Source organism: Meles meles, chromosome 5 (assembly GCF_922984935.1).
Source record: "Meles meles chromosome 5, mMelMel3.1 paternal haplotype, whole genome shotgun sequence".
Lineage (NCBI taxonomy): Eukaryota > Metazoa > Chordata > Mammalia > Carnivora > Mustelidae > Meles > Meles meles.
Window position 1 is genome coordinate 119,789,259 of NC_060070.1, and position 60,948 is coordinate 119,850,206.

Consider the following 60,948-nt stretch of genomic DNA (forward strand, 5'->3'; position numbering starts at 1 on the left):
TTAACCACACTTCAGACTTTCCCAAGATCGCCTCTTTCCACCACTGCACCGCCTACGCGGGCCCAGGGAGCCCCGGGTTTGAGCCCCTCAGAGACTTGGGCTTCCCATCGGTCCATCTGTGAAATGAAGATAAACCAATATTCAGTGACATCAACAAGGCACCTTCTCTGCGCTCAGCGCTGTGCTAAGTGCCTACACGTATCAGTTCATTCAATTCTGGAAACTTCCTTAATGCCACATACCATGATTGTCACCACTTTACTGGCTAGAAAACTGGGCCACAGGGAAGTGAAACCACGTGCCCAGCCACCTCTTAAAGTTTCCACAGGGACTAGAGATAACACAAGTAAATATCGGGCACAGAGTGGGTGTTTGGTCAACAGTAAGGCCCCAAGTTACTTGGGCAAGTCGCTTAGCCTCTCTGAGCTGAAGCCAGGCAAGCCCTACTGTGAGGATGAACTGTGCCTGACACGCGGTAGGAGTCACTATTTTTCAGCATCCCAGCTGGTGGTGGTGGTGAATTTCTGTCTTCTGAAAGAAGATTTAGTTTTAGGGGCACCTGGGTGGCTCAGCTGGTTAAGTGCCCAACTTGATCTCAGGGTCGTGAGTTCAAGTCCCATTTGAGCTCCACGCTGGGTGTGGAGTCTACATAAAGAAAAAAAAAGTAGATTTATTTTAGAAAACGGCTAAAATTCATGTGGAATTGAATCTGGTGACTAATGCCAGTGATCAAGCTAAGAACTGTCATTTTTAGACCTAAACAAGGTGTAATTAGGGAGCCTTGAGACTGTTTCTTTGGAGAAAGGCCTGTTGCAATGGTGTTAGGTCAGAAGGTATTAGAAGTTATCCGTATTCCTGATCTCTGATTCTTAATCCTAAACTGACCCTCATTTTACTTATTTTTTTAAATTTTATTTATTTATTTGACAGAAAGAGAGAGAGCACATGCAGGGGGAGGGGTAGACAGAGCAGGAGAAGCAGGCTCCTTGCTGGGGGTCCTGGGACCATGACCTGAGCAGAAGGCAGACACCCAACAGACTGGGAGCCACCCTGGTGCCCTCCCGGACCTTCATTTTAACCAAAATCTTGATGCTCAATCCTGAATCCAGACCTGACCCAAATCTGAATATTTATTTATACTGTCTCTAAATTCCCCACACATGCTCACCAAATCTAGCATCACCGAGACCCAGACATTTCCTTTCATTTTTTTCTGAGTTCCACTTTGCTACTTTCGGCTCCTCTCATGATCTGGACTTGCATTAACTTTTAATATACTTTTAAAGGTTTTATTTATTTATTTGACAGAGAGAGAGAGATCACAAGTAGGCAGAGAGGCAGGCAGAGGTTGGGGTGGGTGGGGAAGCAGGCTCCCTGCCGAGCAGAGCGCCCGATGTAGGGCTCGAAATCAGGACCCTGAGATCATGACCCGAGCCCAAGGCAGAGGCTTAATCCACTGAGCCACCCAGGCGACCTCTCAAAGGATTTTTAAAAACATAATTGCAGGAGCGTGGGTGGCTCAGGTTGTGATCTCAGAGTCCTGGGATTCCCATGTTGGGCTCTCTGCTCAGTGGAGATCCTGCTTCTCCCTCTGCCTCTGCTGCTCCCCTGCTTGTGTTCTCTCTCTCTGTCAAATAAATAAATACAATCTTAAAAAATATATAATTGCATTCAAAGCATACAAAATATGAATACATTCTCCTCAAAAGTAACTACAAAAATGTAAAACAAAAACAAACAAACAAAAAAACCAACCTTTTTAGGGACACCTAGGTAGCTCAGTTGGTTAAGCACCAGACTCTGGATTTCAGCTCCAGTCACAATCTCAGGGTCATGAGATCAAGTCCCCTGCCAGGCTCTCCACTCAGTGTGGAGTCTGGTTGAGATTTTGTCCCTCCCTCTCTTTTTGCCCCTCCCTCCATTTTCTCTCCCTCTCTCTAAAATAAATGATTAAAAACTTTTTTTAAAAACAAAATTAACTTGGGGTACCTGGGTGGCTCAGTTGGTTGGGCATCTGCCTTTCGGTCAGGTCATGATCCCAGTGTCCTGGAATCAAGCCCTTTATGCGGCTCCCTGCTCAGCAGAGAGTCTGCTTCTCCCTCTCCCTCTGCCCCTCCCTCCAGTTTGTTCTCTCTTTCGCTCTCAAATAAATAAATAAAACCTTTAATAAATTAAATTAAAGAAAGAAACCTTTTTTTAAAAGATTTTATTTACTTATTTGACAGACAGAGATCACAAGTAGGCAGAGAGGCAGGCCAAGAGACGGGAGTGGGGGAAGCAGGCACCCCACTAAGCAAAGAGCCTGATGCGGGGCTCCATCCCAGGATTAAGTAAACTCTGCCACCAAAATGGGGTACAAATGCATGATCCCAAGATCAAGAGTGGCACACTCCACTGACTGAGCCAGCCAGGAACCCTGTCAGGGCTCAGCTTAAAGATTCCCTCCTTGGGGGGCACCTGGGTGGCTCAGTGGTTAAGCCTCTGCCTTCCGCTCAGGTGGTGATCCCAGGCTCTCTCAGTATAATGACCTGAGCCGAAGGCAGAGGCTTTAACCCACTGAGCCACCCAGGTGCCCCGAAAGAAAGAAACCTTTTTAATAAAGTTATTTTTCACATGCTTTCAAAAGTGACTTTCCTTACATTCAAAATTATGTATTAAAATTCAAAGGCAAATATGTTTCTTAATTAATAAGTGGCAAAATGTAGGGGTACCTGGGTGGTTCAGTGGGTTGAGCCTCTGCCTTTGGCTCCGGTCGTGGTCTTGGGGTCCTGGGATCCAGCCCCCTCATCAGGCTCTCTGCTCAGCAGGGAGCCTGCTTCCCCTCTCCCTCTGCCTGCCTCTCTGCCTATTTGTGATCTCTGTCAAATAAATAAATAAAATCTTTTAAAAATATATTTTAAAAAGTAGCAAAATGTAATTGCATTTAAATAGTTTCCGATATTTTAATTCCGCCTTATTAAATATGTTTAGGAAAACAGTACTGTTCCCAAAATAGATCTGATGTGTCAATCCGAGGAACAGCGATCGTGCCTCACACATTGTCCTGACCTACATATATACAAATTTAAGAGTCAATATGAATTGTTTTTAATATTATAAAACGTTCCTCAGCCGCCATGTGCATCTTTAAGAATACGAGTGCTGATTCAGGAGAACCTTCAGAATGTGAAAAGAAGCGGAAGAACCCGAGGCTTTACTACTTGAGGACCTATCACGTCCGTGCAACTTGAGAGGAGAGGTCTGAGAAATGCATTGATCTTTTCTTTCACTTCAGAGCGTCTGCTGTTCACACGGGCCCACACTCCAAAGCCATGTCCTCTGACCTAGGTGGTCACCCAGCCCACGTTCAGTCCAGCGCAGACAGCTCTGGTTTGGAGAACAAGGAGCAAGATGTGAGGCGTTCCCTGAGCCCCGCCCCACACCCCCAACATCCCCACACCCCCCCCAACACCCCGCCCGTTAGAATACGGATATGTCAGTTTCCACTTCGTCCGGTCAGATCAGCCCTGAGCCGCAGATGCCCTCTGGTTCCTAGTCATGTGTTTGTCTGGGGTTTTTGATCCTCGGGAACCCTCTAAAGGATGGTCTTGGGGGCCTGGTCGAGGGGCCCCCTGCCCTATTATGCGAAGTGCTTTGTTGCCTGGAAATTTTTGCATAAGCTGTGCCTTATGCCTGGAACGTTCTCATTCCTAGTCTCTGAAAGCCTTCAGGTCTCAGTTTATTTCAGTATATATTCATTAAGTAAACTCTGCTGCCAAAATGGGGTCCAAATGCATGATCCCAAGATCAAGAGTGTCACACTCCACTGACTGAGCCAGCCAGGAACCCTGTCAGGGCTCAGCTTAAAGATTCCCTCCTTGGGGGGCACCTGGTTAAGCCTCTGCCTTCCGCTCAGGTGGTGATCCCAGGCTCTCTACTCATCAGGGAGCCTTGCTTCTCTCTCTGCCTCTGCTGCTCCCCCGCTTGTGCTGTCTTTCCCTTTCAGATAAATAAATAAAATATTATCAGTCAATTGATCAATGAATCCTGCCTGGATTCCAGCTGCTGTTCTCACGGAACCCAGTTATTTTCGTTCTTGGTATTAATACCATTAATAACAGTGAAATCACACATCCATGAATTAGTGTACTTGTGTCTTTACTCTGTGTCTTCCTCAGAAGAAGGTCAGCTCCGTGAGGCAGGGACCACATCCCTTCATCCATCACTGTATGACCTGGGCTTAGCATACTGCCTGGCACAAAGTCAGTATGTTCTGGAAATATTGGTTGACTGACTCTCAGCCATGAGTTTCCCTACCTTTGATATCAGGGTGTTAATGTCTGATTTATAAACATTCTTGTGAGGGTGGGGAGAGAAGGGGAGCAATGAGACTGACACATAGGGGCTGGTCAATAAATGCTGCTATTATTACTATTACTACTACTACTACTACTACTACTACTACTACTACTACTACTACTACTATTACTGTTACTATGCATTCCAAGGCCAAAGAGGACTGAGGAATCTTGGAGTTGGGACTTGAGGGTTATTTAGAGTGGGACAGGTTTCTTGGAATAAGCTGGGCATTCCAGATGGGAACAGCTTAAGCAAAGGCATGGAGGAGAGAGAATATAAAGGCTTTATGCACACTGATGTGGCTGGATGAATAGTAGGGCTGGGGATAGCCTGCAGTTAGAAAGGCAGGCTGGGGACAGACCAGAGAGAGCCTTTATGCCAACCCAGCCCATTTCAATTCGATCCTTAGACAATAGGGAGCCAGTGAATGTTTTTGAGCAGAGGTGTCAGCTGAAGAAGTGGTATTTTAAGAAGACTGATTAGGGCCCATCTGGACCAGGTGGACCAAGCAAGTGGAAAACAAAAAGCCTGACTGTTTCATTCATAGCCCTTCTCTAACCCTTGTGATGGCGTAAAACATGCAAGGGTTAGGAGTAAAAGCTCTGACAGGAGTCAGATCTGGATTCATGAAGCAACCTTACGATCTGGCTGAACTTGAGCACTCCCTGAGCACTCACGTCACCTCCCTGAGCCTCAGTTTGTCTATCTGTAAAATGGAGATAATCATCTCTACCCTGCCTATCTCACTGGATTCTGGTGCAACTTGAATGAAATAAAAAACTCATTAACTCATTGAAAAAATGAACCCCACTCATGTATCAAGTCGTGTTGTAAATGCTGAGGAGACAGGGATGAAATGGACTGCAGTGAAAAGGGGCACATAATTCCCAATTACCGAGTGCCCACTGCATGCTCCCTTCCACCTGTCATCTCACTGAATCTGCCACAATGCTGGGCTGGAACTCGCGACCCTGAGATCATGAACTAAAACCAAGAGTCGGAGGCTTCACTGACTGAGCCACCCAGATGCCTCCCATCTCGATGAATCTGAACAGTATCCTTACCAGGTTGAGCCCATTTTATAAATGAGGAACTGGAGGCTCAGGGTGGGTAAGTAAGTCACCCAAGGGCCTTTAGGCCTTAAGCGACAGAGCTCAGGTTGCAGGCTCAGGGCTGACCCAATGGGTGAGCCCTGCCTCCTAGTGCTAACCCTTTGAACACATCTGGCTATTTCCAACTTCCAGGCCTCTATCTTGTTCCCTTACCAGGTGACACATCCCACTTTTATTTTTGCCTGTGGAACTCCTTATTCACCATCTTTTAAATTTTAGATGGGGCTTCAGGAAGCCCCCAGGACAGCTGACTGGGATCCCTCCTCTGGGCTTCCTCAGCATTTAACCACACTTCTCCCATGATATTAATCACATCAACACTATATCCTTGGGGGGCACCTGGCAGGCTGAGTTGGTGGAGCACGTGACTCTTGATCTCTGGGTCATGAATGGCTCGTGACTGGGGTCATGAGTTTGAGCCCCACCTTGGGCATAGCGATTACTTAAAAACAAACAAACAAACAAAAAACTATACCCCTGGTCTCTAAACTTTTTAAAAAGCATGTTCTCTATCAGTAAAAAAAAAAAAAAACTTAAGTGTACACCCATACTTAGGCATGTTTCTCAGTAAAGTACTGTGTATACACCTGCTTCTGTCAGTCCATATATACTAAATACCAGCAAACACTGGTTCTTATTTTTTATGAAAAAAAAAAAGATAAATACAGGATCTCTCCAATATTTTCTTCCCACACCCCACCGACTCCTGACAAATGACAAATTGGCACCTGTAAGCGGAGGCTGGGTGGAGGACGGTGGGGCTGGTGGTCTGAGAACCTGGGAGTTCAGCCTTTTCCCGCAGGGGGTGGACCTGGGGTGGGGGGAGTCGTGGGCGGGAGAGGAGCACCTCCCCCAGAGCTTCCACCCTCTGGAGCCAGCGGGAGGTGGGGTGAAGTTGAGCCTGGATTAGCGAGGGAGGGCTGGGAGGCTTCCTAGAGCCGCAGGGCGGGCAGAGAAGGGGTGCGGATAGAGGAAGGCACCATGCCCCTGCAGGACGACACCCTCCGAGAGGTGTGGGCCTCGGACAGGTCCGGAAGTCCCCCCCCCCAACACCACCTCAACCTACCTGAACCCTGGGGAACCCTGGGGGGCCCAGAGGGAGGGGCGGGGGGAGCAGAAAAGGGGAGGAAGACAGACTGATTCCTTTGCTACCTTCAGTGGACACGAGGAGGAAAGCCAAAGCCCGGAGGTCCAGCCGCGCCTGAAGCAGGTACGCGCCACCCCTGCTTGGAAAGGAGGCAGGGAGAACCCGCCATTGCGTGTAAACCCACGCAAGGGAGGGGATCTGGGAGTGGGTCACGTCCTCCTCAGCAGCGTCTAGGGGTTGCTTCCTTGTAATTTTTGCTTATTTGTTTTTTTGAGGGAAGGGGTGTTTTGGGGCATGGGATGTCCAGGGGAAGAACTGGGACTTTGCGGTTTGGACGTAGCCATGATGCATGGGAGAGGGTCACCGTTCCCCACCCCAAGAAGACAACTGCGGTTCCCCTCCCGATAATCCGCGGTTATTTCTGGCGGCTCAAAGGATTAGAGGGTCACGGGCAGCCCTCAGAGCCCTCCTTTCCTTCTTCTCCCCCCACCCCGAAGCGACCGGTCAAGGGGCAGAAGTTGAGGAAAAAGAGGACGGAGGCCCCGGAGTCCCCAGGCCCTAAGGGATCCAAGCCCCGGAGACCTGGAGGCGGGCTGGGAACCGAGCCCGGGAGCGCTCCCCAGGGTGAGGGACGCGGGAGGGGTGCGGCTGAGTCCTGGGGTCCTGGGGGTGGGGACAGTGAGGGGGGACCTGGAGGGGTGGGAGCGGGCTGGGGTGGAAGCGGGTAGGGGCTAGGAGGGATGTATGAAAGCCAGGGGATGGGGTGCGAAAGTGTAAAGAGCGCCCAGGGGGACCCCCACGGAGAGGAACCCGAGGAGGGCTGGGTCCGGGGCTCGGGCGCCGTTGGAGGAGGTGGTCCGGCCCTGCCTGATGCCCGCCTCTCGGCTCAGCCGGGCGGAGGGGGAAGCCGCGGGAGGATCCGGCCCCGCAGCCCCCAGAGGCCCGGCCGCCGCGCACCGTCTACGCCAAGTTCCTCAGGGACCCCGAGGTCAAGCGCGACCCGCGGGAAACCTTCCTGGTAGCGCGAGCCCCGGACGCGGCTGACGGTGAGACAGGGTCGGGCGGGGAGGCCGGGAGGCGGGCGCTGGGGAGAAGGCGCAAGGTGGCCACACGGGAACCGCGACAGGGAGGCGAAAAACTCGGGGAAAAAACCTTCCCTGCTCTGGCCTTCTCTTAGAGTCAGAAAAGAACCTTATTCTCTTGTTCTTTACTCCGTTTTCCAGATGGGGAAACTGGAGCAGTTAAGAGTTTTGCCTTTAACTACAGCTAGGGGCCGGAGGTTGCCCAGATGGGTCCGGCTGGAGGCAGAAAGGGACAAGGCCAGGGAGAAGCAGAGGGTCCTGGAGGGGACAGAGAGCCTTACAGAGAAGGGCATTTCCCCCAGAACAGGATTGCCAAGTCCCTTGCATTCCCCCAACCCCAGCTCACTGCCCTGAACAGCTTAGGGTGTCACCCCCAGGGTTTGAGGAAGGTGCTGGAACTGTGTTCCTTCTCCTGTTCCTGTTCCAGAAGGGGAGCCTCCCCCACCACGACCGCTTCCCAACAATGGGGGGGGGGGGCTGGGCTCCCAGATAACGGGGCCTACGCCAGCCCCCATTATGAGAAGTTTCTACCTATAGAGGATGAAGAGGAATCCGATGAGGACCAGGAAGAGGAAGAGGAGGCAGAGGAAAAGAAAGAGAAAACCCCTCTGCCACCCAAGAAGCCTCCTAAAGAGAAGACTCCTGCGGGTATCAAGGAGAGGAAGGCCAAGGCCAAGGGACAGAAGGGTGAGTGTTGAGGATACAGAGGGAGCACACAGACTCGGAAAAGTAGCCTTGCCATCAGGAAGTTACCCAGTACCTGGATGCAAGAGTTTCTCTGGTGTCTTCCCCATGATGGTCCTTAAGTACTTAGATCACTGTGTATCCACCGTCCCCCCTCCCCCACTGCCTGCCCAGGGGGCTCTGTGAGCCAAGGAGGACAGAGGATTTTAGTTTTGTGTCTACGGCCATACCACCCTGAACGCGCCCGATCTCGTCTGATCTCGGAAGCTAAGCAGGGTCGGGCCTGGTTAGTACTTGGATGGGAGGATTTTAGTTTTGTGATTTCTTTAGGTTTTTTTATAACTCAATATAAATTATTGTTATAATTTTCATAAAAGTATCAAAGTGATTACGGTGCAAATCAGTCAATGAAATAAATGCTGCCATGGCTCCCTGGCCTGGGCTGTAGGTACCGCAGGCTGGTCTAAAGGGGGAGAGGGAGCTAGGACCTTGGGCCTCTGTGGGAGGGACAGTGCGCTGTCTGTAGCACCTGCTGGAGGAGGTCTTCTGGGGGAGATGGGGTGGGAACGGGGAATCAGAGGCTCAGTTAGAAGGCCCAGCATTCATTCATTCATTCATTCATTCATTCATTCATTCATTCATTCTGTAATGCCTAGGAAGTTCCTGGTATTTGTCCTGCCCCTTATGGACTCGGGATTAAAGCACAACGAGCAGAAGACAGATCCGGGGCCCTTGTCAGGCCTTCAGCCTCCCTGGGGACTGAAGGAATGATGAGTGGGTTGGAAGGCAGCCTCCAGGCCCAACAGGCTCTTCTTTGTCTAACCCCTCCCTCCATTTCCAGGGGACCTGGGAAGCCCTGTCCCCCCAGCCAAACCTCTGCGCATTAAGAAGAAGGAGGCACCAGCGGGGGAGGGGCCCAGGATGAGAAGGACGAAGAAGAAAGGTGAGACTGGTCTCCGGAGGAACTGGGGACTCTGGGTGTGGTGGACTGTGTCTCCTTCACATCCACCCACACAGGGTCTGGGGAGACTGACAGGGACCCCTCAGGGAGCCCGGCCGGAGTGAGAAAGAAGACTCCAGCAGCCTTGTTTCTGGTCCGGGAAGAAGGCTCAGCTGATAAAGCTCTGAAGAAGAAAGGTGGGTGGCTGTGGTCCTGGGGGTGGGGAGCTGGGACGCAGGGAAGCAGGGTTGGGTGAGGAGCAGGCTCTGGGGTCAGATGACTGGACGGCCATCTTGCTCCCCACTTGAATAGCTGTGTGGCCTCAGGCAGGTATTTTAGCCTTTCTGAGTCTCTGATAACAGTAACACGGAATACTCTCTTGTATTTGTGGGGAGGGTCCAAGCAAGACGCGGGTGTTCGTAGTGCTCCGCAGGGTCAGGGGCTTACAGGCTTGCTCCCCCTCCATGCCCAGGCACTTCCAAAGGCCCAGAAGAGGAGAGGAAGGAGGACGAGGAAGAGGAGGAAGAAGGGGCAGCTGTGGGGACCAAGAACAGCAATCAGAAGGGCAAAGCGAAAGGAAAAGCCAAAAAGGTTGGGATCCAGAGGGGAAGGGGGCTGAGGCCCCTTCAGGGAGCAGGGGCCTGGGTTTGGGGGACTAGAGTATGGAACCTCGTGGGGTGGGGGAATGGGGCTGGGGTTAGAATCTTAGCTCCCTCCCTGATAACATGATAGGAGGACAAAGGGCACCAGACTTGTGAGAACAGAGAAGGCGGCTGAGGGGTCACTGGGCTGGGATAGGCTCCCTGAGGGCCTGATGTTATCTGGGCTCCAAGCCCTCCCCTCTGCCGCCTAACCAGCAGCCCCAGCCAGAGATGCTCACACAACTGCCACGTGAAGGGACACCCATCTTCTGTACCAGAGAGGTAGAACACACAGGCAGAGCGTGTTCACTGACTGTGTGAGTTGCTAAAATATTTTCACACTATTGCTCTGGGGCCCCAAGTGTTTTCCGCTAGCACACCTGGGATGGCCCAACCTTCTGGCAGCTGAAGGGTTAACACGGGCAGACAGGGGCCTCCAGAACCCTCCTCCAGGCCCACCAGGGTCCATTCAGACCCAGGGGCATTCTCAGGGGCAGAACAGGTTACTAACTATTTTGAATATTGCTCTTCCTCACAAAAAGTACTCAGGCACGAACATGGACAAGCTGGAGTTAAGCAGGAGAGGGAGGCCAAACTGGAGAGGGAAAGGGATGAAAGGCTTTGAGAAACTGGTTTCCACAAGTGGAGAGATCACGCTGAGGGCAGGGCCAGGGTCTGAGCCATGTGGGTTTATTGGTTCATTCAGGAGTGGTCAGGTCTTAGGGGACTGACTCACATTAGCCAACCTCACCAGATACCGATATATATACTGAAAGGCCAGTTTCTTATCTCCCATGGGGAATATAACCACAGTGCCACCTTCTGTACAGTGGGCCCTAGAAATTCACAGCTGTGGAACTGTTTGAGTAAGCTCTGGCTTTCTCCACATCACATTCCAAACATAGTCTTACATTTCCCAAGTTTCTTCAGGAGCAGCTCAGAGTGGAGAGGAGATGCTCCCTGGCCCACGGGCTACGGGCCTGCTCACCAACACCAGCCTCACTTCACATGCTGTCCAAACCTGCCCTCGGAATAAATGACCAACCGCAGCCTATCGGGGATTCCTCGTGGCTCTCCTACAGCCCCTTCTCTTTCCTAGTGGGAAAGTTGGGGTTGGAATCTTGGCTCTTCCTCTTAGGAGAGGGATAGAACATGAGAGCAGAGGACACCAGGTTTGTGGGGTCACCAGGCTGGGCCTAGGCCACCCTAGGGGGGAATGCCACCAAACTGATTCAGAGTTTTTCTATGAGCAAGATAAGCTTATTTATTCATTCATTGTCTTACCTCTGTATTGCTGTCTGAAAAAGCACCCCCCAAAACTTAGTGCCTTAAGAAAACAAACATTTCTTTTCTTAGTTTCTGGAATTCAGGAGTCTAGCAGGAGCCTAGCAAGATACTTTGGGCTTGGGGGTCTGTCCCTAGATTGCTGTCAAGTTGTCAGCTGGGTCAGCAGTCACTCGGAAAGCTTGGCTGGAAAGAGAGGATCCACTTTGAAAATGGTTCACTGTCACGGTTGTTGGCTGGGGCCCTCTCCATAGGGTGGCTTGAATGGTCTAATGACATAGCAGCCAACTTCATCCAGGGCTTAAGAGTGGCCCAAGGGAGACAGCAAGGAGAGGCTACCATATCTTCTATGACCAGGCCTTAGAAATGACCCCCCCCCCCATCACTTGGGCTATATTCCATTGGTCAGAGAGACCAAACTCTGATAAGATGTAGAAGGGGGACTACATGACATGTAAATACCAGAAGGCGGGGATCACTGGGCCTCATCTTGGAGGCTGGCTACTACAGTCATTGATATTTACCAAACACTGTAATGATAGCAGTGGCTAATATTCTAGAACACAGCAGTCCATAGCTTTGGCCCCACCTCAGTTCACCCCTTGACACAGTGTCCACATGGAAGGTCTTTCTAAGGCTCTGGCTCTAACAGGTACCATTTAAAGCCCAGTTCCAGGGGCACCTGGGTGGCTCAGTGGGTTAAGCCTCTGCCTTTGGCTCAGGTCATGATCTCAGGGTCCTGGGATCGAGCCCCACATTGGGCTCTCTGCTCAGCAGGGAGCCTGCTTCCTCCTCTCTCTGCCTGCCTCTCTGCCTGCTTGTGATCTCTCTCTCTCTGTCAAATAAATAAATAAAATCTTAAAAAAAAAAAAATAAAGCCCAGTTCCACTTCTTACTAACTGTGTGGACTTGAGCAAATTGCTTAACCTCTCTGAGCCTCAAATTCTTCAGTAAATTTGGACAACGACTTCAGGAGTTACCTAAGGGAAATGAATTAGTTAATATTTGGAAGATACTTAGAGCAAAGCCCAGCACATTGGTAGACTTTATATGAGTGTTTGTTAAATATAGAGATGAAGTAAGGTCTCTTCCGGGTATCCAGCCCCAACCTCTGCATTTCTCTGGTGAAAAAACTGAGTCACACAGTGTTTCAAGTGAAAGATGACCGAGTTAGTGGTGGAACCAGGATTTGAACCCAAGCTGTCTTGCTCCAGAGCCCAGGCTCTTAACCAGAAGCCAAACAAAATAATAATGAAGTGCCAAACTCCCCAGAGCCTGGGGAAGTGTGGGGGCCCAACCCACTGTAGCTGGCCCGTCTGTTCTCTTCCCACACAGAAAGCGGTGAGTTGTCTTGTTTGTGTCCCAGCACTGGGGACCTGCTGAGAGCAGGGGAGCCAGTGCTTCTGGGCCTGATACACGCTCTGCCCCAAACCAGAAGGAGGAGAGAGCCCCATCCCCACCCATGGAAGTGGATGAGCCCCGGGAGTTTGTGCTCCGGCCTGCGCCCCAGGGCCGGACAGTACGTTGCAGGCTGACCCGGGACAAGAAAGGCATGGATCGGGGCCTGTATCCCTCCTACTTCCTGCACCTGGACACGGAGAAGAAGGTGGGTAGGGGGGAGGCGGCAGGGGAGACAGACTGTAGGTGTCAGCACCCAGACTCGGGGAGCGGGGGTGTGGGGGGCTTGCCTAGAGCCCAAATGCCAGGGGGTGGGAGTCCAACACAAACAGGCCTTCCTTTTCCTCTCACACGCCTCCTTCCTTCACCTGTGTCCCCCTCTCCCCAGGTGTTTCTCCTGGCTGGCAGGAAGCGGAAACGTAGCAAGACGGCCAATTACCTCATCTCCAGTGACCCCACCAATCTGTCCCGAGGAGGGGAGAATTTCATTGGGAAGCTGAGGTGGGGCTGGGAGGCCCGGGGCCATAAGAACGCCACAGCAAGTCGCTTCCGTCTCCCTGTGCCTGGCAGTGTCCGCCACAGTGGGCACTCTAGAAATGTCCCCTGCCCCAGGGCTTCCCACACGTGAATGTGCACAGATCACTTGGAAGCGTTGATAAAATGGCCCAGTGGGTCTGGGTGTGGGGCAAGATTCTTCATTCCTAACAAGCTCCCAGGTGATGCCCAGGCTGCTGGACCAAGGACCTCACTTGACGTAGGTCATAAAGTCCATGAGGGCAGGGACGGTCGGTGCCTGTCTGGTTCGTGGTTGAATTCCCAGCACCTGGTACATAGTAGCAACTCAATAAAACATTTACTAAGTGAATGCATAAACAAATATCCAGCACCTACCCTGTGCTGTGTCCCCCCATGTATCTCATCTAATCTTCACTGCACATCTGAGATATAAGGGCAAGTGGGACCCCCGAGTCACGCCTTTTTTCTTATATTTATATACTTAACAAACGCTTATGAAAGGCCTACCTATGTGTCAGGCATCGTTCTAACTTCCAAATATGAATCCATTTAGTCCCCTTCTTGACCAAGTGAGGTAGATACTGTCATTAGGCCCATTTTACAGAGGGGAATGTTGAGGCTCAGAGTTTAGCCTGCCTAGGGTCACGCAGTGAGAGATGGAGCTGAGATCTGAAGGTTGTCCAGTATCCTTCCAGATCCAGCTTCTAAAAAGACCTCATGAGGAGCGCCTGGGGCAGGGGACAAGAGTTGCTCTGTCCTAAGACACCCATACCCTTGACACAGGAAGCTCTCCAAACTGTCTGGCAGTGAGGAAGGGTCTTGGAGCAGGGGTGTGGAATCCCCCAGCCCCGTCCCCAGCTCTGCCCTGCTTGCAGGTCCAATCTCCTGGGTAACCGCTTTACCGTCTTTGACAATGGGCAGAACCCACACCGTGGAGGAGGCAGCACTAACGTAGGAAGCCTTCGGCAGGAACTGGCAGCGGTGATCTATGTGAGAACCCCCCTGGGCGTGCCCCCGCAGGACACTCCCCTTCACAGGGGCCAGCCTAACAGGCATCTCCCTCCCAGGAAACCAATGTGCTGGGCTTCCGGGGACCCCGGCGCATGACGGTCATCATTCCTGGCATGAATTCGGGCAACGAGAGGGTCCCCATCCGGCCGCGAAATGTGAGCCCAGCACCTCCCTGACGCCTCTCCCTGAGGATCCTGCTCCCACATGACCCACTCATGACCCAATCCTGGGGTGCTGGGGGGGTTGTGAGGGGCTCAGGTTGCCCATACCCAACTTCCTGGGCACATTCATTCATTCTGGAAACTCGTGGGATGAATTAGGGGGTTTTGTAATTGAATTCACTGAAACAAATACAATGGTTATTTTTTTCAGTGTATACCACATCATCCATTATATATTCATTCACTGAATGAATTGCATATTGTGTATATTATACTATCTACCTTCAGTGTATAATGAGTGCTGATTATTAATCTAGACAACTGGAAGACATCAGGGAGTAAAAAAGATCTGCCTTCATGAAGCTGGCATTCTAGGGGAGGAGACAGACCAGACCGTAGGCAATAATTGTGCAAATAAGTAAATTGTGTAGAATGTTAGAAAGTCACAAGTCATGTGGAAGAAAGAAAAAGAGTGGTGTTGAAAAGGTGATGTTTAAGCAAAGACCTGAAGGAGGTGAGGGAGCAAGCTGACGGATACCTGGGGAAAGAGCATCCAGGCAGAGGGAAGAGCCAGTGCAAAGGCCCTGAGGCAGGATGGTGTCTGGTGGGTCTGAGGTGAGAGGTGAGGGTTGAGTTGCAGATAGGGCCTGTATAACTGGTTTGTACTCGCAGAAACAGGAAGCCACAGCAGGGTTTTCAGGAGTGACTTGATTTGCCTTTTATTTTAAAAAGCAAAGGTTGCTTGTTTGTGTGTGAGGTCTAAGGTAAGAGGGAGAGATGGCCCAGGGAGAGGTGGCCTCCTTCAGTGTCAGTCCCTCCCTCTGCTCCTTGGCACTGTGGGTCAGTGAGTCCAGGACCGCAGAGACAGGATGACTGGCCTGCTCCATACCCGTAGTGATGTCACTACTTACAATGAAAAATAACACCCGTCAGCTGATCACTCATCCTCCATGCTGGCAAGTCACACCATAATCAGAGGCTCAGCCAACCCATGAGGCATGAGGCATGGAAGGCTCTAGTCTCCAGGACCTGTGGGGTCCTACAGCCGCTCCTTCAGGCCTGGACTAAACACACAAAAGCTCCAGAGGCAGTGCCTCCCAGGTGTGTTTGGGCCTGGTGAGAAGTCCCCAGGGCCGTTCCGGGTAACTTCATCATTTCACCATCCATCAGAACAATCCGACATTTCCTGAGCATTCACTCTGGGCTGTTAACTGATCTGAGTAACATGCCATGCACTATTACCTTCCTTAATCCTCACAAGACCCTGTTGTGTGGAAAACTGAGGCACGGAGCTGTCAATAAAATATGATGCCTTCCCTTTAAGTATCTAATTCTGCTTATGACAGTGTAGTGGGAGAAACAGTAAGAGCAAGGTGTTACGGAGGGAGCCTCGAGCTAAGACATCTAAATCGGACACCAGGTCAGGGAGGCTTCTCAGGGGTCATGATCTTGTGCCGACTCACTCTAAGCCATGATGGGACCAGTGCCAAGGTAACTGGGGAAAAAAGCATCTCAGGAGCGCTATCCCATAGACACCACTCCTTCCTTTGAGAAACTCTCTTCTGGGACATCTTATTTTAACCGCTGTTCACCTGTCCATCTCCCCACGCGCAACTGTGAGCTCCTTGGCGAACCTAGCCTGTTTGGTGCCTTCTTGTGATCAGGTGCCAGCATGCCTGTTCCGAAGGCCCACTGGGGGGTCAAGCACATGGACGCCTACTGGGGGCCAAGTGCTACTTCCCAACCCTCCACTTTGACATCCCACAGCGAAACCCCATTCTCACAGAGCTCCACCCTGCCCACAAGGACACCACAGAGACCAAGTGTCCTTTTGGGGACCCCCCGAATGGATGTCGATGTCCAGGTTGCATACCAGCACACGCACACGAAGGCAGGCCCAGGTCCCCAGGCCCCCTCCCCTCGGTCCTGAGATATCTCGGCCACCCCTAACTGTCCTCTCCCTAACACTCTACTTTGGCAACCCAGGCCAGCGATGGGTTGCTGGTGCGCTGGCAGAACAAGACGCTGGAGAGCCTCATTGAGCTGCACAACAAGCCACCTATCTGGAACGAAGACAGCGGCTCCTACACACTCAACTTCCAAGGCCGAGTCACACAAGCCTCGGTCAAGAACTTCCAGATTATCCATGCCGATGACCGTGAGTATCTGAGGGCCCAAGCTGGGCTGTTCCCCACCACCTCCAGGACCCTGACCCTCCCTCGGGCCTTTCCCCACCACCTGGCTGTCTCTTTCTCTCTCTCTCTCTCACACACACACACAAATGTGAACGGGTGTGCACAAAGCTGTCCTTGATCTCTGGAGCCAGAACATCTAAGAAAGTCACTCCCTCCGGCAGGGCCATTGACAGCATGCTCCCAGAAACCTCCGATATTCCAAGCAGTTGTCTTGGGGCTCTCTGTCCCAGGCCTTCTTTCTAGCACTGACTAGAGCCTGGGGTGGATACTGGGATATTCTGGGTAAGAAAGACTATGCTGAACGGAGAGTTAGTCTGCTGGGGCTTGAGAACCACTCAAAGAGGCTGCTGAGGCTCAGAGAGGACGGCGCCTTCCCCAGAGTCTTTCAGCAACTCCAAAAGGTCCCACTGGCCATCAGAATTTATTTCACAGATACTCAGAGCCTCCTATGTGCTAGGTAGGCACTGTTCTCTGGACCTTAGTTACTGAATCATTAAATCTTTCAACAACTCTGTCCCCCCAATACCTGAGGAAGGTATTATTATTGTCCCTACTTGGCAGATGAGAAAACTGAGGCTCAGAGAGGTCGTACAGCTGTAAGAGGGAGAACTGGCATGAGGACCCAGGTGGTCTGGTTCCAGGGCCCCAGCCCCCAACTGCTTCAAGATGGCTGCCTTGCAGGGCTAGGAATTATTCATCAAGCATCTTTGAATGCCTACCCTATTGTCCTCTCTCAAGTAAGGTCAAAGGCCTGCCCTCAAGGAGTTAGGGAAACAAGATATGCCCAGAACACAATTAAATAAAAATGTCCCTGTTACAGGCCTGGGGGACAGGTTCCCACTAGGGTGAAGAAGTTTGGGATGGAAAGGTATCTCCCAAGGGACTATGGGTTTCCAGGATTGGCTGACACCGAGCAACTTCTCCATCCCCCACTCCATCCTAGGGATGTGTCCCCAGTGTCACCTGTCCCAAGGCCTTAGAAAACTGCTCTCCAGATCACATTTCTGGTGGAGCCTGGTCTGCAGAGATCAGGGGTATTTTTAGAAACTTCCTGTTCCTATGGATGCTGGGGGAGGTGTTGGGACTGGGGCTGCGAACCTGGACCAGATATGGGATGGGGCTGAGTGGAGCCACTCAGTAAGGTGGGGACTCGAGGGCTAGTGAAGGAGGATAGAGCCTGGCAGTCTAAGATGGGACTTTGGGGCTGGGGATGGGAAGAAGGAATGAGGCCGCAGCTACTGGAAAAGGATTCTAGGCTGGGGGAAGTGTGACAGGTTCCTATATTTAAGTGCCTGGCGAACACAGGGGCCTGGGTGGCAGAAGATAAGGCAGGGTCCCTGCCCTCAGGGGCTTACAGTCAGAAGGCTGGTCGAGCTGCAGGTGGGGCCAGATGGGCCAGATAAGAAGGGGTGGATGGGTGGAGGGTGAATAATTGAGATGGAGGCTGAGGATTAGGGCCCCAAAGCAGAGGAGGGAGACTTCTCCCAAAGGTGAGGACACTGCCTGCCAGGATTGGGACCCCAGGAAATCTTGCCCCCCGCTTCCCTGTCTGTGTCCATAGCGGACTACATCGTACTGCAGTTCGGGCGCGTGGCCGAGGACGCCTTCACTCTAGACTACCGCTACCCGCTGTGCGCCCTGCAGGCCTTCGCTATCGCCCTCTCCAGTTTCGACGGGAAGCTGGCCTGCGAGTGACCCCGGCAACCCCCAGCGCCCGCCAAGGGTGGGGGAAAGGATTCAGTGGAGGCCCGCAGGGTCCGTTCGCCAAAGCCCCCACTGAAGACTCCTCTCTTGTCCGGGGTTGACCCCTCACTGTCTCCGAGTGACCTCCATCCGCTCCCCAGCCTGGCACAGGCCGAGGCAGGGGAGGAGCTCAGACGGCGGTCCGACAGAGATGAAGAACATCTGGAGTCGGGAGCCGCACATCTGGTCGCAGAGCTAGCCTGCGCCGCTTCACCAGCCGCCCCCCTTCCCCGCCCCGCGCCCCAGTCACTTCCTGTCCAGGAGCAGTAGTCAGTGTTGTTTTAACCCCCTCCGGGATCGTCCTAAGGGCTCCGAGGAGTGGGGCGGGCTCGGAAGAGGGGGTAGGTGTTGCGGGAGGAAGACCGGGTACCCACATCCCCAATAAAGCCGCGTCCCAGACCCGGCGTGCAGTGGTTCTGCAGCGCGTGCCGAGAACGAGGCGGCGGGAGAGGTCCGGAGCGCGGGAGAGGTCCGGAGGGCGGGCTGGAGGCCAGCCTCCCCACCCCCCAACCCCGCTCCCGCCCAGGCCCGGGGCGCTCCCGCGTCCCCTCCCCCGCGCCCAGCGCCGGTCCTACCGAAACTCGGCGGGCTCGTGGTGTCGAGACGCCCCCCGCGGGGGCCCCGGGCCGAGAGGGAGGGCCCCGGAGGTCCGGGAAGAGGGGGAAAGGGAGAAATTCGAGAAACAAGCCTCTCGGGGAGAACCAGACAAACCGGGTCCGGGCAGGGCGGGCGCAGTCGCCAGGGAGGGGCTGGGTCTGGGGCCCCGAGAGTTGGGGGCGGGTTCTTGGGCGGGAGAGGGCGCTCCACCTCGGCCGCTCGGGACTGGGGCGTGGGTAGGGAGCCCCAAGGCCCGTGCGCTCCGGCTCCGCGGGGTCCCTCGTGACGCGGCACCGCGAGGGGAGTCCAGCCGGCTAGGCGGGAGCTCCGCCCTCGGCCCCGCCCAGGCCTGAGCCCCCAAACTGCGGTCGGGTCCTGGGGAGGTGGGGTAAGACCCGGCGTGCAGGGGGAGGTTGAGAGCATGGCACAGGAAGGCGAGGAGGGGAGCGCCTAGGCGCGGGAAGGCCGGGAGCAGCCACGGGTCGCGAAGCCTCCGGGTGGGCACCTTGAGCGCCGACTGGGGGCGGCCCCGCGCGGTCCCGCCCCTCCCGGCCGGTGCCCGCCCCCCTGCGCGCCCCGCCCCCTCCTTCCCCTCAGCCCCCACCCCCAGCCCCGGCTCCTCAACACAAACTTTCCGTCCCGCTCGCTCCCTCCTCCGCGCCCGGCGCCTCCCGCTCCAGCCCGGCTCATTCCGCACATTCCGGCCAGCCCCCTCCCCAAGACCCCCCTTCCCCTGCCCCCCTCTCAGCTCCTTCGGGCCCGGCGGAGCGGCCCGGCCGGAGCGCCCCCCCGAGCTCGGACCAGGTAAGCCGGGCAGACGCGGGGAGGAGGCCCTGCTGGGAGAGGTGGTTTGGTTGGCTGGTTCTGGATTGGGGGGGCACTCAAGGGGGGCTGGGTCCCCGAGCTATTGTCCAGCTCGAGCCGGAGCCCCGGATCTGGGTGCCGGGAAGTTTAGAGGGAAGGGGGGGGAAGCTCTCCGGGAAGCCCCGCCCACCCCTCCCACCCCAGTCCCCCCCCCCCCCCCAGCGACCCGGACGAGTTGGTCGGGGGAGGTAGGGGAGCCGGGATAGTGTCCCCGGTGCCATCGCCTGTCCCAACGTCCGCGTTTGGGGTGTCGAGGCAGGGGTCTGGGGGCCGCACGTTTTGGGGGGCCTGCCACCGGGGAACTCGTACCCGGGACTCCCAGTCCCGGGCCCCGCCGCCCTTTGGACTCCCGGCTCGCGCGCTCTCGGAGCCGGCCCGGCCCCAGCTCCACGCAGGCCTCGGGCCCGGCCTCCAGACGCCCAGGCCGGCTCCTGCGCGCGGTGCCTGTGGCTGCGCTGGATTGTGGAGTGTGTCTGGGAGCAGAGCTGTGTGCCCTGGGCGTGCGTCCCCTGAGAAGCAGGGGCTTCAGCTCCTTCCAGTTCTGCCGCCCCTCTTGGGGTGGAGGTTCGGAGTCCGGACCAGGGCTCTGGGAGCCTGGCTCCAAAGAGGGCTGGCTTTGGGGCCTTATTTTCGCTACACTTCCTTAGAGCCCTTGTTTAGACTTTAGAGGGTTGGAAGGAGGCTTGTCCCCTCCACTACCACCACCACTGGGGAGGGAAGGCCAGGAGTGCCTGCCTGCATCTGGTTTTTAGCTAGCCAGGCCCCAGGGCAGTGTCACTGAGACCCCACTCTGTCACCTTTTTGGGAGAGCGGCCCAGGGCTCAGAGATTCTTTCTGGACAAGAGGGAATGAGGCCTTGGGGGAGGACTTCTCAAGGGGCACCTCCTTCTGTGTTTTCTCTCCAGGTAGAGGCAGAACCAGGTCAGGCCTGGACTTGTAGTCCAGGAAAGCAGGGGATGGGGGTAGGGACTGGACACAACTTGAGGGGCTGGAGCTCAGGGCGGCTCTGTGTATCCCGTCTCCTGTGGCCTGTGTATACACGTCTCACCCCAGTGCAGGGGGCCTGGACACCTCCTTGGCTAGAATATCGGGGGCAGCCTGGGGCAAAAAGGAAATCTAGAGTCCCCCAAAGTTGGACATTTAGGGGGATTATGTGCTCCTCCCTTCCAGATTCCTGTAGCTCCTTTTCCAAGACCCTCCCCCAGGAGGGTGTCATTCCAGGACATGGATCTGCGGTCTTGTGGATCCCTGCTCACCCTGTGGGCAGGGGACAGACAGATGTAACTTCTAGGAACAGGCTCACCGGTGAGGGTGACTTCAGGGGCACTGAATGCCCCCTCCTCAGGGAGAGGCTAAGAGCCAATGGGATTCTCAACTTCTTGAGCCTTCCCCCACCCTCTCTAGGGAGGGAACAATAATTAATGCTAATTAGCGCATTGGGGCTGGGGACTGGCTCTGTAGGATGGTCAGTGATTGGCAGGACAGAGCTGTGTGTGTGTGTGTGTGTGTGTGTGTGTGTGTGTCTGTCTGTCTGTCTGTCTGTCTGTCTTTGTGCTCCCATCCTCGCTCTCAGGTTTGTGGACCCTCTGTATTCTGGAAATATTAGAACCAGGAGGGGACATCTCAAAGAGAATGTCAAGAAATTAGAGATCTGGTCCCAGCTGGGCCTTTAACCACCTATGTCATCTTGGGCCTCAGTTTCCCTGCTCGAAGTAAATGACTTCTCAGGTCCCCTCTCTCTGAGCTCCTTCCAGAGTCTCGGTCTTCTAGTCAGTGGGCCTTGCTCCTTCCATTACGGACCGTGAACCTGGTGAGGTCTGGAGAGGTGAGTGGATGATTAGTGATCTAAGGAAGAAAGTGAGGACAAACCGGGGGTGACTGAGCAGTTCGTAAGTCAGGTGAAGTATGGCTGAAAAGGTTGCAGGCAGCAGGCATCGAGTGACAGGGAAGCCAGGTGGAGCTGGGGGAACTTGCCCTCTGCAGTGACCCTGGGGTCTGGCAAGGCTGGCCGGGGTGAATTGTGTTGCAAGCTCACGTGGATGGCCTGCCCCTCTGCCTGACTCCCAGACCCTCCGAAGGACTCAGTGTGGAAGCTGGAAGGAAACTGAACCTATCAGTCCTGCCCACCTCCTCACTTAGGAAGGGTTGAGGAGCAGAGGGGTCCACCCACGATGAGGAGCGTGGGGAAGGGATCTGGGGTGCCAGACCCCAGGTTGCTGGGGAGCCATGAGGAGAGCCCTAAATGCTGCAGCTTTCTGTGGCAGTAGCTAAGTGGTCGCTGTCTCTTCCCATGTGGAAATTGCAGAAGTTGTGGGGTCCAGGTCTCCATGGACCTCTGAGGCAGCCCTGGAGCCATGGCGGGAGCCTCTCTGGTCTGAGGTCAGCAGATCACACTCAGCCCCGTCCTTAAGGCCTTTCCCTGCCCTCACCTCTGTCCTGGTGTCATGCCAGCCTGGGCTTGTCTGCAAGAGAGGTGCTGCCCCTCAGGGGAGGACCCAAGAGGGGAACAGACTTTGCCTGTCCTGGAAGGGTCCCACAGGAGGCTGGAGGCCAGAGAATCCCTGTCCCTCCACAGGTCCCCAAAGCCTTAGCCCTTGAGGTTTCCTAGAGTGCTGATTGTTTCCTGTGCTCCCTGCCAGGCCTGAAAGGACAGGAAGCGATAGAGGGAAATGAGAGTGCAACCGTGTGTGACGCTGGACGTGTGTGAGAGAAAAACTGAGTGGGACATTCTCCGTGGGTGACCGGGGCAGTGGGGGGGGGGTGCGTGTGTGAGAGAACTGGCTAAAACCAGTTCTTGTAACTGCATGTGAGGCTGGACTTGTACAGGACAGAAACTGTGTGTGACGTTGCCCGTGACTTCAGAACACTGGGGTGTGTGTGACTGATACTCTACGTACATGGGAGCCACCATGAGTGATGTCCTGTGTGTGTGTGTATGTGTATGTGCGTGAAAGACGTTGTACACGTGGTCTCTGTGAGTGGCCATCGCAGGGGACATGGCTTCTCAGTGACCAGCAGCATGAGCCTGGGTCTGACCCCGTGGGGAATCCTGATGCTCTGCGTGTGTGAGGGACACTGATGGTTCGAGAACGGGTGCCATTCTGTGTGACGTCAGGTGCTGAGGGGTGAGCATGTGTGATACTGTGCGTGCTTGTGTGTGTGTGTGTGTACAGCACAAGAAGTGGTCTCAGGTTTTTGGAGACTGTGTGTGCAACTGTACAGGACACGTGTAAAACTTAGGACGGTATGTGGTGCGTGTGAGGAGATGCATGGTGACAGGCCGCTGAGCAGCTGTGTGAGAAGCTGAGTGGGGAAGAAGGTGTGTGGGGGGGGACCCGGGCCTCTAGACCCTGCCCCTGCAGCCCTGCACATCAGGGGACCCGTGGGGGGCGACCTGGGGGCCTCCGTGGGTGGGCACTCTCTGAGGTTGCTGGGACCCCAGGGGCAGCATGGGTGACAGCCATCAGGGCTGAGCCAGGCATGCCTGGGAGACCATGTGTTACATATTTGGGGGCCCATGACCCTGGTGCCTGGGGCATCTGTGCGGAGGACGGTGAACCCTTAAAAACAAAGAAGGAAAGTACTTAATGCCACTGAATGGTGCACTTAAAAATGGTAAAGGGGATGTTACGTGAGTGTTAGCACAATGAAAAGCTTAAGAAGGAACAGGATAGGGATGCAGATCACCGTGGATGTGCAGGACGGTGGCTGGGCAGGCGAGCGTGTGTGTGAGCGAGCAGAGCCACGAGGAAGCCTGGGTGTTTGCAGAGGACACTGTGACTGTCGCAGTGGTGGGGGATCGGCCAAATAACGGGTGGCAGCTCGGCGGGTGACGCAGAGTACCAGGGGCTGGGACCTGCTGAGACGAGACCCTCGGGCGTGGCTGTGGACAACTGTGAAACCTGCTTAACCAAGCTACCCGTGGGCTGCCTTCTCCACCCCCAGGCTGGACACCCAGCCTTCACTGGAGTGGGACAAGAGGAGACAGAAGGCGCCGGGCTGGCTCAGTTGGTGGAGTGTGTGACTCTCAGTCTCAGGGTCGTGGGTTTGAGTCCCACATTGGGCATAGAGGTAACCGAGTTAAAAAAAAAAAAGAAAATGAGACGGGACAGAGTCCTAGAGTAGGGATGAAGGGACATCTCCTACTGCATGCGTTCCTCTCTCTCCTCCCTTCTCTCTGCAGAGGTTTGAGGGCTTGGAGACTCTACCTCCCACTCTCCTACACTGGTGCGGGGGCGGTGACAGTGAGGATGAGCTCTGGACAAGAAAGGCTGGGGGGGCGTCCTGCCCCTTCTGGTCCACTAGGAAGCCTGTGCCCTGAGTAGTGGGAGTGGGTGGGTGCAGAATCTTGATTCCCAAATTGGAAGCACATTAATAAGTGGGAGAGAGGGGAGGAGGCCTCCCCACCTCCCTCCTAGTGGGCTCTGCAAATTGCTTCCTCCTGTAAAAATCTCGGCCCTGCCCCAGGGAGGAGGGTACTCCCTCCCCAGCCTGGCAGGGTGTGGCCACTTGGCAGGGTCCCCCAGGGGTCCTTGTGCTAAAGGCAGACACCATCCCCCTCCTGCCCCCTCTCCAGTCCCAACCAGAGCATGGCTCCTTCTAGGGTGGGAGCCTCTGGCAGCTGGAGAACAGCTGGCCCCGCTGTGGGGGCGGGTGAGAAGGACAAGGGAAAGGCAGAGGGGGTGGGGAGCTTCCCTCCCCATCCTCAACCCCCTGGCGGGTCAGCCCAGCCCAGGTTTGGGGCGGGAGGTTTGGGATGCGACTGCTGATTTCACTAATCTTCCTGCCTTTTGAGTGGCTGTTCTCCCTCCAAATGAGAGCCCTTGGGGGACTGTGGGCCCTGCAGGAGTGGACAGCTGCTGTCCAGTAGACCCGGGAGGGTCACTGGGCTCAGCTTGTCCTCCCAGTGGGGCTGGTATGGAAGGAAGGGTAGCCGGGGACTTGGGGATGACACCCACCTTCCTTGACTGGCCTTGTCTCCGTCCCCATCAAGGCAGAGGGCTGGGGGAGCCCAAGCTTCAGGCCAGTCTCCCCTACTCCCTTGAAAGGAGTATAGGGCTGGGTGGTCTGGAGGCTGTAGGGCCTGGGGTGGGGGTTGGGGGTGGGAGGGAGCTAGGACCTGTGCAGCTGCCCAGCGCAGGCCTCCATCACTGGAGCTGTCCAGCCAGTTATTCCAGCATTCTGGCCCCAGGGTGGGGAGTGGGCAGCCAGGGGCCCCTTATCTCCCCTGGGGGCCCCAGAGCCTGCTCACCAAGCCTCCTGGCTCCATCCCTGCCTCCACCCAGAGGCACCTTCTGACCTCAGAAAGCTGAGGGCCCTCAAAGAGGTGAAGCAAGAATGGCTGGGCTGGTCCGACAGAGGGTAGAGGCAGAGTGGGCCCCAGGTCTGGGGGTGGGGGTCTGCAGCCTGTGGTAATAATGGGCCTCTAAAGAGAGACATAGGAGGTGGTCTCGAAGACGTGGGACAGGAGTGGGGTGTCCTGGACATGGCCCTGTTGTGGCTGACCCTGGCCCCCAGCAATGGCTTCCCTGACATTCTTTCCTTCTAGGGTCTGTCCTGAACCCTGGGCTCTGTGGTCGGCTTATATGTACATAACTCACTCTGTCTCTCTCTCTCTTTTCCTCTTTCCCCTCCCTCACTGACTGTATCTGAGTTTATTGATCTTCCCCCTTCCTGCCCCTTTTAGCCCCCTAGCTATGTGCTTCCATCTCTCTGGGTCTTGGTCTCCGTGTGTCTGGGTCTGTCAGCCATGATTCCGGCCCCCACTGTCTCTGGATCTAACTCTCTCTAGCACCCTCTCTGTTCTGTCAGCCTGCCTCTCTCTGGATCTCTCCTCTGGGGCTCACTCCGAGGTTTTGTGGGGGTTTTTCTCTGGGTATTCAAGGGGACTCTCCTGTCTCCCTTGTCTGTTTTCTTATCTGCCTGGCGGGGTCTGTCTCCCTTTCTTGACCCCACCCCCAGGCCCCTCCCAGGCTCCACCCCCTCGCCCCTCACTTGGGCCCTCCTCCTGGTCTCCCACCCCTCTGGATGGCACAGCCCAGCACACAGAGGTTCAGGACAGCAGCGTGAGCACCAGTAGACAGCTGGGGGACTCCCACCCCTGCCAGCCCTGCTCTGTACGGTGGGGATGATGTGATGATTGGCCCTAGGCTGGGGCCACCATCTCCCCTGCAGGGCGCCTGAGCCCCACGTTCATCCAGGCCAACCTGCAGCTGTCCAAAGAGCCCGCAGTCCCCAGGCGGGGTCCCCGGCGGTGTGAGGGTTTAAAGAGAAGGGGGTGGGCATGCGCCGGTCTCAGTCCCCCTCCCACAGCCTCCAGCCTGACTCCTGAGTGCAGCAGCAGGACAGGGACCCCAGTTCAGTGCCCTGCCCAGCACAGCTGCCCGCTCACCGTTGCCCGCCGGGGTGCCTGGGCCCCGGGGTACAAAATGTTCTCATCTGGGTGTCAGTCCGGGCTCCCATACGGCATACCTGCCCACGTGGGCTCCAGTGCCTGGCTGCGTGGGGATGGGGGGGTCACCTGTGGGCCCCTGTGTTGGTGCCTCTGCCCTCAGGAGTGTTCCTAGAAAGTGAGTCTTGCATGTGCCCACGAGCCAGCGGAAGGGACGGTGGTCCCACTTGTCTCCTTGACTCGTCCTTGCAGCCGCCCCCTGGGCTCCCCTCCCCCTCACCAGCTGCCAGCGGTCCCAGCCAGGGGCCGCCGCCCCGCCCCCCCCCAGTCTGTCCCAGCTCCCAAGCACTGCTGTGTTCGCCATATTTGGCCACAGTGCTCCTGCGGGGGGCGGGGCGGGGTTGACATCACCCCGAGAAGGGGGGGGCACTGCCTGGAAGAGGGGAGGCAGGAAAGTTGCTTTGCAAAGTCTGGGGCTGCCAGGGCCCCCCATGCACTGGGCCCCTGCTGCTCTGTGGGAGGCCTCAAGAAAGGATTTGGGGAGAATGGGTTGAGGACTCTGCTGGGAGGGGTTGTAGAGCACCGCAGCCCCGCTCCTGCCTCCCCTCTGACAGGCAGTGTCAGATCCTGGGGGAGGCGCTGCATTTCAACGACCTCAATATGGGCACCCCTGGGCTCTCAGAGTCTCTGCCCTCACATTTTTATTCCAAGAACTTGGCCTCAGGAGTTGAGGAGGGGATAGGGATCTAGCTTCCTGGGGGAGGGGGGCGTGGGGAGAATGGCCTGGGAATGGAGGAGTATGGCCCCTCTCATTGGTCAGGAGCAAGGCTTCCCCTCTCCCTGGCTGCCTCTGGTGTGGGAGAGCTCTTCCTCCTGGTCTTGGGGGCCTTACAGAACGGGCTACAGCCTGGTGGGGGTCCTTGAAGCTGCTCCAGCCACTGGGCTAGAGGGGAGGCCCCAGGGCTGGGCCCCCTGGGCAGGCTCAGGGTGGTTGCCTCCTTTCTCGCTCCAGGTGGTGAAGCTTCTCAGCTACATTCCCTCTGGTTAGAAGACGAAGCCAGAGTGCCCGGGCTCAGAACCTGGCTCTAGCCCTTCCAAGCTGTGTGTCAGACAAGTTGCTTAACCTCTCTGTTCTCTGGTTTCCTCCTCTGTAAAGTGAGGCTAATAATAGTCTCTACTGCGTAGGTTATCGTGAGGATTAAATGAGTCAATGTGTGTAAAATCCCAGGACAGGGCCTGACGTGTGGCAGGTGCTCCCATTAGAGTAATAGTCTTGACTCTGTTTCAATCTGATGATCCGGCCCCCTAGACCCTCCCCATCCCATGCCACTAGCCACCCTTGTCCAGCCTCCCTAAACAAGCAGGTGGCCCAGGACAGAGGACCCCTATCCATTTGGCAGGGCCTGGAATTCTTGTCTGAGGGAAAAGAATTCCCTTCCACAGCTTCTGAAGTGTCTCCCACCCCTCTACCCTGCCCACCCCCCCACCCCACCCTAGCTCTCCCTGCAGACCAGAGCCAAGTCGCTGGATCTAGCCATCTGGGGTTCCTAAGCTCTCTGGACGCTGGGCATGCAGAGTCCGAGGCTGAAGGGGGTGTGGGGTGAGCCTTGGAGCTGTGTGTGTTGGGGGGCCTGTCGGGTGTGGTCTCGGTTAATAACCCAGCCTTGCGTGTGCAGGGAACTTGGAGTTTAGAGAGCCCTGGCCCTTCTGCGATGTGGGCCAGGGCAGGGGTAGGCGTGTGGGTGGTTTATGGGCTGCTGTGGGGCCGGGAGGTGCAGGAACAGGAAGTGGGATGGAGAAGCCGGTGGGGTTGAGCAAGGCTGTGGGCCGGGCACCTTCTCAGCTGCTTCCTTGCTGGCCAGCATGGCTCCCTCCTTGCGATTCCTGGGCGGTCCCTGCCCGGTGTTTAGGTTCTGCTGGGCCCCCGGAGTTATCTTTTAGGGAAGTCAAAACCACACCCTTCCTGGGTCCCGGGCCCTCCCCCTCCCACGGGGGTCTTCAGCAGGCTTGCACTGAGGCTGTGGGCAAGAATGTGGGGGGGTCTCTGGTTGGGTCTGCGGATGGATGGCAGGGGAAAGAGCTAGCAGAGTCAGAGCCAAGCAGTCCTCCCGGCAACTCTGTTCACTCCACTCTGCTCATCACGACTGTGAGCCCCGGTGTCCCTTCTGAATAATGGGTATCACTCCTTGCCCTCCCTGCCTTAGTTTTGAGGATTAAGTGAACATGAATGTGCTTTGTGTCCACAAAAGTGCCGTGTAGATATGAGGTATTGTGGTTGGTCCTTTGTCGCGACCTCATTTAATTTTAAGCCTCACAACCTCAAGGAGACCTTTTCCCCCTCTTAGGGGACCGAAGCTCAGAGAGGTGAGGTAACTCATTTAAGGCTGCACAGCACGGAATAAGCCTCTCCCCTGGTTGCCTCCACCTCCCCGACCACAGCACCTGTCCCCAGGCTGGGAGATGGCTGTGGTCTGGGAGAGCCCCGGCCCTCACCCGTGTCTGCCCCACAGGCTCCAGCGGCCCAGTGGGCTCAGGCCCAGAGCCCAGAGCAACCAGCACAATAGCGTCCAACAGCTGGAATGCCAGCAGCAGCCCCGGGGAGGCCCGGGAGGATGGGCCTGAGGGCCTGGACAAGGGGCTGGACAACGACGCGGAGGGCGTGTGGAGCCCCGACATCGAGCAGAGCTTCCAGGAGGCCCTGGCCATCTACCCACCCTGCGGCCGCCGCAAGATCATCCTGTCAGACGAGGGCAAGATGTACGGTGCGTGCAGGGAGTCGTGGTGTGTGTAGGGAGACACGGGACACCCGCTGGAGGAGGCAGCCTGGCCCTCCCGGCCCCTCCCCCTGCTCTCTGCCCCCTCACCCAACCGGTTTGGCGAAGTCCTGCGGGGCCCGCCTGCCAGCCCGCCACGGGCGAGTCTGGGCGTGTGAGCCTGTGTGTCTGGGTCCTCCTCATAAACAAGCCGGGCTGGCCCCCTCCACCAGATTGGGGCCCACACCTTGACACCCCCGTCGGCTCCTCCTCTCCTCCCCCTGCTGGCCTGCAGGTTTCAGGGTGACTCAGTGGACACAGGAAACTGGGTCAGTGCCTGGTGCTCCAGAAAGGCCTGGGAGGGGGTCCCTTCCCACATGTGGGGAAGCCTGAGGGGTGAGACCGGGCTGTCCTACTGGCGAGGTCTATGCAGCGTATGGGTGTGGGGTCAGGGCAGGCCACGATGTGACAAGGGCCTGTGTTAGGAAGAGGGCTGAAGGGACATGGGGACTCCTTCATTCCTCAGACACCCCCCCCACAGCTCTCTCTTGCTCTCTTGGCCTGCTCTCTGCCACCTTGCCCATCTCTTGCCTCCAGAGGGGAGTGTCCCCCTCTTGTCCGGCCCTGAGAGGGCTCTCCCAGAGCTGCATTTTTGGGATAACTCAACCCTTCTGGGCCTGGCTCCTTGCCAGCTCCCTCCAACCCTCCATGGCAGCCTATGGCTGAGTGAGGCAGGCCCTGGGCCTGTCCCATCCCGGCGGCTAGTACCGTGGGGGGGGGGGGCGGAAAGGAGACAGCTGGGCCAAGTGGTAAGGGCTGCCACAGCCCCTGTCCCCAGCAACTGTGCCACGCCCACTGGAGCCCCAGAGCCCCCTCACAAGGCAGACAGATGTACCCGGGTGCTTCCCCGATGGCTACCTCCCAGATGGCCGGGGCAGCCCCACAGGGTATGTTTAGACAGGGCGGAGGGAGTGGGGTGGAGAGGGGCAGGCAGGAAGGGAGGAGCAGTGGGGCTGGTTCTGTCATGGAGGAGGAATCTGGAGAATGTGGCCCTTGTGGGGAGCTTGTGGGGTTAGGGTCTGGGGGCCTGGACTGGGGGGATAAAAGGTATTGAATCAGCATCTGTCAGCTTCTCACAGGGCAGGAGAGACACTGGTAAGCTGGGACATGGGGGTGACAGGCTCAGGGACACAGTGATGGGCTCAGGGACATCCTGACACGGGCCGTCCGTGTGAGAGGTATGCTGGACACCACTGTGCCCTTTCTGCCCGTTTCACCAGAGAAGGGAAGGGACTTGTCCAGGGTGTCCCCTCATCGCAAGGACAGCTGGGGACAGGAACCCATCTTTCAGACTCTTGGGGATATGTACAGTAGGCCTCGCTCACACACAAATGCTTACGCTTAAAGATTCCAAACTCCTGTCGTGCACAGAGGGGGATGGAGCTGCCACCGGGGCTAGGAGTGAGCAGCCCAGCTGTCTTTCTGCAGGGAAACCTGTCAGGCCCCGACCTTGTCCCCACCCACCCTGCTGCCCCCTACTCACACCTCCCTCAGCCAGCAGCCACCCAGGTCCTAGGGCTCCCCGCCACCCCTCACACACCTGTGTGTGCCTCTTGGAGTGAAGAGGGTGGGGAGGGGGCAGAAGGGTGGCGTTGGGGGAGGGGGTCTGTGTGTTTTGAAACAGGGGGTGTGGGGTCTGCAGCCACCAGCGGCCCCCCTTGGCCAACTCATCATTCTTTTCTCACCCCACGCCAGGTCGAAATGAGCTGATTGCACGCTACATTAAACTGAGGACCGGGAAGACTCGGACGAGAAAACAGGTAGGGAGAGGAGGATGCGCGCTCGGGGCTCTCTGCCCATGTGCGCGCCCTCATCTGCCACTGTCGGCCCCTCCCTGTCCCCCTTCCTCTGCCGAGGGACTTCACACTCCCCGGCCTGTCGAGAAGGGGGCGCCGCCCTCTCCAACCAGCCACCACGCCGCCCGAGGCCTTGGGGGTCAGTGACCAGAAATGAGCCCCGTGGGGCAGGCCGGTGTGGTCATTGCCCGGAGTGGCCCCAGCCAGTCAGTGAGGCAGCGGGTGATAGTGACACACGGGCACAGAGCAGGGCAGCATGGCCAACCCCAGAGTGAGTGTGTGTTGTCAGACAGGGTCGAGTCTGGACCTGGTAGGGGAAGGGAGGAGGGGATTGCCGAGGCTTTCTGGAGGGGACCACACCCAAGATACATTTTTAAGAAGGAATTTGGGGTTCAGCCCGGCAGAGAAAAGGGGAGGGGGTCTAGCAGGCTGAGGAAGTCGGATATCCATTGAATCCGTGAACCCCCATGGGGCTTAAGGTTACGTGAATCTGTGTATTCCTCGCAGCAGCCTCTGGAGGTAGGTCTAGTAATCATCTCCATCTTCCAGATGAAGACATGGGGGCAGGGGGAAGTTAAGTAACTTCCTCCAGGTCACTCAGCTGGTAGGCAGTGGATCCAGGACTGAGCCCACTGGGCAGGAAAGAGCCATCCATCAGCAATGCGGTGCATGGAGAGATATGTGCAGTAGGCCTCGCTTGGAGATGAGGGCTGGGAAGTGCTGAGGACAGGGAGAGAGGTTGGCCAGAGGCCTGAGGGACAGCTCTCCCCTCGGGGCAGCTGGGTGCTGTGGAAGGGACTAGAACAGGGAGTGGCAGGTGGCACCTGTCGAGGAATGCTGGCCCGGGAGCAGCTGGGGCAACGGATGAGAGAGGGCCAGGCAGAGGCAGGGACGGAGGTCCGCAGCGGTGGTGGCCGGTGTGGTGGCAGGGAGAGATGACTGGGTGGCTTCCGGTCCTGCGAGGAAACCCAGAAAGGGGGCTGCTTGGGGTGACTGATATGCAGGGGTGGCCGGGAGAGAGGCCAGCTAGGCGCAGAGACTGGAGGACTGGAAGGTGCCTCTGATGCTCGGCCCTCCCAGCCTCCCTGTCTGGTGAGGTTTGGACCTGGCACCCCCACCTTGCCAGATCCCCACATGTACAGATGACAGAGCCGACCCGTCCCATCCCACCATCTCGAAGGTTCTGAGTCTACGCCCTCGGTATGGGAGCAGGGGCCTCCCCCATTTGCTCCGGCATTTATTAACCTCTCTCCTGGGGCCAGTTCATGGGGCACAGTGTTCATTCAGTGAGAGAATTCTAGAGCTCTGCCTCTGTGCTCGGCGCTAGGGATACAGCAGGGGGACCCCACCCACAGGGGCCCTGTTCCTGCAGCCTGGGACTGTAGTGGGGAGGGCTGACTCATCAAATCCCCAAGTTCAAATACCCTCACCCCCCACCTATGGGCAAGGGGTGCCTTGCCCCTCAGTTTCTGTTCCTCGGCCATTAAATTAGGTAATACGGGAAGACAGAACAGAGTAAGCGCAATGGAAGAATGTGCCACTGTTGTTGCCGTTAATATTACATCTTTTTTTTTTTAAAGATTTTATTTATTTATTTGACAGAGAGATCACAAGCAGACAGAGAGGCAGGCAGAGAGAGAGAGAGGGAAGCAGGTTCATTGTCGAGCAGAGAGCCCGATGTGGGACTCGATCCCAGGACCCCGAGATCATGACCCGAGCCGAAGGCAGCGGCCCAACCCACTGAGCCACCCAGGCGCCCCAATATTACATCTTGAAGAACAGAAAGCCAGAGCGCCTGGCTGGCTAGTCAGTAGAGCAGATGACTCTCATCTTGGGGTCGTGAGTTTGAGCCCCACTTAGGGTGTAGAGATTACTTAAAAAAATGAAGTCTTAAGAAAAATTAGTTAAGTCGGTGGTAGATAGATAAGACAGACAGACCCATCCTATGTTTGTGAGGACAGAGCGCATCTTTATGTGTTGCAAAGAGCAACCAGATGACAGACAAGGGTTTTTGTCTCGCTTTTGGTTGAAAAAATGCAGTGTTGGGTTTTTAGAGATACCTACAGCAATTAATAGCGAGTGCAATGCCTCCATACTGGAAAAACAGCTAAATATTACATTAGGATTAAGTCCCATGTGACTTTCAGTCATAGACTTGACCATTTGGCAGTGGTCCTCTGTGCTAAGGGTCAGAAGAATCCTGGGAGCGTAGCTTGGTGGTGGAGCAAGTTGACTCGGGAGTCAGGCCACCTAGGTTCAAATCCCAGCTCCAGCCCTCCACTGCGTGACCTTGGGTAAACTGCTTAACTGCTCTGTGCTCGGGTTTCTTCATCTGTAACTTGGGGGATTATGTTAGGACTGACTTCTTAGTTCGGGTCAGATGAGGTATGTGTAAAATGCTGAGAACAGTCTAGTGCCTCAGTAAATGTCACCGTTGTCATCACAGGAAGTGACAGGTAACCTGGCTGGACGAACATCTGATTCTGGGGCCCAGTGAGGCGGTCTGAGGCACAGCCACCTGGGTCCTAACCAGCTAGTGGGGGGGGGGGGCGCTGTGGGGAAACAACAGACACAGTAACTTTCAGGTTATGATTAAAAAGCAAAAAAAAACTGTATCTTAGTGGGGATAAAAACAACTTTGCAGAGAAAGCCCATAGCCATTGTGTATCAGGAGCTCAAGTGAAGCCGCCTCAGGGATCCATGTGTCCCCTTCTGTTTTCCTGGGGAAAATAGGTTCTCTGAGGCTTAAGGGTCAAACCCTTGACCATGTCCTGGCAGTGGGGTGGGGAGAGCTTTCGTGGAAGCCATGGCCCAGATAGATGATCTGATGGCCAGCACGAGCATTATGGCTGTTGGCGATGCCAGTCAGAGAAAAGTATCTCAGGGCGCCTGGCCAGCTCAGGATGTAGAGCCAGGGTTGTGAGTTCGAGCCCTGCATTGGGTGTAAAGATGACTTGAATAAATAAAGAACCTTGAAAGAAGAAAAAAAGATAAGAAAAATGTGCCCCTCTAAGAATATCAGTGAAAAAAAGTCACCCATCTTGGAAAAATAAAAAGATACCCTTTCTCTGGGTTAGATGCAGCCCGGCACGAGGGCACATAACTTGAGTGGCAGAGCTTGGGCTGGATTTTAGCCTTTACTGGGTTAGATCCTCTTGTGCAGTGAATGACCTGTACAACTGTACATAGTGGTCCTGGAGACTACAGTAGGCTCTTGATCAAAATAGGGCCAAGAAGAGAGCAGAGAATTAGCAGGGCTCAGGGATGTCTGCTCACAAGGGCCCCATGGTTCCCCCTGGCTTCCATTTGGTCGCAGAGACAAGGGCTGGGATGTTCCTTGCCCATGACCACCCCATGCCGTGCCTCCTCACTGTCTGTGTTTTCCTCTCTGGCGGGGCGCGGGGCGGCCCCTAGGTGTCCAGCCACATACAGGTTCTAGCTCGGAAGAAGGTGCGGGAGTACCAGGTTGGCATCAAGGTATGTTGGGTACCTGACTAGGGCATCTGGTCCCTCCTCGGCGCCTCCACCGCTATCTCTGCACAGCTCAGGCCTCTGCTGCGGCCGGCTCTCGCTATGCCTCTTTTCTGGCTGAAGCTCTGTTCTTGCCTCTTCCGCCCTTTCTGCTCTTTTTCTCTCTTTCTCTCTCTCTCTACAGGTCTCTAGCCACTTGCAGGTTCTAGCCAGGCGGAAATCTCGAGAGATTCAGTCCAAGCTAAAGGTAGGGGTTCCCCTGCCACTTGGCCTGGCCCTGCTGTTTTCTGAGCACAAGGCAGAGAGGCAGCTGGAGGGCTATGGCGGGTTGGAGAGTTTCTCAAACGCAAACAGCAGCATGAAGCCCAAAGGCCACTTGGGGTTACAGAGGGCCTCAGCCCTTGGAGACTAAGCAGAAGCCCAGGGTGACAGCCAGCCCTACAGTGAGGGAGAGGAAGACCATCTGGGGGCCACTAAGGCCCACCTCTCTTCTTCCTTTTCCTTTTCCTCCTTCCTAATTGCTGCTTGTTAGTTGCACGGGGCCTTCAGATGAGCAGGAGGAGACACGGGCACACTGGCCAGCAGAGCTGTTGTGGTGGCCCTGGCTCTTCCTTGCACTGGATGCTCAATCCTGGCTGCCCTGCAGCTGAGGATCTCAGAGCACGGGCTCATGGCCCCTGTAAGCTATGGCTTCTCCCTGCTTCTCAGCTGCACAGCAGGCTGGGCCTTGCGCTCCAGGCCCCTGGGCCTGTATCACAGCTCCAGAGGACACGGACAGACCCCTAGGGGCACCAGCGTGGTCCGCCTTCTAGGTCTCCAGCCTGCCCTCCCTCATTCTGCCCTTTGCAGGGCACCCCCAGCTAGCAAGCCCTCCCCTTGGGTAGCAGTGGGGAGGCAGGGGGAGGGTCCACAGCTGCCTCTGAGCTCCCCTGGGGTCCTGAGACCCGAGAGGCTGGTGGCTGTTGAGTGGATGGGGGTGGAGGAGGTCGCGTTCCTACCCTATGTCACCCTCTCATGTGCCTCTTCTAATCTACCTTCCCTCTCCTTTGCAGGCCATGAACCTGGTAAGTAGTCTGCCCCTCCCCTGGGGGACGAGGTCGGGGGAGAGTACCTAACACAGGATTTCCAGAGTATGAATTGTGAAATCAACTTAATAGGGTTGGCAACCAACACTGTTTAAAAACGAGATAGAGTGGTTCTCAAACTTTAGCACGCATCAGAATTGCTGGGAGGGCTGGTGAAGACAGATTTCTGGGCTTCCCCTGCAGAGTTTTTGAATCAGTGGGTCTGGGCTGGGGCCCAAGAATGTGCATTTCTAAGCTTCCAAGTGATGCTGGTACTGTCTGTCCACAGACAATACTTTGAGAACCAATGATGAAACAGAATAGGAAATAGAAATGTGCATGACAGACAACATAAGGGGAAATGTTTGGGTATATATTGGGTTATAGAATAAAATAAAATAATGTCTCAGTGTGGACTGTGCTCAGAGGGGTGATGTACTCAGGAGATAGGCCCTGGCAGGGGCTGAGACTCTCCTGAGCTGACTCAACAGAGCCTAGGACCTGGGAGGGGCCCCAAGTCCCCCGCAAGGGACTTTCATCCCGTCTCTGACCTGGCCCATCCTCACATGGCCTCTCTCCTCCCTAGGATCAGGTCTCCAAGGACAAAGCCCTCCAGAGCATGGCCTCCATGTCGTCCGCCCAGATTGTCTCCGCCAGCGTCCTACAGAACAAGTTCAGCCCGCCCTCCCCTTTGCCCCAAGCCGTCTTCTCCACTTCCTCACGGGTACAGGGAGCCTGTTGGGGGGGGGCGTTGCTGAGGTGAGGGAGGGCATTCAGGGCTGGGTGGTAGCGGTGGGTCCTGGATGCTGAGGGGCCCCTGGTCTTTGTCCCATCTCTCTAGTTCTGGAGCAACCCCCCTCTCCTGGGACAGCAGCCTGGACCCTCTCAGGAGTGAGTATTGTGGCCCATCCCTGTCACACCCTCGCTGCTGGCACGTCCCCTTTGCGCTGGCTTCCAAGCTTTAGTTCAAAAATAGAGGATGGGGAGCGCCCGTAAGAGAGCCACACATCTGTCTGTTCACTCATGTGTTTGTTCATTCATCCACCTCCTCGTCCACTTGCCGCCCGTTTGCCCTTTGGTCACTTCTCCCTCAGTTGCTCCCCTGGTCAGTCAGCACATGGGGGAGTCAGATGTGCTGGGTTCCCTCAGTTCTAAGAGGACTTGCATCCTCAGACACACCCTCAGTTTCATGGGCCGCTCTCAGGGGGTTGAAAGGCCGCATTCAGCGTGCACCTCAGTTGTAAGATGCAGCAGGGTTTCATAAAAGCTCAAATGTGGGGAAAACCCAAAGCAGGAGACTTAGCCTGTCAGCATGCACTTCTGGGCCTTTGCAGAAAGGTGGGGTGGCTCCCTCTGGAGACCAGATGAGCCTCCCAAGTGACCGGGACTAGGTGGAAAGTGGGCCTGGGGGGGGGGGCGCAGTGACCCTCTAACCAGGTTGTGCTCCCTGTCTGCAGCATCAAGCCCTTTGCACAGCCAGCCTACCCCATCCAGCCGCCCCTGCCGCCGACGCTCAGCAGTAAGTCCCCTGCACAAGACCGTCGCTGGCCCTGCACACCCGCTCAACTGCTCAGAAGAGGGGGATGAGGGGGTGGAGGGGGGGTGGGGGTGGGGGCCCAAGGCCTGCATGTGTTTCTAGGGGGAGGGAGAGGGGCATGGCATTTATAGGGCATTGGGACGGTCAGGGACAGACAGGCCCCTTACCTTCACAATGTCAGACATTATCAGTGAAGATACTACATTTATGTATGTTCATAAAATTCTTCTCTGGAAATACACCAAAATCTTAACAGAGTAGTACTCTGTCTAGGTATTGGGATTCAGGATAAATTTTATTTTTCCCTTTTTACTTGTCCATATTTTCTGTTTGAACACACATTAACAGTGACCTCTAAACTACCTCCCCGCCTATGTATATAGTACCTGGGGCCACCGTGCACAGTTGTGCGGGTTGTACACTGCATAAGGAGATGGGGCAGAGGGGTCCGGTGCGGCCCATGTTCCTACCCGAAAGGGGCCCCATTTTGTAGTTCGCACAACGGCTCGGCTCGCTGCAGCCGGGGGCAGCTCCGGATGTGAGCATGCGCACACGCCCATGCAGTTGAGGGTCCATCTCGCCCTCCCAGGTTACGAGCCCCTGACTCCGCTCCCCCCAGCTGCTGCCTCGGTGCCCGTGTGGCAGGACCGCACCATTGCCTCTTCCCGGCTGCGGCTCCTCGAATATTCCGCCTTCATGGAGGTGCAGCGAGACCCCGACACGGTAATGTGCCTGAGGGTGGGGGTGAGGATTTGCCCAAGCCTGGGAGACCCTGGCGTGGTGGCGTGGTGGGCCAGGGCCACGGCTCTGGGGGCCCGGGCTGGGAAAGCCCCGGGGCAGTCGTGTCCCAGTGCAGCCCTCAGGCCCGCAGCCCCGCGTGCTCTCCTGACCCCGTCCCGGGCCCTCCCCACAGTACAGCAAACACCTCTTCGTGCACATCGGCCAGACGAACCCCGCCTTCTCCGACCCGCCGCTGGAGGCTGTTGACGTGCGACAGATCTATGACAAGTTCCCCGAGAAGAAGGGCGGACTGAAGGAACTCTATGAGAAGGGGCCCCCGAATGCCTTCTTCCTTGTCAAGTTCTGGGTGAGCTGCCCTCTCTGCTCCTGACCACCCCCTCCCGACTTGCGCAGCACACCAGGCCTACCCCGCCCACCGGGGACCCTGTGACCTGTGGGCAGGGCGCTGGCCTTAATGATGGGCCCTGGGGTGGAACACCGATGTGGCCCCGCGAAGCCTCCCCTGGCCTCGGCCGCACCTGATGCTGGCGAGGCTCACACTCCCACCCCTTCCCAGGCGGACCTCAACAGCACCATCCAGGAGGGCCCCGGAGCCTTCTATGGGGTGAGCTCTCAGTACAGCTCGGCCGACAGCATGACCATCAGCGTCTCCACCAAGGTGTGCTCCTTTGGCAAGCAGGTGGTGGAGAAGGTAGAGGTGAGTGGGGGCCCGGGGTGGCACAGAGGGGAGGGGAGCAGGCCCATTGGGTGACGCCTTCCCTGCGCCATGCGCAGACGGAGTACGCCAGGCTGGAGAATGGTCGCTTCGTGTACCGCATCCACCGCTCCCCCATGTGCGAGTACATGATCAACTTCATCCACAAGCTGAAGCACCTGCCGGAGAAGTACATGATGAACAGCGTGCTGGAGAATTTCACCATCCTGCAGGTTGGGGGGGTAGGGTGTGGGGGGCACGGGGGCCTCACTTGAGGGGGGGTTAGCCCCAGTGCTCAGTTGAGAAGACTGATGTCCAGAAAGGAGAAGGGTCTTCTCAGGCTCAGGCCAATCCCCCCTGATCCCTTGCATCCTCCTACTGGCCCCCAGGTGGTCACCAGCCGGGACTCCCAGGAGACCCTGCTCGTCATTGCTTTCGTCTTTGAAGTCTCCACCAGCGAGCACGGGGCCCAGCACCATGTCTACAAGCTCGTCAAAGACTAGGCTACCCTTGGCCCCCAGTACCAGGATCCAGGACAAGCATCTTTTCCACACACCTGCCTGGCCCCCCACCCCCACCCCACTCCCACCCCCGGAGGTCTGGGATTGAGGACTCATCCTGCCTACCAGGCCTCAGGCCCAGGACCCAGGAGGCCTCCCCACCTATCCCCCAGCGCACACACTCCCTGCCACTGTTCTGCGCTTTAATTGTGGAAGAAGAGGAGGGCTCCGTGGTGGGGCAGCCCACCCCGGATGCTGAACCATCACCCAGCTCTGCCCAGCCTCCAGTGAGCGGGCTCCAACTCCTTCGGGCTCATGCACGTGTGGCCGGCAGGGGAGGGTAGAATGGAGATCAAGGGGGTCAGAGTGCAGAGGCTCCAGGAAGGAGAGTGTTGAGTTGGGGTTAGGGTGAGAAGACGAGAGAGGGGCCCACACTTTCTTGTACCTGCAGTGTGCCTGGCCCTGTTCTCAGACCCTGCAAGGTGAGCGTGGGTCTGGGTGTCTCATGTGATGGGCTGAGACTCCGAGAAGTTGAGAGACCCGTTCAAGGGGGGCAGAGTTGGAATTCTCACCTGGGGCTGCCTGTCCCCAGAGCCCAGGTATACACTACTTCCCTGGAGTTGGGGTGGGGGGTGCTGCCACAGGGGGTGAGAGACAGGGTCTATACGGGGGGCTGGAGCCAGCCAGGTTGGGGGGCGCTTTTCAGGGGAGCAGCTGCTTTTGACCAGCAGGAAAAGAGGAGCAGCATGTACTTGGCACCTGTTAGGCGCCCTCTGTCAGCCCATAGTGCGGCCAGGGCCTCAGGAGCCCCTATGCAGACCTTCTCCAAGCTGCCCCGGCCCACATCTGGGACCTGAGCCCCTCAGCACCTTCCTGATGGGAGAAGGCCCCCAGGGGCAGGTTCCAAAATAGCTCGGAGGGTCAAGTAGGAAGCTGGAGTCCCCACCTCTGGACAGACCAGCGTCCTAGGGACAAGGGGTAGCAGAATGATTTGGTATTTTCAAATGGCCAAGAGATGGGTTTGGTGAACCCTCGGTGGTTTCACTCCCTTACATTTCTCTCCACCTCCATTTTCCCAGGCCAGGAGCAGCAGCTCCCCAGACCCAGTTCTGGGACTGAAGGTTCACCCTTTTCCCTGCTGCCCCTCCCAACACCCAGGCCCCTCAGCAGGCCTGGCCTGTCTACCAGCCGCCTCTGGGCATTTACGAGTTTCATATGAAGTACTGTGCCCCTTCCCTTCCTTACATGGCCCACCCCTGAGCTTCCTGAAGGTCCTCACAGTTTGCGTATCGCTCAGGCCACTTCCAAACCCAACCTAGGTTTTATAATGTATATTATATTTTTTTGTGTATTTTTTAAATCCAGCTGTGATGGGTTATACCGTAAACGTGGCACAGGGCTGGGGCAGGGGTCCTCAAGGCCCGGCTCCTGCTCCAAAAAAAAAAAAAAAAAAAAAAAAATTAAAGTTATTTGTTTGTGGGTTAGTTGTGTGACCAGTGTGTGACAGACTTCTCCAGGTTGGATTATCTTCATGTGGGTGCTCCTGCCAGATTAGATCCTGATGTGTCACCCCACCCTCTTACCCTCCCCCATCTTGGCTTGGGGGGGGGGGCATCCATACCCACACTCAAAATAGGTATGATATAAGATCCCTTAAAGCTTTGCAGACTCCTTTCTCAGACCCCTTCCTGCTGTGAGTTGAATGCTAAAATGTGCCCAGTGCTGGCCTAGGTTCAGTTGTTAAATTGTCTCTTTGAAGGGACTTGCCCAAGGTCACGCACTTCTGAGATGGAGCCCCTGCTCAATCCCCAGTCTTCATGTGGCTACTGGTTCTCACTTGGTAGCAGAGAAGAGAGCCTCTGGGAGGATGAGTGCTTTCCCAAGGGAATGGCTGCTAGCAGAAGCTGGATTCCAACCTGTTCCTGTCTACCTGGCTGAGCCCTGCTCTCCCTTCTGACCTGGCTTGTACTCATACAGCAGGGACCAGGGAACGGGGAGGGTGAGGAGACTTAAGTTATTTATCTAAGGCTTAGATTTAAATGAACATCCTGTATTTTCATTTGCTGAACCAAGTTTGCAGGTGAAGTTAAAGGTTCTCTTCATTGAACTGGTCATTGGCTGTACACCAAGATTTGAATCTGGTCAGCCTCTCAAGTCCATGCACCTGGTAGACTAAATCATCAGGTAGCCTTTTGTCGTCACTTGCAGGATGGGGACAGTGCCTGGAACTCCAGGCAGGTGGGTTGGGGGTCATGGAGTCAGAAAGTGGTTTATGAAGGACCCTAGGCCAGACCATGTTCTGACCTAGGACTGAATGCAAAATCCAGTCTCTGGGCTAACAGGTAATTCTATTTATTGGGTGCTTGAGGCATCATCACATCTGTTGTGGCCTCCACTACCCTGGAGTAAACAGCCTTTGGGTAATTTCTTTTAGAATCAAAGATCTCATGCAGAAAACTCAACGGAGATGAGTTGAGTTTGCGAGTCTCCCCCAACCCCACCCCGCTCTGCCCTATCCCCTCCTTCCCCCACACATGTAAGAAAGCCAGAAGTAGAGATCAGTGATGACTAATTTCAAGGTCCCGAAGTATGGAAGGACCCAGAATGAATTGTCTTGTGAGCCCAAAGCCCAAGGCCCTCTCCCAGAAGTGGCTCTCCCCTGCTCAGGGTTCTGTGGGAAGCTACAAGGAAGGGCCAAGATGGCTGGACCCCAAAGACCAGGACAGTAGTTTTTTCCTGCCCCATTCCCATTCTGATGTTCCCAGGAAAGAGGGAGGAATGCCATTTTTGAGCCAGTTCCATGGTCAAGGCCTAGGCACTGAGCTTTCACCAGAGCGCTTTATTTCCCTGTAGCATAAACGCCTGAGAACTGGGGCTCCCCAGATACCTAAACCCTGAATACTCACTCAGATGCACACTAAGCTTTAGACTGATCATCCCAGAAGCTGGGACTTGGTTAAAATAGTCAACTTCACAGTGGAATCAGTTGGTCTCCACACGTGTTTTCCCTTCTGCTGCCTACTCTTTATTGTGGTAATTTGAACCTCTGGGGAACAGGTCCCAGGGCTCTAGATTCCCCACAGCCCAGTAGAAAGTAGTGAGTCATCATTTGCTTAATATAGTGGGTTTTTAAGGACTTCTACCCTAGTACCTAAGGTTTGAAAGAATGAGTAGAATTTCAATCTAGGTGACTCAAGTTCCCAAGTATTTTTCTCAAAATGCCCACTTACCTTCCCCCCAAGTTTCCAAAACTTTTAAAAAATGTTTCTTTGCTCATGTCAAACAGGAGGGCATGGCTAATCTTGAAGCCACCTTGTTCCCCCCATTCATCAGCACCTAACCCAAATGAACCAAACAAGTAGGTATTTGTGTGCTGGGTGGGGCTGGAACCCAACTGTCTGCAGCCATCTTGCACCCACTGTTTGAGCACCATGAGCCTGGCACTATGCAAAGCATCAGCATTTGGTCCTGTCTTTTAGGTGGCTGCCATCATCTTGAGATTTCAAATGAGAAAGTCAATTTGAGAAAATGGACTCATTCAGGTTCACATGCCTCCTGAATGGGAGAAGTGGGATTCAAACTCAGGGAGTGGAAGGGGTTCTGCCCACAGGCCAATCACCAGCCGTCTTCTTGCACCCGGTAAATAGTTGAGTATGCATGGGAGGTTGGGAGAAATCACCTCTAAAACCCTTGGCTTGGGCACCTGGGTGGCTCAGTGGGTTAAAGCCTCTGCCTTTGGCTCAGGTCCTTCAAAATCTTTTAAAGCAGAAACAAAAAAAACACCCATTTTTTTGGTTTTGTGTTGTCAAGACAGCACAGTAGCTGGTGGAACAGAAATGGTCTCTGGTCTTGGGCTCAGAACCCTGTCCATCGAGGCCCTCAGGAATGGTTGTCAGAGGTGCAGTTGGGGCCCATCTTAGCCAGCTTGAGAGGGTTTGGTCTGCCCTTGGCTCTCAGGCCTGCTGTATTCAGTGCCTGAGTGCACACAGTGAGACCAGGCAGATGTCAGTCCTGATTACATTCCTTTAGTTGTCAACATACCTTTGTTGCATTAGTATTTTTTCCTTCTGATTAAAAAGATCACAGAATTTCAGAAAACCCCAGATAATCATTTCCCTGAGTTAAACATGGCCAACATATGGAAACTTCCAATCACTTTTACTTTGCATAAAGTTTCTTCCAATAAAACTGGGTCCTAAATTTCATATGCCAGCTTTTTTCCCCTCCCTCTGCACCACTGTCTGACAAGCCTAAGTATTTTATCACTCCTAATACTATAGTAACATACCAGAGGAAGGAGCGAACTATACCTATTAACTCCGAGAACCCAAATTCAAGGTTCATTCCAAGATTAGGTTGGACCCATTTTACCTTTAAGCAAAATTAAAAGATTAAAAATTAAAAGCTAAAAGAAAAAACAAAACTAGGTTCTTTGGTGAAAATCTTTTCATGGCTCAAGCTTGTTTTGAGGTACATTCTGATTATGCTTTGGATTAGCTTCTCAGCTGTATTTTTTAAAAGAAGTCTATCCTGGGTCGCCTGGGTGGCTCAGTGAATTAAAGCCTCTGCCTTCAGCTCAGGTTATGATCCCAGGGTCCTGGGATGGAGCCCCGCATCGGGCTCTCTGCTCAGTGGGGAGCCTGCTTCCTCTTCTCTCTCTCTGCCTACTTGTAATTTCTGTCTTTAAAAAAAAAAAAAAAGTCTATCCTTTCATTTTAGTGAACGGGATGGGCAGAGGGATAATACTACATGCTCATTACAGGGCTCAATCCCCCCACCTAAGCCAAAATTAAGAGTAATCAAGAGCAGGCCACTACCCCTTCAGCTGTATTAAAATGGAGGGATGAACTTGTTACTTTACCAAACTTAAATGAAGCAGACTTAAATTACAGGCATTTCCTGCACCAAAACCCACCCACCGTACTGGGTGCAAGAGGCAAAAACACCAATAGAAGAGATGCCTGGGTGCCTCAGTCTTGATCAGTCAGGTCATGATCCCAAGGTTCTGGGATTGAGCAGTGCCTTGCCTTGCCCCACACCCCCACCCTCCACTGGAGAATCTGCTTCTTCTTCCTCAGATAAAATCTTAAAAAACACAAAACCTCCACCAGGGCAGGGAGGCTACTTGGGGAGCAGAGGGTCTGGAGGAACCAACAGCCCATTTGCTAAGCTCGCCTAGGAAATGGGCAATTACAATATTGTACAGGTCTACTACTTGTGTCTTTCTAAGCATCTGCGTAAATTACTGCCCTGAATATAGTTATTTAAATTTAGGGTCAGACAAACAAATCAAGTGCACCACTCCCATATGAAGAATCTAGGAACCCAATCTCCATTTGGAACAGTCTTTGTGATCCCTACCAAGAGCCCAGATGTACAACTTAGAGGGACACAAGAAACCCATGGAATCAAAGCATGATGTAGAGAAAAGCAACTTCAGGCTAAGCATGCTTCAGGTTAAGCAGCATGCTGCTGAGAACTGAATCTATGTCCTCAGTGTGAAGGTCCTATCCCTCTCCTTCCACTAGTACACAGTGGAAGCACTACAGGCTGGAGTCTTAGCCCAGATCTTCCCTTCTCAAGGTTCAGAAGAGCTTCAGTCCTGGTCAGCAGCCCTACTATTACAAGTTATAAAATATCAAAATATAAGACTATATGGTTTTGAAGGCAGACAGAATGTACTTCCTTTTTTTGCAGTATGGAGAACATGACCACCCACCAGGGGGTGCCAGAAACTGCAAACGATGTCAGCTCACAAAGCACCTCCCTCTTCCTAGTCACAGGCAGCCCAGGTAACGGTAGCACTAGGATTTATTGAACTGTGCCTTAGTACAGGCGCTGGGGCTTGCCCATGGTGCTTTTGATGTACAAGGCCCGGACGTTCTGCCAGTTCTTCTTGAGCAAGGACACCAGGAAATTGACTGCTAAGTGGATGTTGTACACAAGCTCATCATCTGTCATCTTCACGTGGCCAACAGCCACTGCTAGACACAGCACCTGCAGGAAGGGTAAAGTCAAATCAGGCTGGTGGATAGATATTAAAGAACCAGAGCAGGCACATCTACAGGCCCCACCCATCCCTCCCCCACTGCAGTGACCCTAATGAACAGGACCAACCCCAGGCCAGAAGACCAGGGCTATGTGCAAAACTTCAATTCTGCTCAGGGACTGTCACATGTCCTAAGTATCCACAGAAATTCTGCAAACCAGAGCTCCCATTCAGAGGATGGGGGTAAACTTCAGGACTGGTAGTGCCTACCATCACCAAAACTTAACCTATGCATGGTAGTCAGACCTCCTTACCTTCTTCATCTGGAATTTGATGGTGGACTTCACTTCATCCACTTTGGCCACCATGTTCTCATTGTGGGTCAGCAAGGAAGGAAACTTGCCAGCCTTATTCAGGCCTGGGCCCAGTATTCGTGGGATCTGCTTGATCAGAGATTCTGAAGCCAAAAAGGCGTCATACTTCTTGGCTGGTAAAAAAAGAAGCCACTGGATGCTTAGGAATTGGCCCCTGAAGGCAACAGCTGTCAACCAGCCTCTAACCACCAAACTCTACCCCACCCCCCGCCCCACATACCAAACCTTTTTAACCCTCTCCTTATTCCAGCTTATCTCTATCCTTTGGACTTTTACTGGCTCACCATTTACATGAAACCTATTGTCAGAAGCTCAGGCTGACCCATTCTCATGTTCCAGTAACAAGCAGCAACACTGGTTAAAACTCCTTGAGTTCAAATCCTGCCTACTTCCTAGTTACAGGATAAACAGAGTACCAGTTTCCTATCTGTGAAATGCTTACACCGGAAAAAATGAAGAAAAGAAAAAAAGAGAGCTTTAAGCATAAATCCTAACTCACCTGACTAGTGAGCTTAGAGGAGCTCACCTGTTTATAAAGAATCTTCAAAATGTAGATTAAAGCTATCACTTAAGTCAACTCACCACAAAAGATCTTTTCCATGATTCTCTGCCCTCTCTTCCATCATTTTAAAAATCCAAATGGCAGCCACGTCTCTTTTCTACTAGTCCCATGACAACAGTCTGCCCAAATACAAAACCACCAAAAGCCACACTCACCCAGCTTCTTGACTAACTTCTTATTCTTGTTGAGTTTCTTCAGCGCCTCAATGTCCATGTGGGGAATATCCACTGCCTTGGCCTCATCACAGTGCTGCTGGTCCCCCAAAACACACACGGAGAACTTGGGGCGGGGAGTGGACTTAAGCCTGCGTTTTAAGGGACAGAACAGGTCAAGCCCCGCCTGGGTTTCCAAAGCAGGTGAAGGGGTCTGGGACCGCGGCAGCCACGGAGCCTTACCCAGAACGTCCACATTCACCAACAGCTAGTCTGGCTTCTCAAACTAGCCGGCGGGCTCGGCCAAGGCCTCCCCACGCCTCCCCTCTTATTTTAAGACCCAGGGTGGGGGTCCGTCCAGCCACGCCTGCCCGGGGCAGGGGGTCTGAACTACCCAAGCGCGTCGGTGCCGCCGTGGCCGCCCACCCGCCTTCAGCTCAACAGGGGCCTAGAAGGTGGCGAGGGGCACGGCAGGGCACGGAGGGCTGGGTGGGGTCAGAGCGGTGCCAACCTGACGGTGCCCGAGAAGCGTTTGTCCTTCTGAGGGTCGTAGTTCTTCAGGCTGATCTGCAGCTCCACCGTCTCCAAAAACCTTAGAGAAGGCGACAGAGTGAGGACGCCGCCCGCGGCTCGCACGCCGCTGCCCTCCCCATCAAGCCCCGCTTACTTCCGGCGCTTGCGCTGGTTCCCGTGCAGAACTTCCCGCACCGCCTCGTACAGGGTGTCGCGGGACACTTTGCTGCTGCGAGAGAGAGAAGCAAGAACGAGCGCTCAGCACCTGCGAGGCCCGGATCGGCATCTGGAAGCTTCCGCGTGATCGGAAGCTTCGGGCCTTCAGAAGCACCCCGAGGGCATTCCGGACATCACGTCAGGCCTTTTGAGTGCGACTACAATGCAAGCCCCAGAGAAGAGAGATCCTAGTGGGGGCCCGGCCCGGCCGGCGGACCCCGGCAGTCTTGCGCTGCCCGGCGAGAAATGCCCTTCAGCGAAGCACGGGCAAAGACCACCACCGATTCAACCCGCAAGTTCCCCTCCCTACCACGGTGCCAGGAGTCGCGGATGACGCTGGATGGGGCTTCCAAAGAACCACTCACCTCATGATTCTCGCGCCGCAGTAACCGGAAAAGAGAGTAAGGGAACTCGCGCATGCGCTCAAATAAGGCTCTTGTTCTCGCGAGATGCCTACTCCTGTAGCTCCCTCTCCCACCGCCCAGCTGGGCTCAGGCGCTCAATCCCGGGGAGCACCGCCGTCTGCGGCCGATAGAGGGCGCTGTCGCGCGCTACACAACTAGACTGGCTCGAAGGCGAGGAGGGGCCATCCTGGGCCCCCAGTGGCTCAGAACACACCCCGCTTTGCGCCAGCTACTGCCAGGCCCTTAAAGAGGCTGGCCCTGGGCACCGCAGCGTGATGGCCGCCGAGAGCGTGCAGCTCCCGCATTTTTGCCCCTCCACCTTTTCCTGCCCACCTCCTCCAGCCCTCCACACCTGCTTCATGTCTCAAGAGCAGGCTTTACTCCTGACCTCTCCGTCATCATCTTGCTCTGGGGCTCATGGTTTCAGAGAAGTCGTGAGAAGGGAGATGCAGAAAGTTCAGTTCCCGCTCCCTCGGAGCCTGCAGTGGGGAAGAGCTGGGAAGGTACTTGATAGTTGATTGAATCACACTTAATCACACAGTTAAGTGTTTACCACGAACAAACCTTCTCCAATTCGATACAGCTTCGCCCACCTTCCAGGCCCCATTCCCTGTACTCAGTGCCACAGTCGCCTACTCAGCAGACAGCTCTGATGGGGCTGAGGGGAGTGGTCTCACACAACACTGCCCAGAACGTGAATGAACTTCAGAACTCTTACCTTCTCCAGGAAGATGCCCCTTGTCACTGAGTAGGGTGGGAGATGGCACTGTCTGTTCTCAACAAATACCCAGAGCTCATAAGAAGGCAGACACTGCCTCAAAGAAAACATTAAACTTCCTACCTTTTTTTTTTTAAGATTTTATTTATTTATTTGACAGAGATCACAAATAGGCAGAGAAGCAGGCAGAGAGGAGGGCGCGGAAGCGGGCTCCCTGCTGAGCAGAGAGCCCGATGTGGGGCTCAATCCAAGGACCCTGGGATCATGACCTGAGCGGAAGGCAGAGGCTTTAACCCACTAAGCTACCCAGACGCCCCAAATTTCCTATTTTGTAATAAATTATTATCCAAGTCAGAACACAGGGGGTTGTAACATACATTTGAGTGCAAGATATTTGTGCGAAGGACACAGGTTGCCTCAGGGCTCCAGAAGCATCATTCATCTACCCGGGTCTGCTTTGAGACCTTTCTGAGGTCTGAGGTCTTTCAGAAAGTTTCCATCCCCAGTCTGAAGCAAAAGTGACAAGGAGTGAGCCCAAGGTCAGCATCCCTTGAAAATAAAGCTCATCAAGCCTGCTTAGCCCGGGACCTTCTCTGCTGGTTATGAGGCCAAGATGTTTTCTCTGCATCCTGGAGCAGGGAGGCAGCAGACCCCTGGCATGGCCAGGCTCTGCCTTTACCCCCACGCAACGAGTCAGGGTGAGGCGCTGAGAGCAGAAGTATCCTTCAGGCTCCAGGAGTGATGGTCAGGGGGCCAGATGTCTCAGGGCAGCCTGTAGGGGCTTCCTCAGAAAAGTGGTGTTGAGCTCTAGGGCTGCGGCCAGGCCCAGCCTGTGGATCTCAGTGATCTGGGGACAGGGAAGAATCGTATCAGGACTCCAGCAACTGATCCTTCCCCTTTCCCCTCTGCCCATGGCCCTGTTTAGGGAGGGGAGAGCAATCAGACATAAGGACAATGGAGGAGATATCAAAATGTATTACTTCACCACGATTATGCAAGGTCTTTGGGTTCAAGTGGACCTGGGTCAGATATTAACTGTACGACTTATGAAGAGAGCCACACAAATGACAGTTGACAATTATTGGGTGCTCACCATGTGGCAACTTTATAAACCTAGCTTCATGTACAACCCTCCATTATACAGATGAGAAAACTGAGGGTCAGAGATACTCCACAGTGGCTGTCACACTCCTTCTAGGCCACACTGTTTCTTCTATGACCTGTTGCTAAAACCTCCTGACAGATCTTCTCTCCAATCCCCACTCGTTACAGATATCAGAGGCTCCTTTACAAAATGCAAATCTGACCAAATCACTCCAGCCTCAGCTGGGCCCTGGGGTAACTTCTGATGTCTCATATTGGAGGTCCTTCTTCCAGGATCGTCAGGCTCTCCAGAGGATCCAGGAGCCTCCTGAAACTGTGCATAAAATGTGTGTTCGGATTTTCATTTTTCTGGGGGGATCTACAGCTTTCATCAAATCATCAAATGGGCCTGTGACTCCCCAAAAAAGGCAAAGAGCCAACAGCCAAGGACGCCTGACCTTCAAGATAAAACCCATGCTCCTCATCATACCCTACAGGGTCTTCCATAAATGTTAGCATGGCCTGGCCATGTGACCTTGGGCAGGTCACTTTAACCTCTATGAGTCTCAATTTCCTCATCTATAAAATGGAGCTAATAATAGTATCTTCTCATTGGTCTAACACATGGAAAAACTAGCAAGTTAACGTAGGCAAAGGGCTTTGAACAGTGCCTAAGACCTAGCAGGGCTCAGTGTTTAAACTTTGACCTCTAACCTCACCCCTACCATTATCCATTCTCGTGTTTTTAGGCCTCAGTTACTACCTTTAGATCCCCTCGGACACTCATCGCTTATACTGTTTCCTTGGCCTGAAATGCCCTTTCTTCAGTCTTGGGCCTTGGCCACCACTCACCCTTTCAGAGCTGAGAAGCCTGTCTTAACTCCCAAACACAAACAAGGTTTAGTTACCTCCTCTTGTTCTGCAACCAAATGCCCCGCACACACCTCTCACCTGGTTCCTTCCAGGTGTTAGGCTGATCTGGTTACCATCTCTCTCCCACCTCACTGGTACTGGTGGAGAGTGTCAAGTCAAGGATGGGACTGTTGATTCCCCAGTGCACCATACAGCATCTGGCCCACAGCGGTGTAGGCCGGATGAGCGAATTCCTAAGCAGTCTCATTCCCCAGTCTGAGGCTTGAACTTGTAGTTGGCCTGGCTAACACTCAGGGGGTCTTCCCCGGCAAACACCTAGATGTACATGCTTGTAGCACACTCACAGTAGCGGGACCAGACCTCGCGGCCCTACCAATACTCACACTGGCCTGATACTTAGTCATCACCGTCAGCATGAGCTTGGCATAGGCCACAGACGCGGTGGCCACTGGCCCCTCTTTACAGAGTTTCTCCATCAACACACTGAACTTCTCAGGGGTCATCTCCACCTGCACACATTGGGAGATGGGACAAGAGAATAAGAAAGGGCCCCAGATTCAATTCCAAACTCTACCACTTTCTAACTAAGTAAGCCTGGACAGGTCACATAACCAAACAAAGCCTCAGTTTCTGCATCTGTAAAATGGTGTTCATGATACCTAATGCTAAAGACAGTGAAAAGAATTAAATGAGGTAAGGTACATAAATCCTGGCGCACAGGTCTCAGCCTCGCTTGGTGGCCAAAGATAAAGAAGTGAGGAGTCCCAAGGGTACTCTCAGCATAATAGCAACAGCTCTCCTTCATAATAACTGAATAAATGCTTGCTATGCATGGGGCGCTGTTCTGAGCATTTTCCACCAATTATCTGCTTCAACCTCGCCCCGGCCCTGGGCAGTACTACTATCATCACTCCCCTTTTGTAAACGGGAAATAAACAAATGAGGCAGAACTTTAGGTAGTCATATGGAAAACTGCCAAAATATACTGTAAGTTAAAAAAGCAATGTACAGGGGTGCCTGGGTGGCTCAGTCGATTAAGCGTCTGCTTTCGGCTCAGGTCATGATCCCAGGGCCCTGGGATCAAGCCCTGCATCGCGCGCCCTGCTCATCAGGAAGCCTGCTTCTCCCTCTCCTACTCCCCCTGCTTGTGTTCCCTCTCTCACTGTGTCTCTCTCTGTCAAGTAAGTAAAATATTAAAAAAAAAAAAAAAAAAAAAAAAGCAAAGGACAGAGCACTGCTCAGTGTGTTGCCATCTATGTAAAAGTAGGCAAAAAGTCAACTTAAACACGGGTCCTTGTATATAAAAGCATCTCTGGGAGAGTTCCCCTACAAATACTGATTAGCCCTGGAGAAGGGAATCTGGATGGCAGGGGTAATATTCTTCACTCTATCTTTTGAGCTTTAAAATTTGTGAACATAGAGGCACCTGGGTGGCTCAGTGGGTTAATCATCTGACTCTTGGTTTCAGCTCAGGTCATGATCTCAGGATCATGGGATTGAGCCCCAAGTAGGGCTCTGCACTGAGTGGGGAGTCTGCTTGGGATTCTCTCTCTCCCTCCCCTTCCGCCCCTCCCCACACTCACACATATGCACTCTCTCTCTCTCAAATTAATAAAATCTTTGCCTCCATTGGTTAAGTGTCTGCCTTCGGCTCAGGTCATGATCCCAGTGTCCTGGGATCGGGCCCCACATCAGGCTCTGCTCAGCGGGAGCCTGCTCCCCCGCCCCCCCGCCTGCCTCAGCCTACTTGTGATCTCTCTCTGTCAAATAAATAAATAAAATCTAAAAATAAATAAATAAATAATTGTGAATCTATGAATCTATAAACTATTCAAAAATAAAATGTGCCTGGGTGGCTCAGTCAGTTAACTGTCTGACTTTTGGTTCTGCTCAGGTCACAATCCCAGGATTATGGGATTGAGCCCCATGTCAGGCTTCATGCTCAGCACGGAGTCTGCTTCAGATTCTCTCTCCTTCTCCCTCCTGCACTCATTTGCTCTCTCAAATAAATAAATAAAACCTTCATAAATAAAATAAAATTAAATAAAATTAAATTTCACACACCCCACCCCCCAAAAGTCCCACCCTAAGGCCACACAGCTAGGAAGAGGCACAGCCTGGGCTTTACCATGCAGTCTGCTCTCGGCTACCAGCCTTTCAAGCTCCAAGGCCTCGCCTGCTGTCACAGCCCCGCTTGCTGCAGGGCAGCAATCCTATTTGCCTCCATCCCTGGAGGGACCAGAAACCCAGGGGGCCCCGCCCACTGGCCACAGCACACCCGGCACACTCAGCCATGGCACTGCCACACTTCCACGTCCACCCTTCCCTAAGGCAGTCTGCTCACCTGCCGCTCCAGCAGGGACTGCAACACCACGAAAGTGTCCTCTTTCCAGGGCAGCTCCAAGATCTGTCTGCAAGAAGCAGAGGTCCCACTGAGAACAGCCCACGTCTGGATATCTACGGCTCCTACCCCCAAGGCAGGGAAAGGCCCTGGAGACAGCCAAGGCTCCCCCAGCCAACACAGCAAGTGATCAGAGCCCCCCCGCCAAGGCTGGCGGCCACCCAGTAGCCAGCCCACACTTGGGGCTGGGAAGGCTATGACCCAAGACGCCTGGGGCGGTGGATCACAAAGGATTTGGCATGAGCTGTACCAAGGTTCCCTGAAAAATAGCAGGAGTGGAGAGCGCATTGTGAGGACAAAAGGTCCTCTGTCCTTCTGTCACCACTGTGAGGGTGACCCAGGGCAGAGGATCACAGCCCATTGAGAGGTCCATGAGGCTTTCTAGAAGGCAGCCTTCCCTACAGCGCCCAGCCCATGGCGAAGGCCACTCCAGAGCTGTGCCTCCTAGGCTAGGGAGCCATCTCCTGCTCGTGTGGAAAGGCAGCATGTCACATGGGAGCAGTGTGGCTTCTCAGATGCACAGCCTAGAATCTGATCCCAGGTGTTTATCACTTGCTGGCTGTGTGACCTCTGGCCCACGCCCCTTAATGACCATGAGCTTCAGGTTTTCTGTCTCTAGGGTGGCCACAGCACCCACCTCACATCACTGTGTGAGGACTAACCGAGAGAACTAAAAGCACAGAGAAAGGACTCAATCAGAGGTGGCTGACGTTACTTTTCAGACCCTCCCCTTCTCCTGTGAGAGTCTCCATTTTATAGTTTGCATTAGGGTCAATGGGGTCTTAGCTACTTACTTGTTTCTGTGTCTGGATTTTTTTTTTTTTAAAGATTTTATTTATTTGGGGCGCCTGGGTGGCTCAGTGGGTTGAGCCGCTGCCTTCGGCTCAGGTCATGATCTCAGGGTCCTGGGATCGAGTCCCGCATCGGGCTCTCTGCTCAGCAGTGAGCCTGCTTCCCTCTCTCTCTCTCTGCCTGCCTCTCTGTCTACTTGTGATCTCTCTCTGTCAAATAAATAAATAAAATCTTTAAAAAAAAAAAAAGATTTTATTTATTTGACAGAGAGAGAGACACAGCGAGAGAGGGAACACAACCAGGGGGAGTGAGAGAGAGAAGCAGGCCTCCTGCCAAGCAGGGAGCCCGATGCGGGGCTCAATCCCGGGACCCTGGGATAATGACCTGAGCCAAAGGCAGATGCTTAACAACTGACCCACCCAGGTGCCCTATGTGTCTGGGTCTTGACTTCCCAGTTTTAATACCCAAATTGAACACCAATTTAATAACAATTTTTGAGCACTGACTTGAGCCAAGTACTGTGCTGTGGTCTATGTACATTACCAAATTTAACATCTAGAAAAATCCTCCCGGGTAATTATTATCCCCATTTCTCATATGAGGAAACAGGCTCAGAGAGATGGAGAAGGCTGCTGGAATCGACACAGGGCAAGGCTGAGATTTGAAATCTTGTCCACCTGGCTCCAGAGCCAGAACTCTTAACCACTGGCCAGGCTCCAGCTATGCTGTGAACTGCTCCAGCGGAGACCACCAGCCTCTTCCCTGCGCTCCCCAAGGCACCTGGCCCAGAAGACTGGAACCCAGGGCTTGGGAAGGGTCCCAGGATGGCAATTGCACAAGCATAAGGGGGGTGGGAGCAGGGGAGGCACAAGCCAGGCTTGGGCCACAGCAAGAGAGGCTTCCACTGTGCTGCGGCCCCTGCTTCAGGCCCAGAGCCCACTCCCCAGCTTACTCCAGCTCCAGAAGGCCAGGAACGGGCTGGGCCAGTGCGAGTGGGTGGAGTAGGGGCAGCAGGGAGGGCTGTATGCTCACCCCAGCATCAGAACCTGCGTGTCCGGCGCCAGGGCCGCATCCTTCAGAAGGCAACACAGTAACTCCGTTTGAGCTGGGCCTGCATAGGGGACAGCAGAGGGGGGAGGTCTGGGGGCAAAGGGCAAGAGAGGATGGAACAGAATGCCTGGCTCATTATAGGGGCGCATCGTCGGGCAGGGAAGGTATCTTTACTGACTGAATACACAATGGCCAGGGTCGCCTGGAGTGAAGGGTGCTGGGAAATGGGAGGGCAGAGCTACCAGGCCTGGGGCTGGTTCCAGAATTACCTGTTTCTGGGGCCTGGAGCACCGGGCCAAGAAGGGCTCTGCAGACAGGATAGGCATACTTGGCACAGAAGGAGGTGAGGGCCATGATGAGCAGGCGGGAGGCCGAGGAATTCAGGGAGAGAATCTACAGCCAATGGGGAGGAAAATATTAATCCACTCATTTCTTCTTCCCTTTAATAAATGTTCATCAGACACGTATTTCGGACGGTGATACACGTTACAAAGAAAAAACAAAAGTTCTTTTATCTCACACTCACATGGATTCACCCACTGGAAAAGACAGAAAGTTCAGCTCCCCAACTCCAAAATCCCTTCAGCTTCTGGAAGGGTCTGGGGCCCAAGAAGGAGGAAGTCGATGCCATGTGATGGATGGCCTGGAGGTCCATGCCCTTCCCTTGCCCCATGCTGCTTCGACTGGCCAGACACCTTATAAGGTTGGAAACCCCCTCTCCCAAGCACCACCCTTCCAAAGGCTCAGATCTCTCCCCCAAAGTGCCTAGCATGCCAAGTGTATGGCAACACGCCTACCCGTCTAAGAAAGAGGCTCCTGGTCAGAATGGTCGCATTGCTAAGGCTAAGATCTGGTGAAAGGGACAGGAGCCAGGTGCAGAGCTGCAGGAGAGCTGGGTCCGAGAGCTGTGGGAGCTGCAGCTGGGCACACAGCAGTTCCATCTGCCAAGTAGGAGGGAGGACACAGACACACTCAGTCTGCCTCTGCTAGGCTGTCTCAAGCCAACAGGGCAGCAGAATGGGTAGGGCAAGGATATTCCAAGGTAGGGTGAGGCTGGGAGAGCTACCCCATGGTGAGGATCCAAGGGCTAAAAGAAAGCACACAGGGTGAAAAACCCCAGCAAGATCCCCTCCCCCATTCCCACATGAGGCAAGGACACACAGACTTAAATGGAAAAAGGCTGGGGAGAGGGGATGTATCCTCAGGGTCTTAAGGGACTCACCTGGCTGGGACTGCATTCGTGGAGAAGCTGTAGTTCAAGCGGGGGAGCGCCCTCCAACCCCTGGAAAGGCAAATCCCATGTTAGGGCAGGCAGAGCCCTTGAGGATGAGTCAGAGACCACCCCTTTGTCTGGCACAGTGGGTGGATGAGGACCCTGGATGCTACCAGAGGAGAGGGACTTGTCTGGGGTTAGATGACCTATCTGCCCTTGGGCCAAGACAAGCCCCTGCAGTGACTGTCCTCCCACCACCACTCCGACCCCCGCCGTCCAAACAACCTGTGCTTCCCTGGGCAGGGCTGAGGTCTAGGCGGCAGGTGGATTGGGGGGGGGGGGCAACAGTGAGCAGGGGCCACTTACCTCCCCAAAGGTCTTGAGCAGCTGCTGCAGCCTGGGAACCTGGTCCTGAAGAGGAGAGCCCAGTCACTGCCAAGTCCCTACCAGCACAGTGTGGCCCCAGGCCCAGTCCTAGCCCCCTCTTCCGAGAAGGCCCCAGATCAGTGAGAGCAAGCAGGCAAGGATGATTCCAGAGAGTCAAGAACATGAAGCCTAAACCTTGACAGGTGCTTAAGAACTCAAAGGCAATGAGGCCCATGGAAATGCAGCTGCCTAGACTTGTCCTCTCTGCACCCACCTTCACGGGGGCAGACCCAGACCTGGGGTTGGGAGGACAGGCTGGAGGCTGGCACGATTCCACCCCTTCCACAGTATAGCCCTGGAGCTTCTCTTCTTGCGTGGCAATGCTTTAACTTCGTGTTGTCGATCATTAAGGCCAAAGGTTTCTGTCCTCCTATACCTCCCTTCCCACCCCCTCCTCAGAGTCTGTAGGGCAGAGAGAGTTTCCTTAACCCTACGCTCCTACCCCCTGCTCTGTGGATTCCGGTTATCCCAGTTGGGAAATAGTCTCCCGACCAGCTGTGGCCCTGGATAAACCCCCTACTCCTGGGGGATCACCCTAAACCCAGCCTCCCCATTCTAGTACCTGGACAGCTTTGGGCAACTCCAAACTCTCGGCTAGGTCCTTAGCCTCCTCCCAACTCTGACCAGCCTCCCTGGGCTCGGCCCCAACAAGCTGGTTCTCCATGGGTGAGGCACCTCCTCCATCTGCCGGGGGCTCCAAAGGCTCAGGTTCACGTCTTTCCTCTTCCTGACCTCCTTCCTCTTCCCTTTCCAAACGCCGGAACCTTTTGGGGGCCCGCTCGCCTTCAGGACTGGCAGGCTCTTCCTCTGGCCCCTTTCTGCGTTTCCCAGGCCATGGGGAGTCTTTGTCCTCCTTGCCTTCCTCTTGTTCCTCTTCCAGAACAGGAGCCTGGGCCAACTTCAGCCTCCTGCCTCCCTGGCCTAGCCGCCTACACAGGCCTTGGAGCTGTCTCTGGCAGTTTGTAGACAGTGGGGACGTCCCCTCAGTCACTACCCCAGGGTTCAGATCCCTCCGCAGCAACTCCCCCAGGGCCTGGAGCCAGGCGTCGGGGTTGGGGCTTTGGTCTTGTTGTGCAATCTGCAGCACGGGGAGTAGGCCGCTCTCAGGCAGCGATGGCCCAAGAGCCATCAGTAGGGACATCAGGTTCCTCTGGCATAACGGAGGCAATCGCAGCAGCAGGGGTTTCCTGGTAGCAGAAGGAGGACAAGCAGTTAAAGAGCACCTTGCTGGGAGGAGCAGAGGGCAGCTGGGCTAGAGCTGAGGTTGGATGGCCATGGACAGACAGGCACTAGGAGGTAGTACCAGCGGGACAATGAGGGTGGAGGTGGTCAGCACGAGTGCCGTTCAACAGTCCTTCACTGAGCATGTGTTTTTTTGTTATGGTGAAGCCAGTTTGAGTTCATTTTACGATTGCTAAAAAACAAAAAAAATCTGAGCAATTCCATCTTTTTTTTTAAACAATTCCTTTTTCTTTTTTAAATTGAGCATGTATGGGGCGCCTGGGTGGCTCAGTGGATTAAGCTGCTGCCTTCGGCTCAGGTCATGATCTCAGGGTCCTGGGATCGAGCCCCGCATCGGGCTCTCTGCTCCGCAGGGAGCCTGCTTCCTCCTCTCTCTCTGCCTGCCTCTCTGCCTACTTGTGATCTCTCTGTCAATTAAATAAATAAAATCTTTAAAAAAATAAATAAATAAATAAATTGAGCATGTATTCTGTGCTAGGCTCTGCTCTTCGACACCTTCTATTTTGGCTCAAAAAATTCACATCGAAATCTATCCTATAAAAGATCCATCCTTGTTTTATGTTAAAAAAAAAAATCCCTTTCCAAACTTTATATAAAAATATACTCCAGGGGTCCCTGGCTGGCTGGTCAGTAGAGCATATGACTTCTTCTATTTTTTTTTAAAGATTGATTTATTTATTTAAAGTAAACTCACCACCCCAGGATCCTGAGTCACATGCTCCACTGACCCAGCCAGCCAGGCACCCCCTAGTGTGTGTGTCTTGTGAACTCAGGGTCCTGAGTTCAAGCCCCACACTGGGTGTAGAGCTTACTTAAAAAGATAAATTAGGGGTGCCTAGGTGGTTCAGTCATTAAGCGTCTGCTTTCAGCTCAGGTCATGATCCAGGGGTCCTGGGATCGAGCCTTGCATCTGGCTCCCTGCTTAGTGGGAAGCTGCTTCTCCCTCTCCCACTCCCCCTGCTTGTGTTCCCTCTCTGGTTGTCTCTCTCTCTCTGTCAAATAAATAAATAAAATCTTTAAAAAAAAAAGATAAATTAATTAAACTAAAAAAAAAGTTCTACAGGATGGGCCGAGACCCAAAATATTAATAGTAGTAGTAATACTCCAGGATGCTGTACAGTGCTTCCCATACAGCCCTATGCTCACCTTGGCTATCCCCCGAAACTTACAAGGTCACAGTCGTCTCACTTGGACGTTCCTTTCACCCAACTGAGTTGCTAAGGGGCAGAGGCAGTCTCTTCTTCCTCCATGTCCCAGTACCCAGCACAGCATCAGCCCATCACAGACACTGGGAGCACATTTACTGAGCGAATTAATTCTCTGAGAATAGGCGCCCGGAGATGAGCCTGGGCTACCATGGAGAAAGCAAAGGTAGCCATCTGCCATGTTGTCAGTGCAAGAATCCAGATGCTGTGTTGACTGTGACCTGAGGCTTACTGGTGTGGCAAACAAGCCACGGGTACATCGAGCCCACCTGCCATCACTCCTCTGCTCCTCTCTATGTGACTGTGCAGGGCTGCTTGTCATCAATACAAGGGGCACCTGGGAGGTGTGAAAGAGAAAAAAAATCTGAATTTTATTTTTTTGTGAACAACAGACACGAAGTGAGAGAAAACTAAAGCAAAAGTTAAAAAGGTGGTCAGTTTGTGGTAGAGGATATTGAGAAGTGCTGAGGCAGGGAAGACCCTACTTCAGGGCTTTTAACTTGTGTGTGTGCATGGACCCCTTATCAGAATAAGCGTTAAATGTGTAAGATAAAATACATGGGCTTATGAAAGAAACCAATTATACTGAAATAAAGTTCTAACGAGGGACCCTAGATTAAGTCCCCCTCCTAGGGGGCACCTGGGTGGCTCAGTGGGTTAAAGCCTCTGCCTTCGGCTCAGGTCATGATCTCAGGGTCCTGGGATCGAGTCCCGCATCGGGCTCTCTGCTCAGCGGGGAGCCTGTTTCCCCCTCTCTCTCTGCCTGCCTCTCTGCCTACCTGTGATCTCTCTCTCTGTCAAATAAATAAATAAAATCTTAAAAAAAAAAAAAAGTCCCCCTCCTAGTCTGGCAAGAAAAAAACCAGACAGCTGGATAAACATTTCCATGGCCTCCAATTTGGAGATGTGCAAAGTTCTCCTGACCCATTTCTTTCCTTCTTTTTTTAAGTAACGTTCTATACCCAGCCTGGAGCCCAATGTGGGGCTTGACCTCAGGACTCTGAGATCAAGACCTGAGCGGAGATTAAGAGCCCCATGCTCAACTGACTGAGCCACCCAGATGCCCCTCTCCTAAACCCATTTCTTCAAAGAAATTCAAAGTGGGGTGTGGGAAGGCAACATTAGAGTTTCCATTTCTCCTTATCTAAAACATAAGAAATTAAGTATTACAACTATTTAACGTATGGAATGGCCCTTCATAGTCCAGTCTTCAGCCTAATTCTGAGGGAGGAGTATCTGGAAGTGCCAAGCCCCTCTCTAGCCCCCTGGTGGCTGAAGGGGGAAGCTCACATTTTTTTTTTAAACTTTGTGTCTTTTCCTTAATTTGATAATTAAACGCATTTATGGATACTGTATTATGTCCTTCAACAAAACCAACCTCACTAAATGGACACACGGCTTGTAAGGATGACTGAAAAGAGACCGAACACCATGGGGTGCCTGGATGGCTCAGTCGGTTAAGCGTCTGCCTTGGGCTCAGGTCATGATCCCTGGGATCAAGGTCCATATCCGGCTCCCTGCCCTGGGGGAGCCTGCTTCTCCCTCTGCCTCTGCCTCTCTTCTCCACCTGTCTCTCATGAATAAGATATTTTTATTTATTTGACAAACAAAGAGCACAAGTAGGCAGAGAAACAGGCAGAGAGAGAGGAAGAAGCGGGCTCCCGGCTGAGCAGAGAGCCTGATGTGAGGCTCGATCCCAGGACCCTGAGATCACGACCCCATCCCAAGGCAGAGGGTTTGACCCACTGAGCCACCCAGGCACCCCGGTAAGTAAAATCTTAAAAAAAGAGAAAGAGAAGAAACTGAATACCAGTAAGGGAAGCCCGTCAAATAAGAAAGTGGCAGAGCTAACCCTTCTGCTCCAAGCAGAAATTGTCAGTCACATAAAGAGGCAAAAAAAAAAAAAAAAAAAAAAAAAAAAAAGTTCAAAGTCACTCCAAAGAATGTAAGTCATCAGGAAACTGATTTTGGCCTAAAAATGTATACTGTGCTTTGAAAACATTATAAAACCACTCCACTAGATGTCCGGTCACCACGTTTTAAATTTCTACTTTTGCAGACTTTATAACGCACGTATTTTTACTCTTGTGCACACGTGGTTATACATAAGTATCCCTACACTGGAGGTAGGAGTTCGATTTCCTTAGAGATGAAGTATGGGATCAGAAGCCATCTGCGTCCAGGGATTCTAGTTACTCAAATGAGACACGCGGCGTCACACCCACTTGTCCTCAGTGAAGGCCTGTTGGATGCCCCTCCTTCATGCCCCTGGGTGCGCGGCAGGGACGCCTGGCTGTGGGGAACTAGTGAAGCTTTCCGGGCCTCGGTCTCATCTGGAAAAGTGGGGTGGCGCCAGCCCCTGCCTGACACGACGTGGAGGATGAAACGCGGCGCCCCGCGACCAGACGACTTACAGCTCCAGGCGACAGTCCGGACCCTCCACGACGGGCTCCTCCCGGCAGAGCGCCTCCAGGACGCAGCCCCAGCCGAAGGGCTCCCCGCCGCGACTGCCCAGCGCCCGCAGCAGCCCCAGGCCGCGCCACGCCCCCTCCGGCCCCGCCTGCAGCGCCTGCATCAGGCACCGGGCGGGGGCCTCCAGCTGCGCCCAGGGTGCTGAGTCCCCGTCCTCAGCCGCAGCGGACACCTCCTCCGAGGCCGCCATGCCTGGAGCTACGGGGCTGCGCCGGCCGCTGCTCTGATTCCTGACCTCAGCCTCGAGAACAGGCGAAAGGGGACAGAACTCCAGCGCCTGCCCGGACGCCGCTATGACCCTTCTCCGGCACTTGCCACCTGCCCGGCTCAGCGTTCGGAGCTAGCTTCGGGGCCACTCCGCCGGGAGCCCGCCAAGATTCGCGCGCTACTTTAGAAACGTACGTAGGGGGTGTGGTCAGGGGCGGGGCCGAACGGGAAGGGGCGAGGGCAGGCCGGAAGGGGCGGGGCCATAAGTGGTCCTGGCCCAAAGGACTGCGGAACGGAGTAAGGGGGCGGGACAAAGGCCGCGGGAGCTCCGCGGATGGGGCGGGGCCACAACACGGGCGTTTCTTGTGGGTGGGGTCATGCCAGAAATAGTGGAGT

At 54.4% G+C, this 60,948-nt stretch overlaps 4 protein-coding genes across 5 annotated transcripts; 2 read left to right on the forward strand and 2 right to left on the reverse strand.

Annotated features, from left to right (window-relative positions):
• Positions 1 to 6,431: 6,431 nt before the first annotated feature.
• Positions 6,432 to 18,249, forward strand: TULP1 (TUB like protein 1). Of its 2 annotated transcripts, XM_046005919.1 has the most exons (15): positions 6,432 to 6,478; positions 6,609 to 6,660; positions 7,035 to 7,125; positions 7,428 to 7,583; positions 8,157 to 8,306; positions 9,145 to 9,246; positions 9,321 to 9,440; positions 9,716 to 9,834; positions 12,504 to 12,509; positions 12,604 to 12,774; positions 12,955 to 13,067; positions 13,958 to 14,072; positions 14,150 to 14,248; positions 16,241 to 16,412; positions 18,011 to 18,249. In XM_046005919.1, the coding sequence occupies exons 1-15, from the start codon at positions 6,432 to 6,434 to the stop codon at positions 18,142 to 18,144; spliced, it is 1,647 nt and encodes a 548-aa protein (XP_045861875.1). In that variant the 3' UTR covers positions 18,145 to 18,249. The 2 variants fall into 2 exon arrangements, with proteins under 2 accessions (XP_045861875.1, XP_045861876.1); XM_046005920.1 differs by lacking the exon at positions 7,428 to 7,583.
• Positions 18,250 to 19,187: 938 nt separating this feature from the next.
• TEAD3 (TEA domain transcription factor 3) lies at positions 19,188 to 43,175 on the forward strand. The gene is made up of 13 exons (XM_046006431.1): positions 19,188 to 19,593; positions 28,555 to 28,806; positions 30,553 to 30,617; positions 34,068 to 34,130; positions 35,177 to 35,188; positions 35,775 to 35,912; positions 36,030 to 36,079; positions 36,646 to 36,707; positions 37,315 to 37,448; positions 37,639 to 37,812; positions 38,023 to 38,163; positions 38,241 to 38,393; positions 38,550 to 43,175. The coding sequence occupies exons 2-13, from the start codon at positions 28,800 to 28,802 to the stop codon at positions 38,661 to 38,663; spliced, it is 1,113 nt and encodes a 370-aa protein (XP_045862387.1). The 5' UTR covers positions 19,188 to 19,593; positions 28,555 to 28,799; the 3' UTR covers positions 38,664 to 43,175.
• A 1,280-nt stretch (positions 43,176 to 44,455) lies between these two features.
• RPL10A (ribosomal protein L10a) lies at positions 44,456 to 46,916 on the reverse strand. Its single transcript, XM_046006432.1, has 6 exons — positions 46,832 to 46,916; positions 46,405 to 46,479; positions 46,249 to 46,329; positions 45,741 to 45,889; positions 44,964 to 45,136; positions 44,456 to 44,657 (listed from the first exon to the last, which is right to left on the reverse strand). Exons 1-6 carry the CDS (start codon positions 46,834 to 46,836, stop codon positions 44,487 to 44,489), a joined length of 654 nt encoding a protein of 217 aa, XP_045862388.1. The 5' UTR covers positions 46,837 to 46,916; the 3' UTR covers positions 44,456 to 44,486.
• An 879-nt stretch (positions 46,917 to 47,795) lies between these two features.
• On the reverse strand, positions 47,796 to 60,722 carry FANCE (FA complementation group E). Its single transcript, XM_046006426.1, has 10 exons — positions 60,288 to 60,722; positions 55,989 to 56,613; positions 55,367 to 55,411; positions 55,010 to 55,069; positions 54,585 to 54,728; positions 54,057 to 54,180; positions 53,770 to 53,848; positions 51,889 to 51,955; positions 49,928 to 50,053; positions 47,796 to 48,435 (listed from the first exon to the last, which is right to left on the reverse strand). Exons 1-10 carry the CDS (start codon positions 60,533 to 60,535, stop codon positions 48,334 to 48,336), a joined length of 1,620 nt encoding a protein of 539 aa, XP_045862382.1. The 5' UTR covers positions 60,536 to 60,722; the 3' UTR covers positions 47,796 to 48,333.
• Between the last annotated feature and the right edge of the window lie 226 nt (positions 60,723 to 60,948).

Excerpts from the sequence above, each read along its gene's own strand:
- RPL10A (XM_046006432.1), bottom strand. Across the intron at positions 45,890-46,248 it reads CGCTTCTCGGGCACCGTCAG|GCTTAAGTCCACTCCCCGCC; the intron begins GTTGGCACCGCT and ends CTTAAAACGCAG. Across the intron at positions 44,658-44,963 it reads TCAAATTCCAGATGAAGAAG|GTGCTGTGTCTAGCAGTGGC; the intron begins GTAAGGAGGTCT and ends CCCTTCCTGCAG.
- TEAD3 (XM_046006431.1), top strand. Across the intron at positions 35,913-36,029 it reads TCTTCTCCACTTCCTCACGG|TTCTGGAGCAACCCCCCTCT; the intron begins GTACAGGGAGCC and ends CCATCTCTCTAG. Across the intron at positions 37,449-37,638 it reads TGCAGCGAGACCCCGACACG|TACAGCAAACACCTCTTCGT; the intron begins GTAATGTGCCTG and ends CCCTCCCCACAG.
- FANCE (XM_046006426.1), bottom strand. The coding sequence starts at position 60,535 with ATGGCGGCCTCGGAGGAGGTGTCCGCTGCGGCTGAGGACGGGGACTCA. Across the intron at positions 54,729-55,009 it reads ACGAATGCAGTCCCAGCCAG|ATGGAACTGCTGTGTGCCCA; the intron begins GTGAGTCCCTTA and ends CCTACTTGGCAG. Across the intron at positions 48,436-49,927 it reads TGACTAAGTATCAGGCCAGT|ATCACTGAGATCCACAGGCT; the intron begins GTGAGTATTGGT and ends CCCTGTCCCCAG.
- TULP1 (XM_046005919.1), top strand. The coding sequence starts at position 6,432 with ATGCCCCTGCAGGACGACACCCTCCGAGAGGTGTGGGCCTCGGACAG. Across the intron at positions 6,479-6,608 it reads GAGGTGTGGGCCTCGGACAG|TGGACACGAGGAGGAAAGCC; the intron begins GTCCGGAAGTCC and ends TGCTACCTTCAG. Across the intron at positions 7,126-7,427 it reads CAAGCCCCGGAGACCTGGAG|CCGGGCGGAGGGGGAAGCCG; the intron begins GCGGGCTGGGAA and ends CTCTCGGCTCAG.